The sequence below is a fragment of the Zeus faber genome, assembly GCF_960531495.2.
Source record: "Zeus faber genome assembly, chromosome: 13".
NCBI lineage: Eukaryota > Metazoa > Chordata > Actinopteri > Zeiformes > Zeidae > Zeus > Zeus faber.
Window position 1 is genome coordinate 19,536,164 of NC_137198.1, and position 71,791 is coordinate 19,607,954.

General features: G+C 46.6%; 2 protein-coding genes across 6 annotated transcripts in view; both read left to right on the top strand.

Moving 5' to 3' along the window:
* The window catches only part of erich1 (glutamate rich 1), a 5,689-nt gene extending 3,282 nt beyond the window's left edge, over nt 1–2,407 (top strand). For 2 of the 5 annotated variants that reach the window (XM_080012659.1, XM_080012660.1), the window contains exons 4-5: nt 350–776; nt 1,665–2,407. In XM_080012659.1, coding sequence (XP_079868785.1) covers nt 350–776; nt 1,665–1,713 — 476 coding nt within the window. In that variant the 3' untranslated portion in view covers nt 1,714–2,407. Of the gene's footprint in view, nt 1–349; nt 777–1,644 lie in introns of all 5 variants that reach the window. The other 3 variants (XR_013844467.1, XR_013844468.1, XM_080012661.1) reach the window with 3 other exon arrangements.
* An 8,731-nt stretch (nt 2,408–11,138) lies between these two features.
* LOC307238899 (CD109 antigen-like) lies at nt 11,139–43,626 on the top strand. Its single transcript, XM_080012053.1, has 40 exons — nt 11,139–11,192; nt 12,607–12,714; nt 14,601–15,236; nt 15,490–15,542; nt 23,421–23,941; nt 25,012–25,129; nt 25,231–25,297; nt 25,393–25,456; nt 25,702–25,798; nt 25,891–26,007; nt 26,099–26,158; nt 27,552–27,637; nt 30,089–30,249; nt 30,344–30,372; nt 30,486–30,722; nt 31,157–31,259; nt 31,347–31,417; nt 32,062–32,186; nt 32,582–32,684; nt 33,213–33,317; nt 33,411–33,473; nt 33,614–33,793; nt 34,319–34,477; nt 35,190–35,265; nt 35,455–35,560; nt 35,704–35,821; nt 35,960–36,076; nt 36,298–36,516; nt 36,668–36,809; nt 37,748–37,924; nt 38,090–38,171; nt 38,548–38,779; nt 38,915–39,086; nt 40,297–40,490; nt 40,710–40,865; nt 41,025–41,090; nt 42,174–42,316; nt 42,418–42,577; nt 42,668–42,770; nt 43,357–43,626. The coding sequence occupies exons 2-40, from the start codon at nt 12,675–12,677 to the stop codon at nt 43,551–43,553; spliced, it is 5,655 nt and encodes a 1,884-aa protein (XP_079868179.1). The 5' UTR covers nt 11,139–11,192; nt 12,607–12,674; the 3' UTR covers nt 43,554–43,626.
* The last annotated feature ends 28,165 nt before the right edge of the window (nt 43,627–71,791 follow it).

A 71,791-nucleotide genomic window follows, 5' to 3' on the forward strand; every position in this document is an offset into this window, starting at 1 on the left:
AACTTATTTTCGTATCGCTAAAACATAAGTCAATGAAACTTGAAATAAACGCTCGATCAGGGAATTCTGCTGTAGAATTTTGACCTTGCAGCAGTATGTTAAATATTAGTTACACACAAGTTGACTCTTGACATTTTAAGGCTTGAAGGTGTAATTTATTAGATACAACTTTGTTGGTTTGAATAGATTTCAAGATTAAATTTGGCTGTTACGTGTATAAAACATACCATATGCACTAAGCAGTTTTATGGATGAACCCTTTCAATTCTGAGCTTGTATACCATAAATAACCATAAACCAAGAATTGACAAACAAATATGGTCCTTACCATTCTCGTCTCCTGCTGCAGAGAGCACCGGCGAGAGCACCGGCGGGAGCAGCGATGAACCAGATGAAGACCGAGAGTGCAGAGGATCCCGGAGGAGAAGGAGAAGAAATAAAAAGAGGTCGGTCCAACGGGAATACACATCACAAGACAGAGAAGCCCGGGGCGGCGAACCCGGCGAGGATCAACACACGCCTGGGCAGAGACCGACCCCCACAGACAGTTCTGCTGCTGCTGGGGGGGAGCGCCTGAGCAGGAACAGGAAGAGGAAGCTGAAGAAGAGACGACACAAGGAAAAGCTGCTCTCCTTGGGCCTGGTCCCCCGTGCCGCTGCCCTGGAGTTCACCTACCAGAAAGATGGAGAACTGGAGAGGAAAGAGCAGGATGAGGGTGATGGGAGGAGAGCTGCTGAGGTGCCTCAAGAGTACAATGGAAATCTACACGGCGGAGGGTGAGTACTGGAGCATAAATATATTTTCAAGTAATAGACCATTTCTCACCTATTCCTATTAAATTAAACTGATTTGATTAGAGACTTCCTGTAACAAGGCCTTTTGATGCAGATGTATTAAAACTGTTATTGTGATCCTGTGACCGTAAGCCTGCCAAGGCCTTGGAGATGGCTTATCTTTAGTCTAATGGACATGTCGAGTCATCTGGTGTGTCATAAATAATCTCTGCACTGCCTGCCTCGCTGTCTGTCTTATTGACTGGCTGCGTGACTGACTGACTGACCGGGTGACTGGCTGGCCTCCGGGCCGACTCTCCCAGCCCATTGGTTCCAGAGATTAACTCTCCTCTCTAGTAATGGGGCTGTTTTGGGAGCACAAAAGGACTTCTTTCCGTTTCATTCACTGCACCCAACAGTTTGGCAATAAAATGCCACACTGGCCTAATTATGCGCTGTATATTGCCTGTTTATTGGGGAAGAAGCTGTCTTGGCCGTCATTGTTGAACAGAACTAGTTTAAACTGCACGCAATGTGGTGATGCGTGTAGAGGTACTCATACATTTTTATTTTTATTTTTCTGTACACAGGTCAAGAATGATCACTCTTGGGTGACGCTGTGTATTGGTTATTTTCAGTTATGGGTTTATTCACCGCTTTGTTTAAACAAATCATTGTAACACGAGACTCGCAGTGCACTCCATAAATTCAACAAGAAAAAGGGGAAATCAGTCCAGCTACGTTCTGCTATATTAGTATCTGGTTTGGGCGTCTACGATTTTTTTTTTATGACTTCATAAGCGCAGTGTCTAGTTGAATGCCTATATACTCAGAGAATCATTTGGTCATCTTTGTGTTTGTTATCTAAAAGGAACCATTGACTGTGCTCAGTGCCCAGGCAACCTGCATCCATAGCAGCCTCCTCTGCCGTCTCAGCTAATGGAGAAGCTGCTGAGGAGCCTGGCAGACCGCAGCGTTCCCTCTGTCCTGACGCAGCTCCATGACCTCAAGGGCTTTCTGCAGCGGGAGCCCGACAGACTTAGCGAGGCTCTGGACAAACCTTTAGCACCGTGTCCCTGTCTCCAGGTCAGTCCGTACCACGAAACAAAATGCAGGGTGGGATCCCCTTGATGGCACAGTGGTCTAGGTTCTGATGCTTTACCATGCCGCCGTCTGCAGACAGGCACATCCTTGTTGATACTAGTCTTTTCCTGCTGGGATCTACCTGAGGCATCACATTCACATTGTACATACATCTAGAGTTTTTATTTGGAGAAAGGATCGCTCTGATCGGAGATGTGGAACCATAACATTTATTTTTTCAGATGAAATCACTGCAGTCATTTCCCTGTTCAGATATTGGATCACAGACATTCTCCCTCTTCAGAGAGACATGAAGCCTGGACCGTCGAGCACACAACCACAAGAACCGTCAGTCAGACTGAGACATGGATGCTTCTAAGGAAGAATAAATTATGTACAGTATTCCTCTGCATACTTCAAAACTGTCCATCATCTTTAGATGTGTTCAGCAGAGCTGAACCAAATGATTGTTTAAATAAATAACATTTTTTTTCATGCCATCCATCACTTTGCGATATCCGTTTTAATACCCTCTTTACATTAAAAATCAATGTGTCACATCTTGGTGTTTTGTGTCCCTCTATGATTGAGTTTGAGTTTCTGTTAGTCTACCAAACAGTTTATTACAAAAATACTGATTGCTCCAAGAGAACACGGGGGAGAAAAAATAAAAGATGGAGGGAAAAAAAAAAAAAAAGGTTACCACATGCTCTCCTGAGAACTATTTACAGCGTTCAAGGCAGCTGGCAGGTTGAGGAACACATTGTCATGCTGTGTGTGTGTGTATGACTCTTTCATAGTATTATGGTAATGGTTTGCGCAGCTTAATCTCTTGAGTGCCACTTAGATTGGGGTTCTTGGGTGGAATTTCAAATTGGAATTCTCTTAAATATCTATGTATTTATAGCCAATATTATATTGGAATTAAAAGATCTTATTTGTGTGGACAAATTACACTTATTTGATTGGTTGTTTTAATGTACTTGAATTTTCACATGCTACATCTGAAAGTCCCAATTTGTATGTACAGGGAGTTTCCTTTGAATCCCAGTCTGAAATTAGCTATAAAATATTTAACATGCTTTAATTTTCAAATCCCACATCAGAGCGTTATAAGTTATAAGAGACTCGACTATTTATCCCGAGTGGAATTAGGCGATGGGCTTGACCGCAGTAAATAATTCTCGGGAGAATGCAAGTTTTGCTGGTGAATATGAAATTAGATATTTTTTCCTCCCATCTATATATATTTTTTCTCCCCGTGTCCCCTCAGGGGCTCGGTATAACTCCCAGTTTGTGAAGGATTTTTTTGTTTTTTGTTTTAATGCTTCACCCAGACACCTAATTGTTATTACCCTCACACCCTTCCTCCCCCCTAGTTTCCAATTGCCAAAGAGACAAATGTCAGGTCAGCATGGGTCAGCTGTTCTGCTTGCAGATAGCTCAACAGCTCCTCAGTAATCCAAACTTCTCGAAAAACTATTTTCAACCAAGTTGGGTACATCATGATCCTATTCAGATTTTCCACTATTTCACACTTAATTGCACTTAATAGATTTTTGGTCCCTGGGATGACAACTCTGACATTAGAGTGTTGTTTCAGGAGGGGTGGCAATTGATGAGACTAAATGAGGGTGAGCGGTGACCAAACTAGTGGCATTACTTGGGGCTCGCCCAGTCGTGCGGTTAGATTTGTTGTTTACCTCGAAAGACTTCCCACAGCGTAGGTAGATCCTAATAGTTCACTGAAGGGACAAGCAAATATCTTAAGAGCTAACAGCTCAGCCTCGAGCATCACCGTACCTGTCTGGCAGTCCAGGGCCTCTGTTATAGTGAGCCAAAGCCTGTTGCCAAATCAAGAGGTTGGCCGAAGGGCGGGAATTATCTTGGGTTGACAGTGAAAACACCAAATGACACTTGTCTGGGACATAAGACCATCTTTAGAACAATAGTCTGGTTTCTTTTGGAAGCTGTAACATCTATCTCTATTTGATTGCATAGCAGTGGAGAACTTATCATTAGGGTCACCATCTGTGGCCTCCAACCAAGGTCTGACCCAACAGATGCTGGGTGTCTAGCCGACGGTGATGTGCTCATTCAAAACCACACCACCCATATTCCTTTTGATTGGTTTTATTGAGGTTACCACATGAATCTGTAATGTTTGGCAAAATGTTTTTTATCTTGGCTCTAAATGTGGCATGGTTTCAGTGCAGTGGTTTTCGGTTATGCACTTGTTTTTTTCCAATTCGTTTTGATTTAACTCAGGCCAACTTGTACACTCGGTGCTTTTTGCCTATGGTGCATACATTTTAAGACAGGCCTATTGAGTTCATTAATACATGTATTGGGGTATCTTTTTTGGGCAACTCCGTGGCCTCACAAGTTTCCAAGGTCCGCCAAGGTCTTTAGTGTAGTCCGATGATCCAATGAGTTTGGATGTTCAATCAGGTAGGATTTAAACAGAAGATGCTGAACATATCCTTGTCGTCTCTTCCTGAAGAAAGTTGCTACCTTGCACACCAAGGGACAAGTTCTCAACGTAACCGCTTCATTATGAGCACTAATTCCGAACCGAGAACCTCAAGGCGAGGTCCCGGCTTAGAAGGATACTGAAGCGCGAGAAAGTGCGCTGACATAGCAAAACTCAGCACTGCAAGCATCAACAGAAAAACACCTAAATCAACCATCTCTGCAATTTCAAATTGGCCATTGTATCTGTTCTTTCAAAGGACAAAACAAATGCATGCCTGCTGGATTGGTCCATTGTTACGATGAAAGAGGAACCAAATTCCCTGTGGCTTTTATTGGAAGTAGAGGCCAAAAGACTATGGTGATTAAGACCTTTGTGCATGTGTATACCAAGACAGCTTTACTGCATCTTATTTAACCATATCACGTCAGTCTTACTGCGGAAATTATTCACCAACGACTGATATCCTTTATGTGTCTTGGACATTTTGCATGGGGTGAAATCATTTAAACAGTAGGAGTTTCACCCCTTGTTCCACCTTTTCCCCGTTCTTGTGTACACTATGGACCTTCTCTGTCTGCCAACCCCTGTAATCCCCTTAGCCTCACCACCCGCTGACTGTGTGTTTACGTCTTATGTAAAGACCACTGGGCGATGTTATAAGAGTTAACCTGCCTGTCCTGCAACAGGTAGCTGACCGTTGATTGAGGTGTCCACACACACACACACACACGGACAGACCAGGGAAGACCCTCTTGTCAGTGGGCTTCCCGCCTTGGGGATCCGAGAAGAGGAACTCGGGACGAGAACGACGACAAGGCGGGTGGACCTGACCATCACGGAGCGTTCAAAGATGTTTTTCAAGCTGCCTCGACTGACTCCCGGCTATATACGATATTTGCAGGTACTGTTAGCTCGGGCCACCGGGCAGTTCCTAATGACTGCACTGTGTAACTCATTTCTCAATGTCCTCTAGAATGACCAAGTGAAGAGCGGTTGCGGCAGGTCTCCTTATAATTCGCTTTACAACAAATAGCACTTGAATTATGTATCGGATTTGGCACAGAAATAACAAGTCAGTTGCCTGACTTGTGTAAATCTCCCCGTTGTGGGACTAATAATTGTTGATCTTATCTTATCTTATCTTATCTTACCTTTGTCGTGGTCTGCCGTTCCTTACTCTAAAGCCACGCAAGCTCCCAGGTCGTGGAGCTGCGAAGTGCTGAGTCTTTTTGAGAGAAATTGCTTTCCCTCAACGGCGATCTTTGAAAAGGATATGTATTGCATTTTAGAGAACTTTATTAATGCCACGCAACTTGTTTTGATTAAGACCTTTCAAAGATGAATGCGATATCCGTTGGATTTCAAGTATGGACCTGGCCCTCGGAATAGTCTTCTCCCGTTGGGGTACCCTTTGGAGTATCTGGCAAATTAGTTGATCTTGGGAGTGGTACATTGATGTAATGTTTATAGCAAGGGTTTTATAGATGTGGGGCAGAGTGCTGTTCTTATGGGAATGTGAGTTTAGTGAGACTAACTGACAAAATGGCTGTGCTGCTGTTTTCCAGCGCTCCAAAAGGTATTCGCCACTTTTCTCACGCTTTCCAAGATATTGCTCTATCCGGGCTCTTTCGGAATGTAATGGCATCATTCTGTCAGTCGCAAAACTCCATCGCATTTATTTGCTGTTGCTGTGAAACTAAAACAATGAAGAGATCCGAGCCTGCGCCGGTCCATTGCTCCGTGAGTATAAACTGGGTCTGATGTACAGGAACGGCTTCTGTTCGCAACCATCTGTGACACGCCTCCATTAGAAAACCGAAAGGGTTTTTTTGTTTTTATTTCTCCCGTGCGATTTTTATTACTGTCAAGGGTTCAATGAGGAAATTGCCCGTGTCGCAAAATAGATGGGCGTTTTTGTTTTGTTAAAGAGACAGACTGTAATTTAGTGAATGAGACGAGATGGCTTTTTAATCTCTTCGGGGGAGGCCTGAGTTGATGCGGCGGTGGAGGGGGACATATTGTGGCTCAGTCGGTGCAGACAATGCTTTCGGAGAAGTCTTGCAGTACAACACATCCTGCTGGCGTCCTGTGGCTTGAAATTGATCTCCCGCCATGCATTCACTTTGGACGTTTTCATATAACATCCCGCCGGCCGTATCTGCCAACTAGCAGTGTTATCTGTGGATTTCTTTCACCAAATGTTTTACGGTTTATTCAGCGCCCCTACTCCTAAGGCATGGACATTGTTTCCGAAGCTCAGATACTCTCATGACATCCCTCTGTTTTCTCCGCTCTCCTTTCAGACCCAGGCATACCAAAATGTTTATGTGAAGCCTCCGCCTGAGAGAACCATACCTGGCATGGCCATGCTGATGGGAGCCCTGGGGATCGGGATGTGTGGCTACAGCTCCAGGCAGCTGGCCCTCCACCACAGGCCCTCTTCCCGCGTGCTGCAGTGGGTTGGCACGCACACCGAGGCCACCATGGTGGGCGGAGCCGCCCAGAGGACCCCCTTCTTTGATGTAACTCGACGGGCCAACGCCTGCATGGAGGTTCCACCCCCCTCTTTTGCTGGCGAGAAAGTTCCCTCAAAATAGGGTGCGATAAGGCCAGATATCGAAAAATTTGACGTGTTATGCAAATAGTGCTTACACAACTCACTATTTACCAATATATATTTTATGATATGCGATAATAATATTAACCATATGATTGCAGTTAAGGGTGGATCCGGATTCGCCAACCTCTTAGGTTTGGGTGTGAGTAAATTTACATTTGCACATCTTGGATTGAAGCGATGCTGGCCCATGCACCCATGTGGCCCATGCTCTCCAAAATGGGCTTGTGTGGATATCAGACCTTGAACTTTGTGTTGGATGAAAATGTGCTAGGAACAGCCATGTTTGCTATAGAGTCACCTGTGCTACAAATGTAAAACCATAGTAAACCCTCACACTATTTAATAGAATATTTAATAGAATATTCAAAACACTGTCAGATTCCTGCACTGAGTGGGCACAAGGCAACATAATGATTGGAAGAATACCCCAAACATGCTGTGAGAGCAGAGCTTCCCAAAGCCTTTAGCTGCGACAATGGATCTTGAATAAACTAACATGTTTCGTTTGGATTTGGAGATGTGTGGCTTTGTAAAGCCTGGTGGGGAAGAAAGAGTGAGTGGCGCCTGGCAGGGCTCTCGTGCACACAGATGGTTGGCAGCACCTCCGCTGCGTACACCCCACCCCCCTCCCGCTAAGCAGAAGGCCTTGTGTAAGTGCTTGGCCAGCGATTTCAATTGATTTCCACGGTGGAGGAGGACCAGGTGCCATTCATCAACAAGCCCCTGGCATTTACTGGCACCGGCTAGCGCCGGCCGTCAATCATACACGACGGTGGAAGACACCGGTTGAGTCGGTGGACAAATCAATGTACAATGCTTTGCCAATTTTGTGAGGGTGTGATCAGGAACTGCGGAGAGCAGACAGGCAGTTTTGCGGGTGCCGGCAGGAAAAGCACGCCGATGGTACTACGCTTTGCACAGAGAAGAAATGATGCAGTGCAATCACTGTATGTTGAGCTGAATATCCACATGTTGAAGAATCCATAGCATGGCGAAACTCCATGCTGAATATATATATATTTTTTTACATCCCTCTGGTAAGCCACATCTCGAGCCATGTAAACAGCACTGCAGTATAAATACACCTCTCTGGATTACCATTCTTAATTTACCTGGGTAAGACAGTGAGGCAGACAGGCACAGAAGAATGACGAATCCCCCAGCACTAAGCCTATTTCCTCGATGGGGATTAAGCCGGGTGGAAAATCAGCACGCTGGCACAGACACATCCACATGATTGGGTATTAAGGCTAATGATCTATGAGGGCCAGACAGTTACTCCGCATCCCAGATTCGCACCATTCCCCCTGCGGTCGTCCGCCCCTCGTCCCGCACGCAGCTCTGACCCCGTCTCGGGCACAGAGCTGGCAGGGAGAAGGGACTTGAGATGTGGCGAGACACCGAGCGTGGTTGAGAGTGCGTGCTGTGCCTTGTGGGATCGCGCAGGGGTCATACTGTGTTTACTGTGCGGTTGTACGGAAAAGGATCGGAGCTCAAATAAGAGCATTGTTCCAGTGTTAGGCTCGCTAAGAAAAAGATTGAGCAACACTGGCGGAAGCTTTTTTTTTCAAGATAAATGCAGTGGGACTACTGAAAGTAGTCGCAATGTCATTTGGAACTACGTGTCCACTGAGGAAAGCTGTATTTTGGGGGGGTTGAGGAAGTGGATCCGAGCATTAGTGGGAGGTCAGCGGGACCTTGGAATCCATATTTCTGTTGCCGTGGAGCCATATTTGTCTGTCTGCCGAACTGAGCAGTGGCTGGTTGTGGCAAGTTGGGAGTTGATTGCACCCCAATCGTAGCCCTCCTCACTACTACCCCGTAAGTCAACAACAAAAGGGCCCTAATCCGCTCAGTTGAGGTACTAATGGCTTTTAATGGCGCTCTGGGACAAAACCATTTGTGACCTTGCTCTCGACAGAGGCGGGGGCTGACACCCATAAGCAATCTGATAAAGCAGGGGCTAACTGACCGCATAACTACTCGTTGGCCATTGATAGATGAGGGAACAAAAGGACATGATGAGCTCTCAGATTATTTAAAAATGATGGTTTAATACCTGAAATCATTGAGCCGTTAGCCGCTCATTTTATTATCCGGAATTCCAAGTGTGGCGCACTGTCATTGCAGCCGGGTGTTGCTGCAGTGAAATGTGAACAGGACTGGAGCGACTGCAGAAACACACCCGAATGGGTTTGATGGATTCTCTGTGTGCCGCGGTGGTCCACGGGTGGGACAGAACACCGCAAAACACCCATTCATCTCAATCAGGGGGTAAAGCTGAGCGACAGCTCGCCTCACCAAAACTGTTCCTTGTGCCTGCACTGTGCAGCTCGCGAGGGAGAAGGGCCAAGACCATCTGATGCACGGTTCATTTTCGCTCTTCTTTTTTTCCTTTCAGGACATTATTGAAATGCGGTAACAATAATACGGCACAATTCCCTTTATTGCACTAACAAGTCGTATCTTTGGCTCACACTACAGGTGTCAAATAGATGATGTATTTTCCAGTGTTTCACAAATGCAGGTTGTACTATTTGTTCGTGCTTAGAAAATTAATAAACAAAATAGTAAAAAAAAAAAAGGATTCTTGCTTGGATTAATTGGGCTTTCTGTGATGGATTTCTTTTAATTCTACCACCCATGCAGTAGTTAGAATTCTTATTTGAAGCAAATAGCACTGAGCTCACAATCGTTAGGATATGGGCTATGTTTGGCTTTGGAGTTATTTTGCTTAATATTGCAAATAAAACAATAATTTATACCCAGAGACTCACTCACAGGAAGTGTAACTCTTGTCGTAGTCCAATTATGTATGAATGGCAGGGCATGAACGATGTGAGTACAGTCACACCAAAGAACGCACCATAAAGGTGTCTTTTCTCCGCAATATTCCTTCCGTAATAACCAAAATAAAATGGGTCGCACAACTTTCTTTTAACATTTCAAAATACCTAAAGTGTTGTATTGAACCGAGGCGTAAATGCGGTGCAATCAAATTACATATAATCGTTCGTGCTTTCGGTGTTGCCTGGTGGAACTCAGGCCGGCTACTGCATTTATTGACCTGATCAGACCTTCCTGGCGCACCTTCAACGTCAACGTCCATTGATCGAGAAAATATCCATCACGAAAAAAGTAGGACCAGAAAAACAACAACAAAAAAAAAAAAGAATGCGGGGATCAGCAGTCGATCTGATTTATTGCGCATGTCATTATGTAGAGAACCGCAACTTCTCATTCCTTGAAGTAGTTACAGTACTTCAAGATGAAGTATATTAATGATAATGAAAATTTAAAAAAGAATGTATCGAGCACTTTGCAAAATAAATATGAATTATGATGTAAGAAATACATATATGTACAAAACAATTTCAAATTGGTAAAACTATGTCTCAAGAAGAGGTTTGAAATGATAGATTACTAAGAGATGGCTATTGGTATGCCCACTCCAAAGGCTCAATCCAAGGCTCATCTCACAACTGAATGAGGTGTAACATGATGTATTACTTTCTGATATGTTGACCGCACCGTGTACGTGCGCCGCCGCCTTGTCAATGAAATGAACGCTTGACAACGTTTGGGTCGTTCGTGCCTTCGCTTGGGACGCCCCTGGGACACTGTCGAAGGGAGACGGCCCCCCCCGCGCGTTCGGCTGAACGAACGCCCCCCCTCGCGGAGGAGGCTGGAACTACGCGCCAACCAAGGCGAGATCCCAAATGATATTGGACTTTTGTTTCTGTGTGTGGGCCGATTAAAGTGACTTAGAACCCCGCCTCTCGCTTTCTAAATGCCCGTGAATGCATAAATATGATTATGAATGGAGGGGGGGGGGGGGGGGGGGGCTGTATGTAGTTGCGGGACGAAGGTGCGCAGAACCGACGGAAAGGTTTGACTCTCCTTTCGGACTCGGTTCTTTGGCGAGTTACTTTGGCAACTTACTTGCAAGTGAGTCGTTCGGTGTTAGTTCAGTCGCTACGACGCACGGGGCGAGCGGGGCGAGGGCGCGCGGCGAACGAGGGACCAGAAGGGTCCGTACGCCTCGCCGATTCCCGAGTTGTTCATTTCAGTTTGTGAGTCCAACGACTCGCTCTCCCGGACCGCCGCGTCATTTTTGGACATTAGTTCGCGACGAACGAATCGCTCCGCGAGTCTGGCGTCGCCGCACAGAACAACGGGGGATTAACCACAGAAGCAGACGCTGGAGCAGAAGGTCCCACTCTTTTATTTCCACACACGGGTTCGTTCCCCTTGTTTTTTTTTGTTTTTTTTAAAGTAGATATAACATTTTTATGTTTTGGGAATGCGCTGTTGTTTTTCTTTCTTTTTTTTTTTTTAATACGGAAAGCCCGGAAACTATTGTATGAACTTATTCATCCGAGCGTCGATGGTTCGTGAGGGCACTCGTGTTTGGAGGCGACCAGACAATATGATGTTTCAAAGTTTGACCCTTTTTTTTTTTTTTTTAAGTTTCGCTTTTGTTTTTTGTGTGTGTGTGTGTGTGTGTGTGTGTCTAAAAAAAAAAAGTTGAAGAACTTGTAGAAGTGTTAGGTGTTATTTGGAGGGGGGTGGGACTCGGCTAAACGCTGCTGATAATCACTGCGGCGGCGTCTCCATTCCTACCTGGCTCTGCTTTCAGTCCGGACTCTGCTTCTTTTCTTTTTTTTGGGGGGGGGGGGGGGGTGTTTATTTTGCACGTCCTTAAAAGCTTCGCTCCGTGAAAATGCTTTGCCGTCGTTTGTCCGGGAGCTTTGGTTCAAGCCGCACAACGCCAGCTCCACCGTGCGCTCCCCGGCGACGCCAGGCTCGCGAACGATTCGTTCCCAGCGAACGCATCCCTTAAATGACTCGGGAGTCGTGGGGTCACTCCGTCCAAAAAAAAAAACCCCAAAAAAACCCCGCAACAGAACAATTGAATGAGACTTTTCAAACCGAAAAGAATGACTGAGGATGAAAGTCAACATCGAGGGATCTTCCGTAGTTCATATTGAATGTGACTGGTGAAGCAAATCACTTTGACAGAAGTGTATTTTAGTGATTTCGACTTGGCATTCGTCTGCCAGAACAACCCTTCTCGAGAGGGTTAAAAACTCAAATTTGGTGTGGGATTTTTATCTTCTCTCGTTTCGACAAACACTTCTGACAGAATTCCGACAGCGACTCTTCTGACTCCCGTTCGTCAGTCACAGAGGGCCCTCTGATTCACACGACTGAAGTGTTTATGAAATCGAACAGATCTTTTTTTTTTTTTTTTTTACCGAGTGACACGTCGGCAGCCGAGTCTCACAAAGGCAGCGAACCTTTCCTCGCCAGCTGCCTTTCCTGCAGAGGCACCCATCCCTGTGATTTTGGTTAGGCTTATTCTGGTGAGGCAGAGACCTTGTTGTTCGTTGGCAGCGCCGAAATGATCATTCAAAGGAGTCCGCGCTGAAATGACTGTTTGTGCGCTTCGCTTTGTCCGGGAAGGAGTTATAATGGCTCCAGCAAAGTTATTGTTTACCTCTCCATGTCAGCTGTTATCGTCATCTATTATCACTGTGAAGGCCTGAGTGCATGCCTGCACCGCCCCTATGGGGAAGGCTGCAGATGCATGTGAGACCATCTCACTGTGTGTGTGTGTGTGTGTGTGTGCGTGTGCGTGTGTCCCCGCTCAGTTCAGATTGACGCGGGCTGACGAGCTGCAGGGGTCCAACAGTACGCCGCCAGCCTCCCTCAGTGCACCATGGGTAACTTCTCCAGCAAGGATGGCCACGGACCCCCAGGTCGTTGCGCTCGCTCGCTCGCTCGCACACACTGTCCCCTTTCTCTCGCACATACCACACGCATGCACATCCGACCACCCCCTTGGTTGTGCACTGAACCTCCATAGCTCTGCCTCTGTTTTCCGAAAGTATTTTGAATTGTCACACAACACAGAAACACAGACGCACACACACACTCTCAGAGAACAAAGCCAGCACCCCTCAAGGCTCAAATGCATATTTCTACATCTGCTCCAAGGAGGAGAGGACAGGAGAGGAAAGGGAATGGAGGAAGGAAGTGGGGGGTGGGGGGTGGGGGTAGTGAGAAGAGAATAGATATTAAGAAGCATGCAAAAAAAAAACCAGACGTCATATGGAAGACGCAACATGGTTGAAAGAAAGAAAGAAAGTGAGGGGGAAGACCACCGAGGGGATAATGAAGAGGGCAGCGAAAGGAGAACCAGGTGTACGTCTGCCTGTACTGTCGGCTGGAGCGCCGACGGGAATCTTGGCCGGTCTCCTGCGCGCCGCACAGTGAGCGGTCATTCTCCTCGTGTCCCAGTGTAATTCGTTCTGGCTCAACCCCCCCACCCCTCCCGCTGGGCCCGGCTGTGATGAATCGGCAGAATTCCCCGGCCCCAGCCCAAGGGCGACGGATTAATCATAGGAAGCCTAACGTTGTCTGACGTGCACACATGCCCCCACGCACAGAGACATACACAGATAGACTTTTCCCCCAATAAGTCATTATGCCACTAATGCTTGGAATGAGGAAATAGAAGCCAGGTGTGGCATGACGAAGATGAGAGGAAAACTGCCTGGTCCACAGTAGGGCATCCCAACATTATTTAGTCTGAATTGGCTCTATTTTCATGCAAGAGAGAGCAAGGTGATTTGGGCATTCAATAGATTACAACATATGGGGGAGGTTTTGCAGCCACAGCTTGGCCAATTTTTATTAATTTATTTTATATCCTCATACTTTTAATCTGGACTAACTGAAATGGCCTTTCTCTGTCATGGTTTAAAATTGTCGCAGACTTCCCTAGTCTTGGTTTAAAAAAAAAAAAGCCTGATTTTCCAGGAGGAGCATTGAAGTTAATCTAGGTCTAAGTGAAGGCTTAAATTAAACCTTGCCTCGGGCAGGTTTATTTTTGGATTAATGGACGCAGCCTCCAGGTCGACCTTGACATTAGAGGAAATGGACTAACTGAACTAAGACCAGAGAGAAGCAGCTGACTAGTCCTTCATTAGCTGAGTCTCGGACTTCACAGTCTAGAAGTTGTTTATCTTAAATTAAGCAACCTCTCCGAAAGACATTTTTAAAATCTGGATTCATTTATAAGGTGGAGTATCTTAGTCCTGATTTAGATTAAACCCCGTCTGCGATGCATGCATTTTGTTACTAATGATATTTGAACCTGTACTCGTGCATTTGTGAACCAATATTTGACAATGTTTTTGCAATGTATACAATTGCCAATTCTCAATTTCAAAAGCATAGTGTATTGTGTGTCGGTGAGATTCCTGGGGGCAATTTGAGGTTACAGGCGGTGGGACGCCAGCGATGTAATGGACTTGTGGTGGCTTGCTGTCGTTTTACTTTGCAGTAGCTTTCAAAACGTCTATCAGTTTTAAAAGTGAAGTTACTTTTAGCCTTTCTGACATAATGCTGGAGCGCCATAAATCAGTGCCCTGGGAGTGAACTTGGGAGTGAGCCATATAGCAAACAAAAACCTTGGAGATGTGGAATTGAAGAGAATTGACCATTTTTGGAGCAATCATTTCCCAGTTTTGATAACTGCATTTGTCTGCTGAACAATCAAGGGTTCTTTCCCAAGCATTATATCCTGCACTAATATTGCAATACCAGATATAATTATGTACTTCTATCTTATATATTGTAGGAGGCCATACGGATGGTTTCCACACACCCCCTACGTCTCCGGTGACAGAGGTGCCCAACGTCTCCCAACTCATGCACACCAGTACTCCCCAACCCCCAGTGGCGGTTCCAGTTTCCACCACAGCCCCGGCCCCAGGCAAACTCCCACATCCGGGATCCTTTGGGAAGAAACCCCAGCCCACCACCACCCCTGCCACAGGCTCCCCACCGCCCAATTGGAAGCCCACCCCACCCGTCAGCCCAATCGCCCCTATGACCGTGAGACCCGGATCAAGCCCGGCGTCGAACAAACCTCAAGATGCGGGCTCACCTCCAGGACAGGGGGCTTTGGGCCGTAACGGGGGTCCCTCCACTTCCACCCCCACCCCCACCCCCAGGGCGCAGCCCTCCCAGGGGAGGCTTGTCCCGGTTAGCCCGACCAAAACCCCCGTGTCTCCAGATAATACCTCCCCCGTGGCCGGACCCTCCACCCCAGGCTGGAGGGAACGGGACAGCGGTCTCAGCCAGTCGCCCTTGGGCGGCTGCACGGCCAGCGGCAGCCCGGCGCAGGAGGAGAAGACGCAGAGTCTGTTGGAGGAGTGTAGGACAGCGCTGGGCATTACTGCCCGTGATGAGGGCGGAGCCTGCAGTGCCATGGGTACGAGTGCTGACACTGACGTAGTTCTATGTGGAAGACACTTTTACATCTTTTTGTTGAATCGCTGCCTCAGCCTCTCACTAATATTATCCTTGTATACAAAACAGGTTAACGTTTTTTATCCTCATGCTTGAAGAGGCTGATTGTTTTTACCCTTAACGCTTATTGTATTTCTGATTCATGTATCATACATCATATCATGTATCTGATAGGATGTATACAACCTTGATTTTCTGATGCGTTCTGCCCACAGAGCTACTGAAGCACCTTCTGACGGAGGTCAACAGTCTGAGGAATAACTTGCAGGTAGGATGTTGGAAACATTTTATTCATACGTTTGTCTTGTTTTTCCATGAATCATCGGCAGACGTATTGGCAGTCGTCTCTAATTCAATTCACACATCTTTAATTCAAACGAGAAACAGCAATACACACACACACACCGTTCCTTGAATTTTCTTTTTCCCACATAAATGATTGTCAGAACCTGGGATCCTGATCAATTTGACAATCACACACTCCTCCTCGCAGTGCAATCCCCGAAAAGTATACTATATAATTAATTGTAACATATTATATAACCCTTAAAAATATAAACTGAAATGTCACATTATGACCAGGATTCACCCATTCCTCTTTGGAAATTGCTCAAGGTCTGCCAGGTTATTTGGGGAGGTGGAGAGCAATTTTGAGGTCTTGTCACAGCTGTTGGATGAGGGTTAAGGTCACAACTCTGACGGGCTCCCTCGAGGACATAAATCTTCTTCATTTTCAGCCCATCCAGCCTTGCTCAGGCAATGTGCTTTGGGTCCTTGTCCCGGTGAAAGACAAACTTCCTCCCCAGATTAATCTTTCGCGCAGAGGGGAGCCAGTTTTTATACAGGATATCTCAGTATTGTGCACCAGCATTCCTCTTCTGATCCACCCCGACCATCTTGCCAGTCCCCGCTGCCGAAAAGCCCCCTCATCATGTGATGCTACCACCCTCACACCGTGCAGTGGGGATCTGGATGTTATCTGGGTGATGGATTTAAGCCATGCGCTAAGCCAAAAAGTTCCACTTGTCTCATCAGACCATTAGAGTTCAGTGTTTCCCACAGAATTAGATTCTATTTGTGGTAATAGCTGACTGGGGGGGGGTAAGAGAGTGACTGAGAGAGTGTCCCAATTACTGCAGTGCTTATTTTTTATTTATTTGTTTTTTCCATTTAATAAGGAAATTCAGTAAAATATCATACAGCTAATATATAAGCACAATGTTTTTATTTAGATGAACTGGACACGCGATCGCTCCCTCCAACACACTCTCCCAAATTGCGCCCCGATCGCTCCCTCAGAGGAAACACAGAGGACCCCAAAACGTACTTGCGTTTCATAAACGATGTCATTTTATTTTTCACAGGCTTTAATACATGATCGGAATGACAGATGAATAGATCGGGGCTATTTTTCTTGTAAGTCGCTTTGGATAAAAGCGTCTGCTAAATGACTAAATGTAATGTAAATTTTTCTATTCTTAGTTTTGTTAAAAAAAAAAACCCAACATTTTAAGTTAGGGCTATTTTAGAGATTTTTTTTATTTTTATGAACTAACCCCATTTGTCCTTCATTACTTTTGATATACTTTTCACATCCTACATGTTAACAAATAACTGACAGTTTCTGTGAACAGGACATTTTTGGTAGTGAAAACTTTTACGACCCGCCTCTCTTGAATCTCTTGGATCTTGAATCTGTTTTATCTGATTGGCTAAGCCACCGTAATGTGACATTGACGAGCGCCGCCGCTGTTCGGCTCTCGACCAAAGGCAAAGAAGTCGCCCGGGAAAGGAAAGCGCCAGCGCCTCATACAGAGGAACATAGATTTGTACTGCCGCAAGTACTGCCAGTCCAACCCATAATGTTTAGTGAAGGCGTGTGGATGGCTTCAGTGCACCGGAGGGCGGATATTTCAATCGACAGCTCGGGTATGGCACCGAAATCTGCTTTGCGATCGGTAGATTCCGATCGTATAAGTAACCACCGCCATAGTGGTACTGAGTTTCATCATCAGAGAGAGCGAGAGATCTTCCAAGTGATGTTTTGCAAATTATTTACAGGCGAGGACATGTTTTTCTTTTTTCTTCCTCACCACTCTTCCAGGAAGGCCCTTGTGATGCAATGCTTTGGAGATTTTTTGGGCAATAAACACTGTGTTCAATCTCAGCCACTGACTTCTGTGACTCAGTCCGATTAATCCAAGTGTGGCGTCACAGTAAGGCTCTCTAACTAGACCTTTTCTTTTTCGGGGAACTTTTTCGGCAGAGTGGATCAGCTGGAAAAAATCCTACTCTATGATATTTATAATTTTTCAATTGAAAGGAAGTTTGGGGAGCCCCATTACCTTTTTCAAGGCACTTTATATCGCAGGTATTTTTCGATTTCCAGCTGCTCATCTTTTAGCACAGATTTTCACACGTGCCAGAAAAACTGTTTATGGGAAATGCGTCACAGGGGTCTTCAGTGGATAAGTTTAGAACTGTAAGAGGGAAATGATACCGCACTCCCCCCCCCCCCCCCCCTTGTCCGATGACCTCTCATCCAGGAGATAACAAACCAGGCTTAATATACACACGCTCGCACACAGATCTCCTCTCCATACACACTCCCCGGGAGAGAGGTTCCCGCTAATGGAGGGCTTCCTGTCCTCCGCTCGTCCTGTGAGGCCCAGCAGAAGAAGGAAACCCTTTCGTATCATCCCTCTCTCTGTCCGATCCCTCCTCTTCCTGACTCTCAAGGTTCTCCGTTTCTTCCAGAGAGAAAGGCGTCGTAATGCTTCTCTGTTAACCTCATACCCGTTCCACGCCGCTCGCTTTCGGTTTGACTTAACTGGTATCTTCTGTGGGAAGTTCACTGAGGAGCTAATCCCCAAAAAGGTTTTCACATCAACCTTGATCGCTTTATGTCATTACACTCCTTTTCTCGCTACCAGGCACTAGCTATGCATCTCGGGGCTGACACAAACATCAGAAATTCTGTGAGCATACTGTAGTGTTTTTTGTAGGTGGAGAGGGGGGGCGGGATTCTTTTTCTGTACTAATTTCCTGTGAGTTTTGCGTTCCAGTTTCTGACACACCCTTGTGAGAGTTCTATCTGGGGGCTCCCGGCTTCCTCCAGATCTCTCCCAGATCGCAACAGCTGCAATCCGACCCACGGCTTCTTATTCCACGTCCCCTTATTTCCATCTCTTCGTCCCAATCCGGGCTCCCTCTGTCTGGCTCTGCTCCCCAACCAGGGCCCGGCACAAACTTTTTAGAAGTGGCAGCCAAGTGGGCAGGCAGGCGAACCAATTTTACATGGTGGAAGTTTCTAAACATAAGCATGTCTGTTAACATATGAAAGGTGGTTGACAGTGGGCCAGGCGGAGCGCACAAGGCGGTGGACAATGGCCCAATTCTGGTTACCCGGGGCAACTCGGCAACCGTTATTGTTGGGCCTTGCCAAACACGGTGGTCCGAACACTGACGGACACATTGACACTGTTCAATATGAGGGGCAGGCTCTGCCGGTCTGCCCCCTCTCTCTCTCTCTCTCTCACTCTGCCAATCGTACCTTATTACTTCCCACACCCTGTCTCTCTCTTCCCCCTGGCTATACTCGACGCCCGTCTCCCTCTCCCCTGCTCTGTTCTGTGGGGGCTATCGAAACCCCTTCCTGGCCAGCTAGATCTCACGAGGGGATGTCGGTCGTACTAATGGGAGGTCGCCGTGCATCTGAAGTCCAGGCGTGAGCCCAGCACGGCATTTACACGGGGGCCCTCGTCAGGGTGGTTTGAGCTCCAGAGTGAAGAGTTTTGCTTTACGCGCCGCCCTGCCGCAGTCTGCTCTGCTGCCTTCGGGGCTTTTTATTTATTTATTTATTTTTTGTGGAGAGGTGTCGTACCCCAGTGTTGAGGGGAACGGAACGTGTTTTGTTTGGTGATGGAAGGGCATTCACAGACTGACCGAGTAACGGTGTGGTTGTGTGTGTTGTGAGCCACAAAAGACACACACACACACACACACACACACACACACACACGCACGCACGCATCAGGGTGTTGTCTTTGTCAGGGTTCAGTTTTCTACGTCCCCGTCCCCCCCGTCCTTGTTTTCCTTTTCTCTTTCACTGAGAGAGCTCCCCCACCCCTCCTTGGGGGCTGAAGAGCTCCAAACAATTACTTCACAACTTCGGCCCTGCTTCTCACCTCCCTTCCTGCTCGTCCCCTCCCTTCACACTTTTCACTGTTATCGTTCCACTTTTTTTTTTTCTTCTCATCTTTTCATTTGGTCTGAAGGGTCTACTTCACATCTTTTTTGCTCCGGCAGATCTAACCTTCACCGTTTATTTCCACGCTGTTTCTGTTATACTGCCTTAACTGTCATTTTTGGGACATGAAGTCACCTCGCGCTCTTTGTCTGTGATGGCAGACAAAGGTTCCTGAAGAGACTATTTGAAGCCTCCAGTTTGGCGTCGCACTCGTCACCATCTTGGCAGGAAACAGAGCCAGAATTGTATAAATAACCACCAGTCAGAGGAAGGAAGAGAGACCTGTCAATCAAGCCAACCACATCTCCAGATATACCTCTCTTTCAGCCTTGATATCTTCATCTTCATTGAATCAAAAACATTTTTTTTTAAATCAAGACCATTAGAAGAAATAAATGAAAAAAAAAAAAAAAGTGAGAAGTTTTTTCCATTGACTGATTTTGAGTTTTCTGTAGCATCTTGCGGCTATTAGCTGAAATGCAGTTTAAATCACTTCCGCTTTGGCTTCAACTCTGGGTTTTAATGGTTGCCACTTGGTGCCTCCTAACAATACAGAGCATGCACCTTCTTCTATGTGTTCCCATCTGCCAATTCATCAGGCCATGTTACATTTTATCAGTTGGGATGTTCAAACTAGTCAAGTGATCTGTGCTCTGTGATCCCTGATTCTGAAATGGTTTCAGGTGGATGATACCGCAGACTTCTAGGAATGATGTCCAGACACCTGCTGGTCTCTCTCATTCTCCCCTCCCAGTCCCTCTTTTTACTTTCCGCCGCAAGTCCATACTCAATAAGGTCCCAAACTGATACATAGATCAGGAATGGGTCCGATCCGACATTCTTTTAATTAATTAGTCTCGGCTGCAATAGAAAAGATCAAATTATGATTTATTATTTGTCTTCTAGCTCTTTATGCCAGATATGGAAAGCAAGTAGGTGTTGCAAAGGGCCATGGTCCAACATTAGACAACCTGAAATGCTCTGAATTGGAATACATGGGGAAAAAAGCAGCTCAACAGCTGGAAAAATAAAGTAATTTAATTCCTCCGACTCGCAGACTCTCGACAATACATCTTGGACTGCCTTCAATTTTGTATTATTTTTTTTTTTTCCTGTACACTTTTTTGACAACATGTTTAGTTGGAAATAGCATTTTGGTTATTTTAACCGTAATAGGATTAATGTTAACTTAATTATAAATTAACTTGGGGAAAAGAAAATCAATATAATATAGATTTATTTATTTATTGCTCAAATGCTTGTATCCACATTCATCTGCAAGCATGTAACTGAATGGAAGGTTATTCAAAGTCTGATTGGGACACTGGGTGTAGGACTTGTAAAATTGGAGAGTGGTTTTATGTTTTGAACATTATGGTGATCTTGTATTATGTATGCCAAAACATTTTGAAAATTCAAAAAAAAAAAAAAAAGATGTTAAAAATATTTTTATCTGATTGGCTGATAAAAAATATAGACTTGACTGATATTCTGTAAACCCTCTATCTGCAAGGTACAGTTTTCATGCAGAGCGGGTGTGCACATGTGCTTCTGTGTCCAATTTGCAATGCAGAGCAAATGGCACTGAACCAATAGGAGAGCGCGCCTTGGGTGCGGTCATTTTGCATGCATGTAAAAAAAAACAAAAAAAAAAACGCCACAGAGTAACATATTAATGTTTGTGTTGTTCAATATGTGCTGAACAAGTTTTATATTTTTTTCTTCTTTTTTTTTTTTAAGACTAGAAAGCTGAAGATCCATGACAGAGTTGGGCTGTTTTCCTTTAGTATGTGTTTGGAAGGATGGGTGTGGAGGTGAACTCATACTGTAGTGACAGATTGTCAAAAACTTGCAACACACACACACACACACAGGTTGGTTCCTCCCAGGAATTGTGAGCAATGTTGAGGAAATTGGGTATGCTTTGGGAGTTTGGACACGTGTGTGTGTGTGTGTGTGTGTGTGTGTGTGTGTGTGTGTGTGTGCGTGTGTGTGTGTGTGAGCCCACATCTGGGCTGCCTGGAGTGGGGCACTGGGTCAGTGTGTGTGTGTGTGTGTGTGTGTGTGTATGTGTGTGTGTGTGTGTGTGTGTGTGTGTGTGTGTGTGTGTGGCAGAATCAACACCCTTATCTCAGTGTGAAGTGAGGAGCACCCCTTCCTGTTTCCTTAAGCAGACATGCTCTACTTGGATCCACAGCCACATTACAAGTGAAGAATGAATCCTCCAAGGCCGTGTGTCTGTCTACACGTGTGTGCGCAGTCTTGATAGAGAACGTTACCAAATAAGGAATAAACCCATCTTTTGCTCCACACTATCCACCATCTCAGTCTTTTCGACATATGTTGTTGTTCTTTTTGCCAGGGAATGCGTGTTTTTAACTTATTTGAGAACAGTGGCTCGGTAAGAGCGTTGCCGTGCGGTTCAGTGAAGATATGTGTAACAGAATAGAAGTGTGTGTGTGCAAGAGAAATATGATCTGCCAGTACATGTAATGTGGATGGGTGGGTGTGTGTGTGTGTGTGTGAGAGAGAGAGAGAGAGAGAGAGAGAGAGAGAGAGGGAGGGAAAGACCACGTCCAGTGTAATGGGGTCCAGCTGCGGTCTTGTGTGTCGCCGGTCAGATGAGGGGAACGTCTTGGCTGGGAGCTCTTCTCTTCTCCCTCTCCATCCATTCTTCATTTAATCTCTCTCTCTCTCTCTCTCTTTCCCTCCCTCTCCCTCTCCCTCCATTTCCCTGTGGGTTACATTTCAACACACTGGAACGCGCTCCATGCCTCCATTCACTGGCCCACGGATAGAAGTCTGTGCATGCCTTCAACTGCTTTATTTCCCTCCGTCTCTCCTCCTTCTTCTTTGTTTTATTTTTTTTTTCTCCCTCCTTTCTATACAGATGGTTTCCTAAGTTGTTTTTTGTCTGTTTTCATAAACTGTCTGTTATCGTTTACCTCTTGGCTCGCGTCGCTCTTCGAAACCTCTTTTGATGTCTGTTGTGCCGAAGCGGCAAGGCCAAGGTTTGTGCATGTTCAGGGTTAAGATACAATGAAGGAATGTATCTGGAGACTAGGCTTGATATACCCTTCCCCCCCAGCCTTGCTCGGACTCATTTTGCTTCTTCATTCTGATGTTGGTGTTAAAAGTGCCAGTGTGTCGATTATGAAATAAGGAAATACACATTCCTGTTGTTGATTCAAGCAGATGACCTCAAAGCAAAGCCTCAAAAGCCGTTTGGCATGTGGTTCTGGGTGCCTCATTAGAGTTCACTTGCCAGCTTCGCTCCTTCCTGCGTGCTAAGGCTTGCTGCTCAACCTTGTGTTTCTCAACAGGTAGCCAAACGGATATTTGATCGTTTGAGATTTTATTCTCTGAACAGGGCTCATCTATGTGAAGTCTGATTGGGGTGAAACTATATCTGAGGTGACTGGTTACTTAAAACACACTTAAAGCTTATTAATAGAATGTGCTTCTTTTAGAGACGTTTGCCTTCAGAGTTGTTTTCTTTTTTTTTCCCACCAACCGAAGCGTTTTGGCTTCATAATGCTTTGCGGCAAACCCAACAATAAATTACCTGCGAAATTGGGTTTTATTGGCACTTTCACTCTCTGGCCACATCCCCGAAAACGTAAGACACTAGAAACAGGGAATTGCGCCGCTTCCTAGTGGCAGCCTACAGGAAACAAAGTTGCGCTTTGAATGTACAATAACAATTGCAAAAACTAGTTTTAAATTATAAGCACAGTGAGCTGTAGCAGAGTGGTATGTTACTCAATAGCAAAGCATTCAGTGAAGTTATGCAATGAACAGCTATAAATGACGGGAAGCAGTATTTTAATAATAATTGGTTGAAAAATAGGGACCCTTTCCTTTAACATTAACTGTAAGTCACTGTTTCCCCTACAGACCGAACGCAGTGAGTGGCTGCAGTTCCAGGCAGACCTCCAGGTGGCCGTGGCCGTGGCGGACCGCTTGAGAGCGGAGGCGGAGGAAGAGCTGACAGCGCTGCGATCGGCCCACAAGGAAGTGGAACGGGAGCTCGCCGCCTCCCAGCAGCGGCAGCGAGAGACCGATGTGCAGCTGGCGACGCTGAGGGGGGAGCTGACGGAGAACCAGCACAAGATGGCGGCCCTCACCCCGGCTCCCGGCATAGAGGCCCAGGGCAGGCCGGGCACTGAAAGCAGCAACTCGGACAGGAGCGAGAGGGTCAGGGCGGTGGGCACGTCCAGGTCGGGTGGGGAAGGGACGGAGAGCGGGAGTCGGAACGAAGTCAAAAAGATTCCCGTCGCTGAGGAGCATGAGGAGGCCAAAACAGACTCTTTAGGCGTGGCCAAAAGGTTCCTGAGAAATGTCTCCAACAAGGGCAGGACGGAAGACAAGGGTCGGACCAACGAGACACAAAGGACAGCGACCACTGAGAGATCAAGGTGAGAATGAGTTGATCCGGCTGCAGTACGTACAGAATCCCTAATGGAGCACTGTGGAGAATAAAGCTGATTTGAGTTTTGTTATTTTAAAATGGTATCAAAACTAGTGCTCAGTTTTGGACGGGATCTCACAATTAGTTTGGATAAAGGGTCACGATTCGAGTCATCCGATAGCGATGATATAGCTCACGATACGATTCCATATCGATCTATTGACATTTTGTACATAATTAGAATTGCTGCCAACTTTTCCATCTACCATCTCTAATATAGAAATGATTTCAATACATTTGTTTGGAATTTAATTTAAGTGGAAAATGGTTGCATCATTGCCTAACCTCCGAACAAAGTATATTTTTTCCAACAGATTCACAAATTGAAACATTTAGTTTGGATTTTATCGTACCTCATACTGCGAGGCAAAGGCTCAGAGTATCAGGCCTGTACAGGTTTTGATGATATTCCCTCCTTGTCTCCTTCTCTGTTGACAAAGCCTGACCTTATCTTGGCTGGTGTCAGGATTCTGCGCCGCCTTTCTGATTGTTCCCAGGTTTTTTTTGCCTTGTTTTATTGTTCGTTTTTTTGATAGACCTCGGCCTCAACCTCGCAAGAAATGTGCAAAGAGACGAGGCTACACAATAAAATGACAGAGGCGAAAACGCCCATAAAGCAAAATAGTTAGTTGTGGGAATATTATTTTATTTTATTTTTTATTTTTTTTGCCTGCTCTGTGTGTGCGCATGTAGGTTTGCACTAATTGGATGTTCTGTTTTACTCTTGAGACCTACATTTTTCTCTGCTGTCATAATGGAAAGCAGATAACAATCACCAAGTTGAGTAAGGCCTGTGTTTGCGGTTGCTGTTGAACTTGCGCCATTTTCTCTTCGCCCTGCGGGGCCACTACGCAGGGATTTTGTTAGAATCGTCTGATTCACCGCTGGAGTTGAAGTGGACAAGTGGACCATTTACAAAAACACTTAAAAAAAAACAAAAAATACAGTTGGATCGGCCACAATAGTGTTTCTCCTGTATTATCTGTTTGTGTGTGTGTGTGTTTTTAAATATTGCAGAAGCCTCTCCAGAGTACTCCCATCATCAGACTCCCACGTCGTGCACAACGGGACCACCCAGTCCAACACTGGCACAGCGGCCTCGTATGCAACCAAGGTGAGACAGCTAAGGCCCCAGGTACTCCTGCTATTTTGATCCTTCATGCGCGTCTCATCTACCGCCTCAACTGCCTACTCAATGGATGTTTTTTGGTCATTTTTCTTTTCCTTTCTCTCCAGAACTCCAACCAACCAAAAGGGCGAAGGAGCCTGGATTGGCAGGAGAGCTTGTCCAGCGCCCAAACCGGTCCGTTTGTGCCAGTGGTTGTTTTCTCAATGGGCTTTATCATCATGAAAACCCATCATCATCACCCCATCATTGTGTATGATGTATTTTTTTAGGGAAACGCGAGGAGTCTCTACTTAACAAATACAACTCTGCCCTCACTGAGCTGCCTCCCACCAAGTGAGTAAACATTCTTCTGAGCCCGTAAGTGTACGCACCCCCAGAAGTCAATGTTATTGTTTATTATCTAATAGAAATGCGCCTCTTATGTCATTAAGGTTATTTCTCATGCCTTGGCAGCAAGAAGAGCTGCTTGGTGGCTACAGATTTCTAAAACGACCTTTAGACTCCGAGAAAAGACTAGACTTTTTACTGCCTTTCTAATTTTGTTTTTTAATAAAACACTTTTCTGGTCCCGTTGTCAGGTCCCAGGACGGCTTCAACCTGCTGCTACGTCGCCACGGCGGCTCCAAGAGGAACTCTCTGCTGCGCTGGTGTCAGAACCGTACGCAGGGCTACAAGGTGCGAACCCCGGGCGTGGATCCTTTTAAAGTGCTTCATCTTCACATTTTTTTAAATTCAATCTTTTGAGTAACTAATTCACGTCATTGCAGAACATCGACATCACCAACTTCAGCAGCAGCTGGGCGGATGGTTTGGCATTCTGCGCCGTGTACCACACCTACCTCCCCTCGCACATTCCCTACTCCACCCTGAGCCCAGAGAACAAGGTCTGACCGTCACAGCGACAGCATAAAATAAAAAAACAATGGGTGTTTTTCTTCTTCTAATACTTTTCTTTTACATCGTTGTTATTATTAGAGGGAGAACCTCAATCTAGCTTTCAAGACGGGAGAGAATGTCGGGATCACCCAAACACTGGTGAGTCTGGCAGCAAAACAACTTACAGGACTGTCTGAAGCCTCTTCTCCTTATTACCTATGATAAATTTTATTTTTTCTATGTTGTGCATTGAGCTATACATCCATCAGCCACAACATTAAAACCACTGGCAGGTGAAGTGAATAAAATTGCTCATCTTGTTCCGATGGCCCCTTTCTAGGGGTGTGATATATTAGGCAGCAAGTGAACAGTCCGTGATGGAAAGGTGTCAGAACACACAGTGCATCACAGCTTGCTGCGTATGGGGCTGTGTAGCCACAGACCGGTCAGAGTGCCCATGCTGACCCCTGCCCACCGCTGAAAGCACCTACAATGGGCACGTGGGCATCAGAACTGGACCATGGAGCAATGGAAGGAGGTGGCCTGGTCTGATGAATCACGTTTTCTTCTACATCATGTGGATGGTTGGAGTTACGGTCTGATCCGATGGAGAATCTGTGGGATGTGCTGGAATAACAAGCCCGATCCATGGGAGCTCCACCTCACAACCTGCAGGACTTAAAGGATCTGCTGTTAACATCTTGGTGCCAGATACCACAGGACACCTTCAGAGGTCTTGTGGAGTCCATGCCTCAACTGGTTAGAGCTGTTTTGGTCACATGCTGGGGACCTACACAATATTTATGGTTATTAGTGGTGGTTGTACTGTTGTGGCTGACCGGTCTAGTGATTTTGATGAAATATTAATGTTTAATTGCTATTTCCACTGGAGGTGTCCTTACCAACCTCTTGAAATCATTAAAATAACCATCAGAAAGAGTTAATACGGTCGTAGACAATGTGGGTTCTTACTGAAGAGTGTGTGTGTGTGTGTGTGTGTGTGTGTGTGTGTGTGTGTGTGTGTGTGTGTGTGTGTGTGTGTGTGTGTGTGTGTGTGTGTGTGTGTGTGTGTGTGTGTGTGTGTGTGTGTGTGTGAGAGAGAGAGAGACTAGGAAATACACATTCCTGCTGCTCTGATTTAAGAGGATGACACATGTAGAGGCCTCAAAGCGAAGCCTTTTGGCACCATATTCAATTTCTGCCTCATTAGAGTTGACTTCCCAGCCCCGCTCCTTTCTTTTTGCAATCCTTTAATTGCCAGGACTTAATGATTAAAACAAAAAAAAAAAGAAAAGAAAGAATAGGTCTGCTGAAATTTAAAAGGGAACAAGTGGTTTCCAAAACGTAGTTATCGGTGCCCCCCGTTTGACCGTCGGAAAGTGTTGAGCGATTTTTCCGGGCGGGACGCGTTGTTATGGCCGTTTGTGCGTAATCTGCAGTTAAATGATGACGGAAGAAGTTGCATTTGAGGATCGCAAGCGTGTCAAGTGGACCTGCGCGGCTTAAATGCTTTTAAGAAAGTCTCAAGCGGACTGTTTTTTGTTTCCTACAGACGGTGGAGGAGATGCTGAGGACAGGGGGACCTGACTGGCAGCGGGTGCTGAGCTACGTGGAGAGCATGTACCGTCACTTTGAGATGTGACCGCCGAAGGTACAGACGGACGCATCCCGCAAAGCTGGTCCTTAAGCACTGGATTCAGTTTAACCGGCTGACCATAGCCCTGTGGAGTTTCAGATGCCTTGTGGAGGATATACGCTCCACTGTATTCGTTTCGTTTGGGGTATGTTTGAGCTTCAGCAGTCATTGCTTGAAAGTTAGGGGTGTCCTTGGCTAAAGTAAAAAATCCAGCAGTACTAGCCTTGTTTTCCCTCCTTGTGGGACAGAGTGTACATGGAGGTGGAGTTGCCATAGTGTGCCTACGCGTGTTCCTCATGAGCCGGTCCTCATGAGACGGTCCTCACAAGAGGGTTCTTTATAGATGATCCTGATGAGATAGTCCTCACAAGATGGTCCTGATGAAATGAGACAGTACTGTATTCCATCATGTCCCCCACAAGATCTGTGGCACCATCTCCAGCTGGGTGTCAACATACCACAGCCGGCCTTGATGCTGTGCTTTTTAGCGAGAGCGATGCTGGTTCCTTAATCACTCTGTTAATATGCACTTTTGTCTGCACTTTTTTTTTTTCTTCATATTTTGGCTGTAAATATGTCCTTGAACTGTGATAGACTTCTGTTGGCTCAGTAGGCAGTATGCGTTTCGTTCAGTAGGGATTGCCTATAAAATCATATCGAAGCGCTGTCTGATATGTTAGATGTCAGCGATAACATGGTGACAACCAACGACGCACAACTAAAATGTGTGAAATAAATAAGAATCCTTAAGTGGATCCATTTGTTTTTCCAAGAGTTTGCACTTTCTGATGGCCAAAGTCATATTTTTCAAGCATCTAGGACATTTATTTTTTATTTTTTTTGTGATCTACACATTGTGTAAAAAATGTTTATATGTAACGTGTGAAAATAAAGTGATACCAAAGAAATGAACACTAGCACGACATGATCATTACCATTTTAGAGACCTATCGTCATACAGTTAAAGTGGTAATCCATAACACTGTCTGTGTTGGATGGATTACACTGCAAGTCCCAAAATTCTATTCACAACTTTTCTTTTTTTTTTAACATTCGATTTTTCATCTTTTCTCTAAGACATCACTTTATTTTCTGGTAGTATATCTGATTGATTGATAGATTTTTTTTTCTTGGTTACTGGAGGTTATTTTTCCATCTGAGGTTGCTGTTATCGTTTGTGAATGTTCATCCATATCAGTAGTTTACTGACCACAACTACCGCAAATTCATTGAATGGCTGTTGAAGTGCAAGCTAAAGTATCAAATAAGGGATTTTTTTTAACAAAATAAACTCACCGATTGCTTGCAGCGTCGTAACTACTTGCATAGTATTTTACATCAGTGGAGTGAAATATACAGTACCAGGGGCTGAAATTTCTTAGCTTTGGATCTACTGCCACCTGCTGGTGAAAAAATAGTTCAATACAATTCACTACTTGCAGTTATGCTTTTATACTGTCTTGTGCTGACGTTTTTAGTAATTACCCACAGTGCATTTCATCTAACTATACACAGATCATCAATACATATATAGTCTCCCTTGGAGACTACTATGATGAAGTGCTACATTAATAAACCTGCCTTGACTTCACCCGCAATGCAATGGAAAGTTCACGCCTACAGGATTCTTTACAGAGCTGACTGTATCGCAGCAACACAATGCGACAGAATCATAAACTGAGGGAGCCCTCCATGGCGGCAGCAATCCTTGAACGACGATAGCAACATTTAGACGGCCGCGGTGATGAAACGACTGCGAGAGGCTAGGGTTGGGTGGCGCCCATGGAAAAGCGGGCTCTCGTTACTCACGTTTCTTTTTCAGAGGTTGTCCAAACAAACCAATAGCCAAAGAGCGTGCATGTCAAGGTATGTATGCTGTTGGGAAGCACTGGGGAAATGTCCGCTTGTGAATAGGCGAAATAGGAAGCACGCCTTTGGGCGCAGGTATCGGATGTGTGTGTCTTAGGAGTTTTTCCTTTCTCCTTCTCTGTCTCCCGGTGGGATCAACTTCTGCCCTGGACCAAGCCGAGGCAGTTAAACATGATATGGCTTTGTGCACGAGTGAGGGAAATCTCCCGCGGGGTTTCGGCGTGAGACCGTAGGAGGGGTTTTTTAATCACGTGCCGGGGACAGGTGAAGTCATGGTTCACCCAGACGGTCGTTGGGATCTCACCAGGAAACTCCACACTGCCGCGTGTGCAGAAGGCGCAGAGACATGGATGGGAATTGGCTACTGACGGTATGGGCTGGAGTCGTGCGTTTGGCTGTACTAGGATCTGCTCAGGACTCCTCCAGGTCAGTGATTTCTTATTTAGGACCCTCGAGTTTTTGTGTTGACTCGTTTGGAATGACTGCAAATACCGTGGACCCCAATCACAGGTGGTTCCTCTAACTTGAAAGCCATCCTTAGAGTTATGTAACCTTTCATAACTCTAACCCCCCCCCCGACACAGTGTGAAGCCACTGTACCTCATTTCGGTTCCGGAGGTCCTTCATAGTGGGACCCCCACTTTGCTGGCCGTCATGGTCCACACTGACTACCCCGTCATTGTCACGGCCCGGGTCACGCAGGGCAACACCAGTCTAGCCCTGGCAAGTGACACCTTCCAAGGAGGTAAAGCTACGTCCAGTGTTTTGACCATTCAAGTAAATACAGATAATACTCTGTGGATTGGTATGTTTTGGGTCTCATTGTTTCATTTCTCAAGGCTTAACTGGCGTCCTCACTCTCCCCCCGGTGAGTATTTTCAATTTTTCACCCGCATAGCGCGGCCCGGTGAAGATGCCGGACGGTGGCCGCGACGACATTGTTGGAGGTATTTCAAAAATCCTGTCTGTTCGATCGTCTAGGTTCCTGAAAGCTCCGTGAGCCCAAGTGCCCTTTCCACGTTGGCGGTGAGCGGGCACCAAGGAGGCCACCTGCTCTTCACCGACACCACCTCCCTCTACCTCAAACGCCGGACGGTACGGACCTTCATGCAGATGGACAGAAGGAGCTACCGTCCCGCGGAGACGGTGCGGATCCGAATCGTGTCCGTCTGGTCTGACAACCGCCCCTACGCAGGGCCCGTGGAGCTCTCTGTGCGGGTGAGTCTCTGACCCCGTCCCTCTAACAAAGACGAAGTGAAAAGTGCTTTTTTTTTTTTTTTTTTTTTGCCGGAGAGCTTGAGAGCTGCTCTTCGTACGCAGGACCCCCGGGGGGACACCGTCCGGAGTTGGGGCCCCGCGGGGAGCCGCCTGGGAATCGTCTCCTCAAATTTCAGTTTGTCTCAGACTCCTCCCCTGGGTCGGTGGAGGATCAGCGCGACAGTGGATGTGAGGTTTCCGCCGAGCCCGGGCCGCTTACCGTTTTTCTGCCTTGCCGTGGTGCTTCCACCCGGTTGGCACCCGTCGCATGCCTCCACCGTCACGGAAGCGGAGCTCCGTCTTTGTAGACTTTACTCTTCTTCAGTACCTCTTAGGGTTTGGCGAGGGCTGGAGTGCGTAGAATTGTCCTGTAAATACGCGTCTGGGTTTTTCAGGCCTTTGTGGCAAAGGGCCGGCTAAATAAACGTCTCTGTTTGGCTGCATTTCTTCTACCACAGGGCCTGACCAGCGAGAGCATATTCATTGTGGAGAACTCTGGTAACCTTTCAAAGAAATATATGAACTCATCGAGAAGATACGCGTTATTACCGCGCTCCCTCTCATTCCTTCTGTCTGCCGTTGCAGAGCCTCCTCAGTTCGAGGTGCTTCTGAGGACGGAGCCAGAGGTTCTGGAGGGCGAGGACATCTCGGGAACCGTCAGAACTCAGTGAGTAAACTCCTTTTACTGGACCGTGACAAAAGTTTCATATTTGCTCATTCGCTTCATCTCATTTAAATTGACATTTCGCACAAGGGGGGGGGGGGGCGGTTGGTGTGATGGATTGGGTTCTTTCTATTAAAAAATAAAAAATAAATTCATCGATCAGTCAGAACAGGAAAATCAAGCAATCGATAAACAATCGATGCAATGGAACACATAGTGGCATTTAAATTCTAGGTCATTAATAATTGTAAACCACCATTTAATTACTGCCTAATAATTAGTAATACTTTTCAGTGTTATGCAGTGATTTTCCTAAAAGCATAAAGAAGTGCAAAATATATGTCCTCGGGCATTGGAAGAGCGCTTATTATTTTAGAACATTTAAAAAATATATATATTGATTTGGTGATCTTGTTTGAATTTTACAGACACCTCAGTGGACACAAGACAGTGCATGGGACTTTATCCGTCACAGCTATTGCAGCGTCGCCTTTTCCCAGCTTGGCCGATCGTTTCATCCTTAACGACACTAAAGAGGTGAGTCCCGCTCCACCTCCGGTCAGAACCCGTGCGAGACGGGCGGAGCGCCGCCGCTGTTTTAAAACACGCAGACTTTTGACTCTCCGGATTCCTCAGATACACGGCTCAGCGCAGTTTTTCTTCGGCCAAGACGGGCTTCTGCCGCTGTACGACATGAGCTCACCGCATGGCGTCGTCCTGCACGTCGACGCCTGCGTTACGGAGCGCTCGACTGGTTTGTAGTACCAACCATTACGCTACACTGACCCCGAACTGCTGTCTGTCCACTCCACATATACTGTGTAGGAAGTGGCGCTGGGAATTCTGTCCAAAAGTTCTCTCTCCCTCATAGGACTGAAAGTGAACCACACGGTTCGGGTGCGTCTCAACAGGAACAAATTCCGTCTCTTATTCCGCGACGTTCCCCGCGTGTTGAAACCGTCGCTGAGCTTCTCTGCCAAGGTGAGCCGCGAGCGCCGACCTTGGTTCTTTTTTGCCGCTGCGTCTCGCCCGCCAGACGAGCCTCACCCGCCCCTTGTCGATCGCAGCTTCGGGTTTCTCGGTACGACCGGCCCCTGAACTCGCTGGAGTTGATGAGCTCCGCCTCGGTCCGCGTCGCTCAGAGGACCTCCGACAGCATGGAGGCCGACGCCACGACCGTGACTCTGTCGGTGCCCGAGGACGGGGAGGTCCTCGTGCGGTTCACGTTACGGGATCGGGTGCAGGCGCTTTTCATCCAGGTATGTGGGTTTTTGTTATTTTAACCCTTGTTCAAAAGCACTACTGGATTGAAGATATTACGCTTTTGCGCATGAGCACTAAAGTTGCCATTTAAAATAAATGTGAGTTGATTTGGTAACGGTGGTGATCACCAAGCACAGAGTGCACCGCAAGCTGATTACGACGGTACAGTCATGGCAGGGATACACGAAAAGACTTTGGGAAGACTTTCAGGCGACGGGCATCACGAGTCTCGAGACTTTCTTCCGTCCCGGTCGTGCACACACTATAGGATTCAGCAGGATCACAGGGGATCACACGTCTTTGGATCCTAGCACACAAGCATAGGAGCCGACACTTAAGACTCGGGATTATCTCAAACCAACCTGAGTCTCAGACAGGACGAAGAGACTTCTCTTAAGATCTCCAAAAGGCGTCTGCGACTCGAAAAAATCAGAGCGACGGTCCCTCGGTGTGAACCAGTTATGTCGCGGGCCGGGGGTTTGAATTTCGGAGGTCAGGCTTTGAACCCGCTGTGCCCCACGCAGGCCACGTTCATGTCCGGCGAGGCGACTCTGGAGCTCCACCGCAACTTCACCTCGCCCAGCGGATCATACCTTCAGATCCTCCCCCTCGGCTCCCTGCCCGCACAGGTGACCTTGCAGGATTACCGGAGGATGCGTTGAGTCGTTGAATATGGTTCAGGCCATTTTGACGTCTGTCTTTTCTTTTCTTAAATATCCCAGATTGGATTGTCTCTTCATATAGAGGTGGAGAGCACCTTTCAACTCAGCGACCTGCACTATGTGGTACGTGGAGGCGCACACACAAGTTAACGTCACAATTAGCATGCTATTATAGAAAGTCAAATATTTCTGTTTTTTCAATAGTCTTTTTATTTTATTTTCAAAAGTTCACTGGGTCACTTCCTATGTCTTTCTACTCTCAGGTCAGCTCTGGAGGACGAGTGCTGGCCGCTGGGACCGAGGCCTCCTTTTCCTCTTCCTCTTTTTCTCTGACCCCGACAGCGTCCTGGTCTCCGGAGGTCTGCCTCACCGTTTACTGCGTCCTCCCCGATGGAGAGGTGGCCAGCGATAGCGTGCACGTACCCGTCCGGCAGCGCAACAACGTAACCCGCTTTCTCTTTTTTACAAAAGAGTTTACTCCGACTTGTTCGTGACAAAAAAAAAAAGCTTTGGTGAAAGAGCGCTCTAGCGTCGGCTTTCTCGGGAAAAAAATCTATTTTGCCGGTGGTTTTTAGGAGCTTTAGAAAACCAGGTACTGTGCGCTCTGTTTAAACTCCAATCCCATATAATTGGCTTCAAGTTTCACAGAAAGTGTACACTTTTTCACGTCATTTTTTCCCCCCGTACCAAAAAAAGTTCTGCTCCAGCACTGAGGTAAAGAAACGTAAAAGGAAATTAAATTTGTTCTTTTTGGGTTAAAAAAACCCAAAAAACAACACTTATGAGGAGTTTGAGTAGACTTCGAGGAGTCCTAAAATAGCCGAAAGGAAAAGAAATGGGACCGTAAAAGCAGCTTTCCGGTGTTAGACAAAATCACCTTGCTGACGTGGGAGGCTTGCCCTCCTGCTCCACCCGGCTCTGATTTTTAATGGGTGTGTTTTTTTTGTTTTTTTTTATTTTTTTTTTAGGTGTCTCTAAACTGGAGCAGCGACCGGGCCAGGCCGGGGGATCGGGTGTCCCTCACTGCCACCGCGCTCCAAGCTGGGGCGCGGGTAGCCATCAAGGTGTTTGGGGCCGAAGGCGGTGATGCTCTCCCGCTGCCGGAGCGGGCATTCACGGGAGAGAAGGTAGCGGCACCGTAGTCTGACTGGAGCCTTTAAGGTCTCTGACCCTTTTTTTTTTCCCGAAACGATGGCGAATGTTCCTGAATAAGCATTGTTTTTGTGACTTTGGGCATTATAATCTCTATGAGCACCACTTTTAAGCCACAGTCATCCTGATCTCTTGATTTGGGAACAGGCTTTTCCCAGCCAGCTACCGTATCGGTGTCAGAAGTCTTCCGGCCAAACCGGTGGAACTGGATGTAAGAAATCGACCCTCTTTGTTAGGAGGCGGCTGCTGTTTCTAATGGCGCGTAACTCTAGTGTCGCAGGTGTAAAGGAGGCTTATTGCACCTAGGGGGGTTATTATCGGTGAATAAGCGAAGGGGGCTTGCGACGGGGGTGACAGAGAGGAGACAAAGCCACGCACACGTCGATCATCTACGGACGACCTTTTCCACTCACTGCCTCTAGTGCATATGATGAAGGGTAGAATAGGCCGCCATCGAAACCCAGCTCGCCGCAAGTCCCTGGAGAACCCCCCCGCCCTCCCCGATTGTTTCGGTCACTTACATCCCAAGGCGAGGCCTGACCTTTATTTCGTGGGTCGTGACGGTAGCGGTAGTAGACTGCCATAAAAATGTTATTGTGGCGTCGGCGCTTTATAAACCTGATCAGATGCTACGTCGGGGACAATGAGGTTTTAAAGCCTGCCTTAACACCCACGGTCATTGTACAGGCTCAGGAATGTCCCACTACGGTGCTGACTAATGGCAGACTGCATATGACGGAGCGGCACAATGAATCTACAACTGGTACGACCCTAAATAATGCATTTTGCTCATGTTGACATTCACTTTATGTGACAAATCAATGTTGCCACGGTGCTAAATGTCCCTGTCTGCAAGTGCTAAATGAGTCCCTCTTGTGGACATTAATATATAACTTTGTCTGGGCCTGCATGTTATGTGTAAAAACTGTGTCGCCTTCCTCTCACCCGTCAGAGGTCAGAGATTCCGTCAGAGATTATGCAACGGGAGGAATGGACTGGAGCCAGTGGATGCACCGGGGCTCGACTGTGATCTGGCTGTGGCTGGACGCCAATATGAGGTGAGTCCCCCCCCCTCCCCCGGGGAAGCGTACGCCGTGCGTTCCTACATTTCCTTCCCGGCAAATACCGTTGTCACTATTAACCAGTGGATCTGTGCACCACTTCACCGATACACCGCCTCATGCCGTCCACCCTTCCCCAGCACTTCGACATGGACGAGTCCGCTGTTTACCGTCCCGGACCGTCTCACTTCCTGGAGCGCCGTGGCGCTGGTGATGTCAGAGAATCTGGGACCGGGCCTCACAGCCGCGGCACAGAGAGTGCGTATAAATAACTATTTTGCCGGCATAATTCATTGAGACGTCTTCACCAACAAACTCTAATCGTCATAATGTCACTGCATTGCCAACCCGGCCCTTTAATTCTAACCTTAGAGAGCTTTGTCCTCTGCTCTGCAGCTGACAGTTTCCCAAGAAGACTTGACCCTGTCTCTAGATGTCCCAGAATTCCTCATTCGAGGTGAGGAGATTGTCCTGGAGGTGAAGGTCTCCAACCGTCTTCGGTGGGACATCGAGGTAACGACGGACAAACAAACACCAGCCTATGACCTTCTCCCGGGGGAGGGATTTATTTCTCCCTCCCGCTAAGTACATGCTAAGCTCCTCTCTTTCCATTTTAGTCCAAACTATAAGCAACACAGTATTCCATTCTCTGGAATTTTTTTTTTTCTCTCATCCAACCCTCCCCGGCGCCAACCCCACCCCGCCGGGCCCCGTGTGCCGCTCCCCGCCCGCAGGTCATACTCTTGGTGGCTCAGAGCGACGCCTACGAGTTTGTCCTGTCCGGCCGCAGCGACGTCGCCGCGGCCAACGCGCGGAAAGTCACAGTGGGCAGCGAGGGCGTCGCCACCGCGCTCTTCCCCATCAGGCTCCTGGCCCCCGGCGAGGTGGAAATATCCGTCGACGCCGTATCCGCCGACGCGTCAGACAGCCTGCTGCAGACGCTGCACGTTAAAGTACAGTAAAAAACCCCGCCGTCCCCCCGTCGACGGTTCTCTCCTTCTTTAAACGACCTCAGAATGCTCGGCGAGGCACACAGAAAGCGCGGCGCTCCACGTGGCGTGCGGTTATGATAAAGCTTTATTGCTTCCATGCATGTTCCCACAGCCCGAGGGAGTCGAGCGGTCCGTCTCCGAGACGCTGTTCCTGGAGCTGGCACCAACAAAGCGCAACAATTCCATGGCTGTCTCCTTCTCCTTCCCCCCAGATGTGGTGCCGGGCAGCCAGAGGGCCCATGTGGCATTGGTTGGTACGTGCACCATATATATTTTTTTTTTCTTGCCCTCCTCGGCCACTGGCGGTTCCGCTCGGGCGACAGCTCATGTTTACTTTTTGGCGGATTTTTTGACATGGGCAAAATCGCCTCGCTTTTCAATTTGTATTTACGCGATGGACTCGGGGGGGGGGGTTTCGCAACAGATTCCGAGTCGGCAAAGAGGATTTGGATATTGGCCGAGGAAAAATGGAGCTGATAGTCATCAAAATGAAAGAATGTTTACGGGCGGGGTAGATTCTGAACAGCTGGTCCGGTTCCGTTGGGCTGAGCAGCGTGCGTTTTTTTTTCGCCATTTTGTTATGGGAGAGAGACATGTTGCCATGGTCGTGGAGGTTGGATCCAAACACAGGCTTCCTGTTTTTGATGTGGTTGTCAGTCGTATTAAACATCACCTCCGACTACCTCAAATGGAGGTATTGTGCTCTCCGATTTGCAACTACATTTCCTTTGTTCGTAGTCTGTTAACATAAACCATCGCGCTGACATCCCTGGTGGCCATTTTAACCGTGAAATTGTCCTTTGAACACAATTTTAGCCGTCGCTACAGTTGAATGGCTTATTTATTATCGGGAATGCCGCTGTAGCGGTTCAGTTCGTACTGAACCACTAAACAGGCAAACACAGCAAATGGTACAAATTGAAAAAACATCAAGTCGTGTCTTCAAGCCCCGATCTTCCCCCCCCCCCGGTCCCAGCGGCCTATCTGGGGAGCATGAAGCCATAATGACTCGCAAAAAGCGTGACAAATGTGATATTAAATTTGGAGAAACAGGCCTTTGACCCCCCCCCCCGCCCCCGAGGCTGTCATTTCACCTCAAAAAGCTCAATCACGCACAGATCTTTAGGGAAAAGCCGAGACGTTGCGCAAAACATGAACGTCCCCTCCCCTCGAATCTATTGGCTCCATACAGGTGACGTCCTGGGCTTTTCCATCGGCACCCTGGACTCTCTGGTCCGTGTCCCTCACAGCTGCGGGGAACAGAACATGGTTCACTTTGCGGCCAGTGTTTACGTCCTCCAGTACCTGGACAAGTCCCTCCGGGACAACGAGGAGATCCGGAGGAGAGCTCTCAGCATTATGGAGGAAGGTAGTCACAGATCCCGCCTTAATGACTTTAGAATGTCTTTTGGCTCTTAAGTCCAGCGTTCCTGTCTATTGCGTCTGCTGCTTGGAAGGGAGTCACAGTACACGTTATATTTCATGTTTGACGTTGTATTTCATGTTTGACGTTGTATTTTATGTTTCTAACAAGCTTATCAGAGGGAGCTTTCCTTCCTGCGAGACGATGGTTCCTTTAGTGCTTTTGGGGCCAGCGACACTTCTGGCAGCACATGGTACGAAGAACTTGGTTACCGTTTTATGCATGTGTTATATACACTAGGGCAGCGGTTCTCAACATGGGGTCCGGGGACCACCAGGGGTCCTTCCAGGGAGCTCCAGGGGGTCCCCAGCTGTTTTGATCCTAGTTTCACTGTTATGTATAGGCTGTTATGGAGGTTTGGACGCAACCATGCCCAACAACAACAGTCCACTCAGAACGGGGTCCCAGAGACAAACTGACGTATCAAATTGAGCGTCCTTCATAGGAAAAAGGTTGAGAATCACTGACCTAGGGGAATAATGTTCTGTGAGAGTAATTCCACAGATTTGTCCTCAGATGTGGTTGGATTAAGCGTGTCGTTCCCTTCCCCCCGGCTTGTCTGCTCCTAGGCTGACGGCGTTCGTCCTGCGGTGCTTCCTCAAGGCTCAGTCTTTCATGCAGGTGGACCAGAGAGTCCTCTCGCGGGCCGCGACCTGGCTGGCGGGCCGCCAGGGACCCAGGGGGGAGTTCTCCGAGGTGGGGCAGGTGATCCACACGCAGATGCAGGGAGGCCACGACGGCAGCGCGGTGGGGCTCACCGCCTTCGTGCTGATGGCTCTTCTGGAGGAGCAGAGCTACGCGGTCAGTAAGGCTTCACTTCGGTGGGAATGTCCGTGCGGGGCTTTTTCGCTCTCACATTTAGAATCATTTGCGTCAGGGTATTTGTACTTTTGATTCAGAAGGTCTAAGAGTACTTCTTCCACCGCTGCCGTGCAGGACATGCTTCGGGGCAATGTGTCCCTGGCCGTGAGCTTTCTAGAGAGCAGTGTGCACAGCCAAGCGGTCAGTAACTACAGTCTGAGTCTGGTGGCGTATGCGCTGGCGCTGGCCAACAGACCTGCAGCTGGCACTGTGCTGGACGAGCTCAAGAAGAGAGCCCACTACAAAGGTGAGTTATTCGCGGCCGGCTGCCGTTGCTTCTGGTCTTATTACACAGTCAGGAAATGCCCGGGGGTAATTTTTTTTTCCCCAACTTTCATGCCTGACCGAACATCAAAGATGGTATTTATCCATGCCGTTGTTTGTATAATTTGCCACAACACTTCCAGACTAAAAGCCTTGTGTAGGAATTCTTCTCTCTCTCTTCATACGAGAAATGCATCAGTGGCCATTCAGTAAATTGAATTTGATTTAAATTTCATTTTATAGATCTTGATTGTGGATTTTGAACAAAAAAACATATTATATGGCATCCTACACCAACCGTTTAAGGCAGTACGTAAAGCTTGTTGAATATATCTGATGTATACTGCAGAGTTTCCGTTTGAAAAAATTGGTGCCGGTCAACGTGTCCTGGCAGATTTCAAATTCCCTGACACATGGGAGAGATTCCGGTCAAATATTAAGTGTGTTTATTGAGCCTAAAACCAATTGATAAGCAGGCTATATAGAGAATGACATCATCAACGCATGTAGATGTATAATATTTTTTATTCAATATTCAAAATCAAATCAGTGCTGTCGGTTAAGCCATTAAAAAAAAATAAAAAATGAATTAAATGTACGAATATTCTATGCCTTGTGCTTTAAAATTAAAATAAGTTAAAATTAAATTAAAATTCTTCCATATACAGTATTCATTCCAGTAAAGTGAGGATTTACTTACTTACCAGTTACCAGTTTGGAGGATTATGTTAATGATAACAAAATTGAAATATAGCTGCAGGCAGCAATACATGGGGTCCATTATTAACACCAATTGCATATTTTGGAGTTTCCATGGAATGCAGCATCAGTTTGTGCTGTCGCTCCTCTTTACATCAGCATTACATCTGAAACGAGTACAATTTTCAGAGTTCCCAATGAACGCAGCATCGACTCACTTAATGATGCAGTGGTTCCTGGTGACACGCTGAATTACTAATACAAGCATACACTTGTTGCGTGTTATGACTTTATCCTAAAAATCAGAAGGTGGGTGTCTACTACCTGTAGTGCACAGAGTCCTGCCTCACGGCGTCTCTGTGGGAGGAAATCACTCCATGTGGAGGTTCCCAACAGCCCCCCCCCCCCCATAACCCATTTGCATGGTGCAATCTAAATGTTATGGAATAGGATTTGACATATTGACTCGACTCTTGACTCTATTTGAATTCCAGATGGGATCATAATGTGGAGTTCGTCCGAGTCCGGCCCGGACGTGGATGAGTGGCCGCCCCCCTCGGCGCAGATCGAGATGGCGTCCTACATGCTGTTGACTCTGTTCCGGCGAGGCAGCATGGTGGATGGCATCACCCTCATGAAGTGGCTGAGCCAGCAGAGGAATTACTTAGGGGGTTTCGGGACCACGCAGGTAAGGCTCGACCCTTCCAACTCAAATCTGACTTCCTATTGTGTCTTTATCATATTGGATGGACGATATAGTAAATTGGACATTCCCCTTTGTTCTCGTGGGGATGAAAAATGTAAGGAGAGTTCTGAGCTCCGTGGGGAGACTAGATGTGCTGTACACCCAGTATCAAGCCGAGACGCGGGACGAGTTTACCTTTGACCCTTTTCTCCTTCCCGCCAGGACACGGTGGTGGCGCTGCAGGCCCTGGCTTGCTACGCCACCTTCAGCGGGGCGGACGCCATCAACCTGAGGGTCAAGATGTCCACCTCCAGGCCCAGCTCCCTATCCCAGTTTAAGATCGACTCCCTCACCTACCTGCAGTACCAGGAGCGGGAGGTACGGTGGTTATGGCTGCAGACGGAGCATCTAGGAAACATCGGCATGCTCAGAAGCTAAACCTAGAGAGCAATCATTACTTCACTCTGGAATTTGGTTGCACCCTACGCAATGGATTCGATTTCTCCAGCTTCCCTCAGCTTTGTGTTTGTCTTTCAGATTGACGTGGAAGGGGATTTATCCATAGATCTCTACATAGAAGGAAGAGGATTTGCCTTGTTTCAGGTACTGCTCAAAGGAACGTTTCCTTTCGGTCTGCTCAGTCAGCGCAGTAAGTTTACAGGTACAAAAGCACTGGCTTGTGTACATTTATGAGGCAATCTTATCAAAGTGCTCTTACACATCCTTTATCACAAAGACGGTCCACAGGGTTTACCGGAGTCAATATTGCTTTTGGCTTCTGTGCACCTGGAGCATGAAGCGGGTTTCAGGCAACTTGGACCTGAACTGGGCCAGTGGGCCTGAGCTGAGGCAATCCAAAAAGTTAGATTTAGGATTTTGGAATTGAGGTTTGTTCATGTTCTAAGCATATTTGCCTTGTACATTTCCATTTATTGATTAATTTAATCGTCAGTCATATAAACATTTTAGGATGAAAAAATTCTATAATTGTTTCCCGTCTCCCTTGGTTTCCTTGTGTCTTCTGCCCAACTGCAAATTACTCCCCGGTCTCCACTGGCACTCCCTGGATAATTAAAGGTTAAATAAAAAAATAAAATGAGAAAAAAAAAACCAAGTGAATACTGCTGATCTACACCTTTCCAGGTTAGTTTCCATGAATTTGCCATGCTGTGGTTTGGGTCCCTGGAGCGTCGTGCCCTAGATTGAATTTTCCATGCCAAGCACAGAGCATTGTTTTATTGACGCTGAGGCCAAAGGAGTTTGATGCGAACGCGGCACTGGCCGGATTCGCTCAGCAATTAACATCTGGAATGCATCGCTTCCTGGTGCTGGTTGTGTTTAGCGAGTCCAGATCGTATCGAGGAGAGGACTTAGGCTGGAAGATAGAGCTTTCCACAGCTTCAGTTCAGCGTTTCCGTCTTGGGACACACTTCTCTTACTTTGCTTTAAATTTGATTCAGAGCCATCGTCTGAACTGCATGAGATGAATCCAGAGAACGTTCTCTTGATTAAGCAGGCCCCTCTTGTGGGGCCTGCTTCTGTGGCTACGTATACACATTTACGGTGGATCGTTTGGACCACAAGTTCCAGCAGCTACCGTTGAAGAGCTAATGAGCATCCTCCCAGAGGGTCCCAACGCGGCTTTCGAACCCTCCGCCCTTGACCGCCTCCCTCATTCCCTTTCAGATGAACGTCTTCTACAACGCGCCGAGCCAGTCGCTCTCGCAGAGGTTCCTTCATGGAACAGACGGCGAGGCCTTTTCATTAGATCTGGATGTGCTTGACAACGAAAGAGACCAAGATCACATGCTGCTGTCTATATGTACCAGGTGAGTATCTTTGACAAGAATCAACATTGCGTTCGCCCTTCTTAGCCAGGAACCTTTATCCTCCAATCACTGTGGCCGACCCCTCTGTCATGCCTCCGCAGACTCCTGGAGCATCATGGGATATCTCAAACTGGCATGGCCATGATTGAGGTGGGCGTGCTCAGCGGTTTTATCCTCAGTCCTCAGGCCGCCCTCACCTCCAATGACCTCATCAGGAAGATGGAGGTTTCCCCCAGGAAGGTCAGCCTCTACCTGGACTCGGTAAGTGTCTCTCGGCACGTCGGTGACATTTCTGTGCCCCGATACCTCGTTAACCGACGGTATCTGGCCTTGACCTTGTGTTATTCGCAGCTCACCTTGTCCGAGGTGTGCATCAGGCTGCCGCTGATCAGGAGCCACAAGGTGGCGCGTGTGCAGGACGCCGTGGTGCACGTGTACGACTACTACGAGCCCAGTGAGTGAGCAGCAATGTGGCCGAGGTCTCTTTGTGCAGAGGTGGACGACATAACAGATGCATGCAAACATGGTGGAAAGGAACTAAATCATCATTTCACTTGCAGCTGCAATGGGTGTGTCGCCCGAATTGCAGGTGCATCGGCCACAGAAACTGCAGAATTATTGAGTGGGTCAAGTGGAACGGTCTCGAAATTCATTATGCCATCAAATAACAAACATGTTCAAGTTGCATGACCACAACTGCAGAATAATATCAGCCAAGGGTGGTGCTACCCCTTATTTGGTCCTTGATATAAACATGTTGCCATGTGTTTCTGATATTTTGTCCATATTTCATTGTTCCTATCATTTTATTTTAGATTGGACATATTTTTTCATTCATACTCAAAAGATCCCTTTGTATATTAATGCGCTTGGACAATAAATTGGATTGATTCCGTTACTAAATGCTGACTCAACAAAACCTAAACCATTGAACTCAAGCGGCTACGCCCTTCACATTAACCCACCTACGTGGTTTTTATTGAATAATAACAATGATAAATACCCGAGGCTTGCTTTTTTTTCTTCCCCTCCACTCGCAGGGAGGAGAGCGATGAGGACGTACAACTCGGACCTCACGCACGGCACCGACTCCTGCTCCTTCTGCGGGAGGGACTGCAGCCTCTGCGCGGCCAGGCTCCCCATCACCGTCTCCTCCACCTCCTCGGCTCGCTCGGCGAACTGCGCCGCCTACAGCCTGGGCTGCCTGCTCGCCGGAATGACCGCGTTTCTGCTGTAGACCACACAATACTCTGAGGTTGTGAGCAAACTCTTTTGCCAGATAAAACGATTGGAAATCAACTGGTGCAATATTTCACGTTTGTTTATTTGTTTTTTTTGTTTTTACATGTAACAATGTTTTTACATAGCATTTTGATTAAATTATGGTGTAATTCCTAGAACCTGTTGCAAGCTTTGGCCTCTCTTTTGCACACACACGTTGACCACGCGGTGTGATGTATTTCTGTTGGACAGTAGCTGTGCATCATGAACAACGTCTGGCTTAATATGAAAGATAATAACTCCTCTTGGGTCTTCAACAGCTACACGCCGCATTCCATATGATATTAATGACTTCAGGAAAACCTCAGATGGAGACCTGATGCTCACTTGGCTGCCGGGCCAGCGAAAAAGGGGTCGGCTTCCGGACTCCACGCGTCTTGCGGTCAGCCCTCTTGGCAGAGAAGGCAGACATGTTAAGCTGCCTAAAGCAACATGGAGGCTAAATCAAGATTTATTCTGCCCGGCTACACCTGACACCATTCAAACAGCTAACTGAAAGAGCCAATATGTTCTGCAGCACTTTCGCCGCTTCTGACGACTGTGTAAGTGGTCGTGTGTAGCCAGCCGTTATTAACGGGTCAGGCAGCATTATTCGGAAAGAACTCACGGCTGGTTACCGCTATCGACCAATCAGAATCGAGTGTTCCGCAGTGCCCCGCCCCCACCTGCAGAATGCTTTCTTTGATGTGTGGATGAAATTGACCTTATCCCTGTCGTGCGGGTTGGAGCCAGCCGAAGGAAGGGGTAGGATCTGGGAAACATCTGCTATCCATCACCCCGACAACACACCGACGAGTTTTGACATCCGCTGACATCTTGTGCAATATGAACTTCATCTTCACACTTACGGCCGAGAGGATGTTTTGACTTGGCGCTGACGAATTCCCACCTGCTCGGTGTTTGTGCGTTAACTTTAGATTTCTCTTTTTTACAGCTACATTTTTCAGATGACAGAAGATTGAGATAAATTGCCTGCAGAGCGTATTTATCATTGTCATAGCCAGATTAAGATTCATCGACGAGATCGCGCCGGAAAATTCGTCTTTTTAGACAAATTATTTCATCAGGTTCCCTGTCAAACAAAAAGAACTTGATCGTGATCATCGTTTTGATGACGCGAGAGTCACGACTCGCGCTCATCCATTTGTTGACTTCTATGAATATCCGCTTCAACGGATTCCACAAACTGCATAGAAGAGCATTCGTAAGCACAAAATGCAATACTCCCTGTGGAAACAACAAACCTAAGCTCATCATTAAATATGATAAATTGTCAAGTGTCATCTTTACGGGCTACATTCCTTTCGTTTCTCTTTTCCTTCTAAGAAGCAGACATCTGGCTTTCAGATGCAATTGTGTCTCAGGAAATCTGTTGTAAAAAGTGGTTTTAAGGATGCAGAAATCAAAAAATCCATACTGATGTTTCTAATTATAAGTAGACCATCTGTAAATAAAGGTGCCACAAATGTACTGTTTTCGGGGATCACATCCAATGTGCTGTCCCTGTTCTCCGTGCTGGTCTTTCACCCCGACCTTGCAATGCATCCTGGGACAGTAATCACTGTAATCAGTGTTTCTACCTCAAGGAAACATGTTTCTCACTCAGCTGTGACAGCACACAGCTCCGTCCGCGGGGCCGACGGGGGCTTAAACTATGACCAGAAGGCACATATATACGGTACAGACATACAGTACATATCCATCAGGGCTGGAAATAAACATGTCTGACTGACGTGTGTATATATTGTATGCAAACCCAGGGTCGTTCTGTTTTCTTGCAAACAGACCATTACCCTGCCTGCTCGCAGAAATAACAGGCCTGAGGTTCCCATAATACCACACCTCTCTGCTTTGTTCCGTAATATGTGGCCTGTTACTGCATCCCATGAATGAGAGAGAAGCTGCAGTCCTGATTCTGAGACACTAGATGGTAGACTTGGCAACCAAATTCAGGATGGCTTCCTCAAAAGTTGAGAGCTTTGATGTGTCACCAGGAGAAAGCGGTCGTATCGCGGCCATCAGGGAGTACTTCTGCTCTGCGCACAGGGCTGATTAAGTGATATGTAATCGGCCAAATGTAAATATGAGCGTCCGCTCATCGTGCTGCTGTCAGGGAGGATTTCCTCCTCTTCAAATGGACTGCAGCTTGTTTAAGCTCCTCTCTGAAACACTCAAGCAGGGGAGGCTGCCTTCTGTACCTATGGCCCAAGCAGATGGAACACCCTCACACTGAACACTTTGAAAAGCAGCTTAAAAAGCTGGCTGTTCACTACAGTCTCTGACTGAGGTGTGTGTGTGTGTGTGTGTGTGTGTGCGCGCGTGTGTGCATGCGTGTGTGAGGGTGTGGGTGTGTTCTGTATGCTGTGGTATTTGTTTATTCTGCACTGTTACTTATGGTTGCCCAGACATTTAAAATATTTTCTTTGGTTGTATCTCTCTGTAAAGTACATTGTGTCGCCCTGGTATGAACTGCGCTCTATAAATACAGTTTGACTTGACTCGACTTGACTTGACATGGCCTTCAAAATTAATTTATTTTACGCACTCAAACACAGTAAGTGGACATTTGAAACCTGCATCACTCAGTCTGTGTCCCCAGGGCGGTAAGTGCAACCACACATTACAGTAAACACAACTGTTTGGGAGCGTGTTGGACGTGCTATGACCATCATATTGGTGAATTGGCCATCAAGACGGACGGCATTTATTGACATCCGGCCACGTCCACATGGCTGCGGATTTGGCGTTGCCTACGAGTCTCGTCTCCAAGGAGATGCAGCATAAACAAAATGAGCCCATGATGTTTCATGATTCGCCCTCCCTAAAGGTAACCAGGAGGGGAAGTGTCACATTGTTGTTGGAAACACTTCACTTGCCGGCCCAAGAGTGAAGTGTTATTGTAATATATCGCACACTTCTCTTGAGAGGGAGGGCGGCATCACTTGAGTCATCGGAGGGACCTCAGATGATTAAGGTCTACCGGTCCAGGAGTTGAATTGACTGATTGACGCACAGCCTGACACACAGCCTCATTTGCGAGACCTCACAGGCGTCAAAGTGTCATCAACTGCCATGTGATTGTATACCTCTCTTACTGGACTGGTGGTGGATGTCCATGTGTGAGGTAGTAAGCTCGGCCCCATTCGTGCCTACACCATAGTCTGGCTACATTCAGTAAGACAGACAGGTCTGTCGCCCGGTCGACCATGAGTCCCTTTAACATCTCTGGAGTCCTCTGAAGCGCCTGTGCTGTACGCCACAATTAAAGCCGTTACAGGTGATACACTTTTTCCCCAGTGTTTCTGTACAAGTCTGATAGCCGTCAGTGTAGATCAATGTGGACGCTGCCGTCATACAGTACAGTATGTTTAGTTGCTCGTGCAAGAAACCTCAATGTGAAGGTGTGGCGTTTGGGAAAGCTCCTGCCGGTGTACTCGCAGCAAGCTAAAACTTTCTGAGTAAAAATACACGTTTTGAACAAGAAGCAAATGAAATCTCTGAATCTTTTGAGTTGGTGGGTGACGGTGTGTGCAAGCCTATTGGCCGTTTGGCAAACGATTGGTAAACGTCTCCCCTGTCTGCAACTGGTCCCAACATCGAGTTGGTTCTTGGCGTCACAGTGGATCGGCCTTGAGAGTGTATTCTCGTCTATACTCTTCCTACTGAGTAGCGGGAACAGATTGGCGGTTGCGGTTCTTCGTGGTCTTTCTTCTTAGTCCCATGCCGCTCCCTGATCCCAGAGTCAAACAATTGAGTCCAAAGCAGAGATACTGCTTTCCATCTTAGCTTACATCAGTTGGAAAGAATCAGCCTCACGCATTATGTGGAAACCCCGCCGGAGATGGTGGGAGACAAAAATAAAAAGATGAATAGAAGGGGAAACTTTCCAAAAGTCCCCAGTGGTCCCGACGAACCCGTAAATCACTGCCCTACGGCGGGACAGGATGATGCTGCCGTTTGGCTGGAGATGCTCCGGTCTTTGAGACGAGTCATGGAAAGATTTAAAAAAAATAAATAAAAAATTCCCTTTGAGCCTCCCTTCCCACTCAGGGTGAGTCTATATTTACACAAACCCTCAGGTGACGCGGGAAAAGGCCGGCTCGGGTTAGACCTCGGGGACTGATCCATCTCAGGCGGAGGGGGGCTGATCTTATCGGAACGGTGTGGATTCTCGCAGGTAGCCTGCCGTTCGAGGCGTCTGGAAAATGGGGTTTCACTACTACAGGCTGCGGTCGAGGTGACTACGCCGTCTGTGTGTGTGTCTGTGTGTCTGTGTGTGTGTGTGTGTGTGTGTTCACGTTGTATTGGTTATGCTTGTGTGAGTCACCGTCTCTGCATGTGGCTGTAAAATAATCCAGTGAAGGGAGCGACTGCCATTTGAAGGGGAATGAGTTACAACAAGCCCTGATTGGACGTGATGCCAGGCAGTGAAGGCGTGGTGCCTTCGATCTCACTCCGCCCGCCGTCCGCTCCTCCTACTCTGGGCATGTTTCACCACCGGCTTGTGGACTTTCATAGCCGGCCATCGGACGTCACCTAAGTGCGGACGCGCTCTTCCGGAAAAACGACCGCTCTGACTCTTTTCGTGCCCCATTGACTCCAAGCACAACAGAATGGAGCAGTTTTGGGTCCGGGTTTTTTTTGTTTGTTATCGTGGTGAAAGGGCACGGCGAGGCCTTGACAACACCGGACCCTTTAGCTGCGAGTGACTGATTGATTTTGTCTGGGCCAGGATGGGGCCTTGACTCATCGCTGCCGCGCTCCATTAATCCACTCTCTACACACACGTTCTGCCGTGACTTGTGGCCCGCCTCTCAATTGGGCACCGTGAACGAGGGGCCCCACGCATGTGAACACACGTGTGTTTAAATGTGTGTGTGCTACCTAAATAAATGACTCAGTGGGAGACAGACTAAACCAGCCTATGGTCACACACGCACGCACGCACACACACACACACACACACACACACACACACACACACACACACACACACACACACACACACACACAGGGAGGGGAAGCAGCCCTCAAATTCAAATATGACTTCCCTCACAAAAGAGCTGCCTTAGTTTTCCATTCATTTTTCACCGGGGGTCGGTTTTTCTACCTAAGATTCAGCTGTCAGACATTTCCTCGAACCGAGATGGCCAATTAAAGTAATAAGAACCAGGTTGAAAGAGCTTGACGCCATTGCTCCTGTATGTGTATGTATATTATGTGCGTGTGTGTCTATAGCGAAAGAATGGGCGAAAGGAGGGGTCGGAGCCGAAGCCTATAGCACACGTGTGTTTTCACAGACATATCTGACTGACACCAGATTATTCCGGGGCCCAGCCGGCGTAAAGGAGAGGGACGTCCTGCGGTTTCCGACCCGGACATCTACGCAAAACCGGTGTCGGGGACCAGTGTGCGTTCGCCCGCTTTGATTGACCCGTCGCAGACAAAACAACCCCCTCGCCTCCCCCCGGCTGGGCTGAAAACGCCAGTGTGACATGGTAGGTTTGTGCAGTAGCAGGGGATCATGGGATTGATGAATGGAGGGAGGCTTTGAAAATAGAAGCCTGCACTTGGTTATGCCACTTAGGTAGCGCAACGCAACGTGTCGCGGCGATCATGGAGACGAACCGGCAGAAGCCAAGGATCAGCGAAGAAAATACTCCAGATTGTACGAGCGTCAAGACAAAATATAACACTCTTTGTAACTTTGTATCATGAGTCGTGGAGGACTTGTCTGTGTGTGTGTGTGTGTGTGTGTGTGTGTGTGTGTGTGTGTGTGTGTGTGTGTGTGTGTGTGTGTGTGTGTGTGTGTGTGTGTGTGTGTCATAGAACTCTTTTGAGGTGACTCCACTTATAATGTATATTGTAACGTAGTTGACTCATTCTCTCTCTCTACCTTGCGCTCTCTCTCTCTTTTTTTTTCTCTCTCTCTACCTCACGCCCTCCCTCTCTCTCTCTCTCTCCCTCTCTCTCTCTCTCTCTCTCTCTCTCTCTCTATAGCTCTCTCTCCCTCTCCACACACACTCACGCACACAGAGACCTCGGACTGGGTCCACTGGCTCTGTAAATCTGACAGCACTGAGCTTGTTGTCTAAATATTTCCTGTCACAGTTTGACGAGTTTTGCAGGAGGGGCAGATGGTATAAAAGTCAGAGGCGTGGGTTTTTTCCACTGCTACTGGACGGTCGGGGCGCCTTGGGGCCAGCGCTACAACCTGAGAGTGACAGAGTTATAGGTTGGACACCCTGGGCAGACAAAGACAAGCTGGACCGCTGGACCAGTGTTTTTTTTCCCAATCGGTGGCTTCTGAAAATGGTCGCAGCGCTGTTGGTTCTGTCACCAAGCTGTAAATCTTGACCATGAGCGGCACATGGCCTAGAAAACAAAATTAAACAATGTTTTCATACATGAGGCCAAATGAGTTGTTCTTGTAATCCACTAGCCTGAGGGAGTTTCAGCTGATTCCATGTCTCAACTCTGATATTAATGTTGGTCCGTGGTCCAGGCTGATGGCTACCATAATGGTCCTTGGATTTGGCCTCTATGCATTGTCCCCAAAAATACTTACTGTCAGGTGTTTTTTTCCAAAACAGATTTTTTGAATGAAGACACTCCCCCCCCCCCCCATGCTATTTGAGCCCATAGACATTCACCCATTCTGTTGTGGCCTGTTAAAGTCTTATAATTGACGGCGTGAAGCCTGAATCTACAGAACAGAACATACTGACTCCTTCATTGAGCCAAATGGCCTCCGTCATTGTGTCATGCAGCGCTCGTGAAGGTGATGTCTTTTCCATGTGTCCCTCGCACCTGACGTCACTCCCGCACCACTGCTGAACTGTCCCTCCGAAAACTCAGGAGAAATCGGGAGGAAGGACAAGCCAGGATGGGTTAAATGCAGAGGCCTCATTTCACCGGCCACCATCCAAAGCATGTGCATGTGTGTGTGTGTGTGTGCGCGTGCATGTGTCGTAGTGTGGTGGGCTGTGTGACGATTAAGGATTGTTCTTCTTCTTGTTCTTAAAGATCCAAGTTCTGAAGAACTGTGAATTTCCCTAAGAATGTGCCGTACCTTTTGGGAGGGGCTTGCAGCGGCATATCTTTTCTGCTGCAGTAGCTTTAGACAGCAACCAGGCTCAGATGAGTACCATTTACTCATCCACTCCAGAAGGTCCCAACCTCCAACTCGTCTGCCTTTGAACCCTTTAATCTCCCCTGTCCATCACCTGGGGTTTGCAGAGTGTGGGGCTGACCTGCGAGTACTCAGGTCAGATTTCAACTGGATATGCGAGTAATTAGAATCAGACCCCGGGGATGGATGGATGACGCTGGACGGCTCTAGGACTGCAAAGTCACGCCCGCGATCCTGCCCTTGGGCTCCGAATTCAACCGTTTGTCATCGGAACTGCACCCGTTTTTCCCTTTTAAGTTTACCTGTTGACAACCGAAGGCAGGGTCGGCGCCGATTGAGATGTGTGCGGGACAGGTTAGAAAGATGGACTTTGGAGTCCTGCTGTTTTTCCCGTCATTTCAATATTCTATCCTCTCCCACGGGATTACCTGAATGCACTGTGTGCGCTAATCCAAGGCATGCTTCTAGGAATGTAGATGGCCGGCTGCCACTATGCTTCATCACTTCATCACAGATGGAAATTGTTGCCACTGCATGCTGTTCTGTGCATAGTAATGGAAAAGTTTTCTTCGAATTGGGATTTGGGAATTGGCCGTCGGCCCCTGATTTGGAAGCTGTTGCCAAATTCACAAGAATCAACGACCCGCCAACGATTCCCTTCGCCTATTTTGACCAGATGAGTGCTTCTCAAATAGTTCGACTTAATAATTAAGTTGCTTTCACACGTGCACTGCAACCCTGAAATTATCCGGACATTACCCGGAGGAGCCGTATGTGTGAACGCAAATGTCCGAATGATTTGGACCGGACTTTACCCAGCCAGCACCCAAGTACAAAGTCCACGTAATGTCCGATTGAGCCCATGTGTGAACAGAGTAGTTGATCGTCCGGAGCATTCGCGGCGAGCGAGCGAGTGGGCGTGTCACGTGTTGGTAACTTCTCTATCATGCGCCGGTTATTTATCTTTGTGCACGGATCGTAGCTGCTGCGAACTCCTTTCTGCTTTCCTTTATATTCCTTACCCCTCTTTTGTTTATATTACATCCAAATACATGGAGTGTCAACACCAAAAAAGACAAGTCGGTAGCCTCGCCCGCCATCTTGGGTGTGCTCAAACTCTGCAGCGTCATCGCCTCACGTCCTGCCTCCTGAACGCTACATGTGTGAGAGGGCATCTCCGGACAATGTCTTGACGTGATTATCCGGACATTGCCGGTGTAAAAGCAGCTTTAGATAAAATAAATTGCCAAATAACTATTTCAAGAAAGAGTGGCACATCTACAAACATTTGTAATTAGTCTTTTTTACCACTGATGATTTATGAGATGTATATAAAAAATTTTTTTGGGTCAAATTGAATCAAAAAAGCTCCAGGATCAGTAAAATACCGATGACGCTCAGCCCTCCCAACTGTGTGTGTACTGTATATGGAATCATAACTGTGCGTCTCATGTAAAAATCGAGGGTGACTTTTATGGTTATAAGTTGGACAAAGTTAATGGAGTGGCTGTAATCTATCTCCACTGAAATAACAAAGAGGTAATGTGGAGTAGTAATGTAAACACCTGCCTCACTTTGAAACCGGTGCGTCATCACCGGCCCTGTATTCATTAGCCGGGGCCGTGCTGAGCTCGGGTCCTCAGTCACACCGCGGGTGTTGATAGTGAGGCCCCCAAACTCAATGTCAAGCCTATTGATCTCCCTCCGTCACCCCGAGACAGATTACGCCTATGGGTCGCCATGGGGACCATTCCTTGTGCCCTCATCCTCCCACATCTCTTGGGGGCCTCTCGGTTGAACTCTTCACTGACAGAACCGTTTTGCCGTTTTTTTTCTCCTTCTTCTTCCTCCGATCCCTAGACTCACGGTTACCAAATCCTGTTGTACAGCCATCCCACTGCAGGTACATCTGCTGTCGCGTAGCGGGGATTTTCCTTTCCCGTTCCTGACGGCTCAGTTCAAACATCTGAAGAGCATGTGAGGCAATGGTGAAGCAAAATATATATATATATATATATACAAACCCAGTATGTATATGTATGTACTGGATATGTACAGTTTCTACGTACACATAAATGCGCACTCTTACCAAACACATTGAAATGATATTTAAGTGAGACGAGATGGAAGTCATTACAGGACAGAGTACTTGGCAACACGATACCCATGGAAGATATTTAGTCAAGCTGTGATGAGTGATGACCTGCAGCAGTGTGATGCACTGCGTGCTAGGCTATAAACATGAAAAAGATGTATCGTTTGTCAAAGACAATGAACACTCATTGCTTCATGTTTGCAGGCAAATCTTTGTGGTTTTGACGTTTTTCGACAAACAACTACTACACTACTACGCAGGGTCAGATGTCAAACCTCTTGCGCGGATTGTCAGTGGCAGTTTAGCCAAAAAAATTCACACACATCCCTGCGCTGAATGAGAGAACCTCAGGCAGGGCCGTCATAAATCTCCATAAAGCAGCTCCAAATGGTTTAGTTGGTGACAAACCAGCACAAGTAAGCCTTAGTATTCCACTGAGGTTACTAGGTGAGAAAACATACTACACCTCCAGAAGGCTTTATAATGAATTCTGGGCGTCCCAGAACCTACCCCTCCATACCCAGTCTACAGTACCACTGGCACTTCACAGACATGCCCAGTAGCTACTCTAGATCCCTAATTACCACCACCAGTACCATACGGGCCTGCCTAGCGAGTATTCCCACTGGCACCGTTAATGCCTGTTCAGTGCCGCTGGGCCTCTTCAGTGGCTCCGATCGGTGTGTAAATCAGTCTGCAGCTATAGCTTAGCACCTTTTACGCCCAAACACTCAAATGCCTTTAAGAAAGACAAGAACAAGGATTTTGTGGTGTGTGTCCTGGATGTCGTGGGCGGCCATTAAAGCAGCCTTAAGTTGTGTGACCGGTCTTTGCGACGCCCTGGAAGAGGTTGAGGAAGTTTAAAGCAGGCGCTTAAACCCGAAGACGGCCCCCCGGGGGAAGATCTCAGTGACCAAGACCGAAAGGAAACGGACGCGCGGCACGGTATGAATTCGCAGGTGTTTAAGGAAGAAAAGAACAAACACCCTCCAATTTTGCGGATTAAAGTAAAAAAAAGGTTACAAAAGTGTGCAGTCTTCCGCTCTGTGTTTCATCATTGGGAAGACGTCAGGCTTCCTGTAAACTGCCCTCCATACATCAGACAGAAACATCGGCCTCGAGGAGAGGCAAAGGGAGCCGGGGCCGACTTAAAGGCCCTTGAATCTCGGAGGGGGTGGGGGCGGCCTTTGGGTTGGAAACGTAATAGCTCTGACCCAAATAGATTTCACAGCCTCTCTATACTCCCATCCTGGAGGCTGCCCAAACACATGTAGAACAAATCAAGCGTAAGTGACTGGCAGACATTATCTTATTCCTTGTGGAGTCTGACATGAAAAAAAAAATAAAAAAAAAATACTAAAGAAAAGAAAATACCCAGTTGAATTGGGGTGAGCTCAACGCCATGCCGGCCACAACCTGCACGACTGGGACCCGACTGAGAGAAAGACTCCACATAAACCCCCCCGCTCCAGCAAATCTGCATCCGCTCCCGTTCCAAACCCACGGACAGACCTGCCTGTCCGAGTTGGGGCCCGGCAGACGGCAAGACCGCGGACCACAGCCGCAAGGGAAGGGAAGAGATTGAGGGGTACGTACGGACGTACCGGAAGAACAGAGGAGCTCAGGAAGCAATGAGGAGAACCGGACGGACGGGCGGGGTTATCAGACGAGCGCGAACGGGAAACGAGAGAGTGGAGCAACAACCGCGGCTTCTGTTTGTCGGCAATGCAGCGGGAGCCGCAACGTCTCCTGGAGCCCCCGTGTGGTCTGATTGACGGCCAGACCCTGGGGGAGGGGAGGGGGGGAGGGAGGAGGGAGGGAGGACCGTGCGGACGCCTGTCTGTATCAGCGGCCACCATCTGCCCGGCTCGGGCCCCTCCCTCCCTTCCCTTAGACGCCGCGGAGCCTCCGCAGCGAGCGCCCGGGAGCGGCCGAAGCTGAAGTCATGGAAACTACGGAGCCCTGGGAAGCGTGTAATTGGTTGACGGAACATCCTCATCCTCAACCCCCCGGCGCCGCCCTCCCCCAAAAGACCCACCTCTTTCTCTCCTCCGTGTCGTTGGATCGCACGGAGGCCGTGGTGAAAATATAAACCGGAAGACTATCTGCTAAGGTGTGTGTGCCTTGGAAGTGAACCAGCCCTCCTCCGCTGGCAACCGCCAATCCACATATCTACATGTGTGCGTGTCTGCCTGCCTGTCCGTCTGTCCGTCTGTCCTTCTGTCCGTCTGTCCGTCTGTCTGTCTGTCTTCCGGCCTGCCTGCCCGTGTGTCTGACTGTGACGTGGCGTCTACAAAGCGAGAGTCATACCTGTGGTGAGTCAGGACTCCCCTCCCAAAAAAAGTGCACCCCTCCCAAACACACCTTAAAAGTCCCTGACCGTGTTTTTGATTCCCACAATTCATTGTGTGACTTACGGCGTCCTACCCGTTAAGACGTGTGTCATAACTGTTGCACAGCGGTGTGAAAGTGGGCCAAGCTACTGCTGAACTTCCTGTCCATTCCCTTTCACTAACCCTCAGAGAGACATTTGGCTCTGGTATGAGGCTGCTATATACTTTTGCGCCGCGGCGCGCTGGCCGTTCATGGCTCCCGTGGGCCCCTCCCTCGCTGCATTTACAGTAATCTTTGCATCAGCGCTCGCTTCGCTAGCGGAACACCCAGGCGAGCGTCCCTGCGGCCGCCGCGTTATGCCACTTGAGTGTTGAGCTGCTGTGAAAGTCAACAGACCCCAGAGCCGCGGGAGGATCTCGCCCAGTGGCCCGGGTCCCGGGACCAAGGGGGCCAGGGGCCACCCAGCTGACACAGCACAATGGTGGGCCAGAATAGATGGTGGAAATATAAACACTACACAGGCGTATGCGCCCACATGCAATAGGAAAAAGGTTTGGCTCAGGATATAAGGACGGCATTGACTGGTTGTGCTCAAGAATAGATCCACGGCTCGATGTACCTCCTAGTGGTAATCCATTCGATTATTTTGTTCAGAAAATTCCATATTTGATGTTTATGCCTATTTGTTTACCTGGTGCTTTAGTAGAGACACCCACTCAAGTGATTTGCGTTATGCTCCTCTATATGCCATATGTTTCTTTTTTTTTTTGGTGGCTGGGTCCGCCTTTCCCGGCAAGAATGCAAAGATCGGCCATGTGCATGAAGTACATTTAATAGTAGTACTAGTTGTGGTCACTAAACTGTCGTTGTTGATAAACTTTCACGAAAATGAACGGCACCCATCATTTTGGACTGGAATTCTGGGACTCCACCCAACACAGATGGATTACCACTTTAAATACAGGCACACATTGATTGATTTCAGTCTGTCTTAAAACTTTTCTTTATCATCTTTGAACTTGTCTTATTTTTTTTTATCACAATTTTAAGCGGACCAGTTTAAATTAAGGGGCTGGCTTGACAAATGTCCAACAGCGCTTCAGTCTTCATGTCCATGCTTCGCCATTAGTCCCAGCTCCCAGGAGGGACGGTGAGAACCCCGGTGGATAAAACAGCCGGACGCTCATTCGTTTGTATGCAGCAGTTCTTTAAGCTCCTGTACAGATGCATGTCAAATAAAAAGGATTTCCTGCTGTTCCACACTTCTGCCACTACCGTCTACGCGCGCAGGAATAATAACACACTCTGGTGTCGATGTCATGACTCGGCAGAAGATTCAGTCAACAGATTGCGATTCCTGCTGCAGAAAAAATAACGTTTCGTTGACGTTGCAACATAATTCCCGAGAACATATGATTTATTAATAAAAAAAGCCTTTTCTTCTTCACCAGATTCAAATTCATTTTTTAACTCAACAATTTGCATATTAAAGGGAGGTTGATGCCGCCACCAGAATGCAATGTTTAGAGTTGTACTATATACATACCCCCAATAAAAAAAAATCCCAAAGACAGAACATGGATGAATAAAAACACCACTTCTATTAAAGATTTGATCACATTTTTTGTCTTGCTGTGCCTAATTACCCTTAATTTGCCTATAATTTAGCAATTAGTGAAGAGACTCCATGGTATAGACTCCCCCATATAATAAGATAACTGGGCTTATTTTCTTTGCCAAAAATATAAACATAAAATATAAACTGACATCAGTTCACCCTAGAACCGCCGTTAATGCTTTTTCCGACTGGTGTCAATCCCTCTGTTGCAAGGAACCAAATGGAGAACAAATGGCCCTGATGCGGGTCCCGACGGGTGCACAATCTGGGCTGCTTTACAAAATTATGTAATAATGATAATATTAATAATAATAATAATAATAATAACAATAATAATAATAATAGTAATACTATTATTATTATTATTGTTAATATTATTATTATTATTATTATTATTATTATTATTATTATTATTAATAATATTAATAATAATAATAATAATAATAATAGTTATAATAATAATAATAATAATAATAATAATAATAATAATAATAATAATAATAATAACAATTTTAATAATATAATGCTTATAATAAAAAGCATTTTTTTGTAAAGTACTTTGTATTAATGCTTCAATCAAATCATTATAATAAAAGAGCAAGCAAGCACAACGCATTCAACAAAATATTAGTAAATATTTGTAAATAGCATTACTCGCTTTCAGTTTTGGGTCGTCAATTTAGCCAATTTGACCTTCAAGGGACACGATCTTTCTTGAGCAAATATTTTCAATCATTCTTTCTCTTGAGTAATTGGTCTCATAACCACTACTCTTCAATTACTCCAATATGCAGATGGAGTTATTTTCTGTTTTAAAATAAAAATTAATTAATTTCCATTACTACTAATGGAAAGTAGCTACTAATACACACATACAACTGGCATGCTGCATTTTTGATCAGATTGTTTGATTGGCAGCTGTATAAAACCCCAAAACGTGGGGTGAAGTGACCATGTAGTGGGCTCCACTCCACTCAGCCCTGAACTCATTTTGATGGTGCTGTTACCTCGCAAACCTTCTTTGGCGTCTGTGGGCGCCGAGCCCCCGCTGACCGCAGGCGGCGTGGCGGGACGGCCTTTCCTAGCGCTCCTCCGTGGGCTCTGTGGAAATTCTTTCCAAAACCATCGTGCATCATGCAAATGCACGGACGACTCCGGGGCTCGGTTTTCCGCTCGTTAAAGAACCCCTCAAAGTCCAGCTCAACACAGAGGGGGGATTCATCGCATATCCCCCCCCAACCCCACCCCCTCTAGGACAATTCAACAGCATGCTGACTCAGCACAGGCCCCCTGACTCCCACACACACACACACACACACACACACACACACACACACACACACACACACACACACACACACACACACAAACTCTCACTGCTGTTCCTGGGTCTCAGGCAGTGATTTTATTGGCTGTTGGTGAGAAGTGTTGTGATGCAGGTGGAGGTTCCCACACACACACACACACACACACACACACACACACACACACACACACACACACACACACACACACATACACACACACACACACACACACACGTGCACATGAATGACATCACCGTGCTGTGCTCGCTCTAAGCCTTGTTTGTGTCAGCATGGCGGGGGGTTGAGGCCTCATCGTGTGCACCGTATAACACTTTTCAAGCAGAGAATGCAGCTCAAAGTGGTTTTACATTTCAGCACACAACAAAAATAAACATAACAATTAAATAAACAGGTAGCAGGCGGAAAACAGGGACGATCGAATGAGTAAAATAAAAATTTAAAGAAAAATGATTCAAAAGAATGGATAAGATAAATAATTTCAAATAATTTAGAAAATAGTGTTGCTTATATAAGCCATACTAAAAAGGTATTTTTTCAGTTGCCGTTTAAAAATGTCCACTGCTCCCTCCAATTCTTTTTGGCACGGTGTTCCACATTTTAGACCGCCTCTCGGTCGTGCCGCTTCGCACTATTCAACATCTGAAGAGTCAGGCCGTACCTGACCCATTATGCCACTCAACTGCTGGTACAAACCTTGGTGATTTCCCGCCTCGACTACTGCAAGGCTCTGTAAACAGGCTTGCCGGCTTATGCGGTGAAGCCGCTGCAGATGATACAGAATGCGGCGGTGCGACTGGTGCTCAACCAGCCAAAGAGGGCACCCGTTACTCCGCTGCTTATCGAGCTCCTCTGGTTACCTGTAGCCGCTCGCATCAAGTTCACGTCTCTGATGCTGGCCTACAGAGTGATTGTTGGGAACGCTCCCATCAACTTAAATGCTCTTGTAAGAGCACCCTACCCCCCCGGAGGCTGCGTTCGTCAAATGAGCGTGGCCTGACTCTGCCGGCTGCACAACCACGGCAATCCAGGTTATTCTCATTTGGAGTTCCACGTTGGTGGAATGAGCTGCCAAACACCACCAGAGCTGGGGCCTCCCTCTCTGTCTTTAAGAAGAGCTTGAAGACCCAGCTCTTCAGAGAGCACCTCCTCTCCTAACTTACAATTACTTAGCACTACTTAGCAGTATTTATTTTTTGTTACACTAATGTTTCTGTTGCAATGTAGCTTGAATGTTATTCTCCCTTGTAAGTCGCTTTGGATAAAAGCATCTGCTAAATGACTAAATGTAAATGTAAATGCAAATAGCTTATGTTTAAAAGACCTGCTGTAGAGCAACCAAGGGCTCGTAAATGGACGTAATACAACAGGGAGTCAGTGATGTAAGAGGGTGCTAAACCATTAAGAGCTTTGTAAACCAGTGGAAGGACATTAAGAATGATTCTAAAAGATATAGGGAGTCAGTGATTCTAGGGAGCCACTGATAATATGCTCTCTCTTCCTTGTTTTTGATAAAGGTCTAGCAGCAGAGTTCTGAATTAGTTGTAGTTAAGTTGTACTGCAGTCTATTAGTAATAAATGCATGGATGAGCTTCTCAGCATCCTGACTTAAAAACGAGCGTACTTTGTCAATGTTTCCTGGGCGGAAAAAGGCTGTTTTGGTCAACTTGTTTATTTGGGTCAATTTGAGCCTAAAATTACAACAAGACTTGACATTTCCATTTTATTCAAATTTCCTAACCTAATAAGAAAGTGCATCTATTTTGGTTTTGGGGTCAACTGAGAGTATTTCTGTCTTAATTTATTAAAAAAAAAAATACAGACAGGTAGTCAGGGAACATAAGGCATTTACGTCATTTGGCTCGACAGGAATGTATACAGTAATTGTGTATCATCAGCATAGCTATGAAAATGAACATTGTGTTCTCTGATGATATTACCTAGCGGCGGCATATATAGTGAAAAAAGAAGGGGACAAAAACAGCTTCCTTGTGCAACACCAAAAGGAATGTCATATTTATTTGATACTTGATTTCTAAGACTAACATAAAATCGTCTCTCTGTAATGCACACCGATCAGCCACAACATTCAAACCACCGCTAATAACCACTAATATTTTGTAGCTCCCCCTCATTTGGCCACAACAGCTCTGACCCATCAGGCATGGACTCCCTCAAGACCTCTGAAGGTGTCCTGTTGTATCTGGCACCAAGACGTTAACAACAGATCCTTTAAGTCCTGTAGGTTGCGAGGTGGGGCCCCCATGGATCGGGCCGTCCACATGATGTAGAAGAAAACATGATTCATCAGACCAGGCCACCGTCTTCCATTGCTCCATGGTCCAGTTCTGACGCCCACATGCCCATTGGACAGGGGTCAGCATGGGAACTCTGACCAGTTTGTGGCTACACAGCCCCATACGCAGCAAGCTGTGATGCACTGTGTGTTCTGACACCTTTCTATCATAGCAGCATTAACTTTTTCAGCAATTTTTGCTACAGTAGCTCTGCTGTGGGATCTGACCTGACAGGCTGGACTTCGCTCCCCACGTGCATCAATGAGCCTTGGGCGCCCATGACCCTGTCACCAGTGTCCTTGGACCACTTTCGGTAAATATTAATCACTGCATACCAGGAACACCCCACAAGACCTGCCGTTTTGGAGATGCTCTGACCCAGTCGTCTAGCCATCACAATTTAGACCTTGTCAGAGTCACTCAGATCCTTACACTTGGCCATTTTTCCTGCTTCCAACACATCAGCTTCAAGAACTGACTGCCATTGGAACAAGATGATCAATGTTATCCACTTCACCTGTCAGTGGCTTTAATGTTGTGGCTGTACAGTGTATGCTCGGGGCACGACTCGTAGACTCGTTACGATTCTTTTCTGCACATAACGCATTAAGAGGGGGTGATCGGGGAGAGAGTCACAGAGAAAATGTCCCCATTACATTATTTTGTTCCATAAGGAGACGTAAAATAAAACAAAAACACACTATTTCTATTTGTTTTGTTTGGAGAAACGGGGAACGTGGCGCTCGCAGCCCCAGCCACAGCTCTGCAGCTCGTGCGGAGGTTCAGGATCTAATCAAATAGTTGCCAGTCCAAATCTGGGAGGGTGGAACATGTTGCGGCAGGATCCGGCACAAATGAAACCCTGCGGATAGTATTGTTACAGGTAGCAATGTGCTCCTTCAAAATGTTATGGTGGATCTCTCTTTAAGTTTTTCTCCATGCTTGTTCGGCTGTTCTGCACAGTCTCTTGAGCTTATGAACAATGCAACTTATCCGATATTTTGTCACGTGACCTCTTTTAATCTTAACTGGTGCAACACTGTCCAATGCGTTACTTCAGTTGCTATTTAAGGCATCAACCATTTCATTTATCGAACAGTGCACGCTACATGGATCAAAGGAATTCGCAAGGTTTTTGTTTGCCGTTTCATCACAAGTACCAATTTTGAATTCTAAATTCTCTTTTGCTATCAGATGTATTTAACAGAGCATCAGGGAACGCCGAGTAATGATCGGCCACAGTAATGTCAGACACTGAAACTGATTATTGATGCTTATCCCTTGTGATACTACCAGGTCAAGTATGTTGCCCAGTCGATGGGCAGCTTCAGTAACTTGTCAATCCTAGATTATCTAAGAAATTCATAAATTCCGTAGCCTTCCAGCCAGTACATTTATTGATATGAATATTCATAGGATTGTTTGGTCATAACTAGTAAGAGTTATAGACATAAGCTCAGAAAAATACAGGAAGAAATACTGAGGATTGCTTAGGAGGTCTGTGTAGAGTTAAAATTAGCACGTGAGCTTTCACCACAATGGCAAGATATTCAAAAGATGAAAATTTGCCTAAATCAATCTCTGTACAACTGAACTGATTGTAAAAAGCATTCGTCCTGTCTTACTGATTGAAAGAAGTTATAGTCGCCACTGTTAAGCCACGTTTCCACAAGAAACATAAAAGGCAAGTTATTTTTAGAGATAAACCCGTTGCTTAAAAATACTCTTATTTTGGGTTATCTTCAATTTAAAAGTGCCATAGATATTCATGTCTTAGTTTGTATAGATCAAGGGATTTACTGAGGTGTTTTTACTAAGCACTTGGCCTAGGCCTACATTTTCTGTGCACGGTAATAATACATGGAGTGAGAGATAAAGCCAAGGCATCAGTGTGGAGTGGTACAAGTATGACAGTGTTAATAGGGAAGATAGGCCTAAAAACAGTTAAAGCAGTGTTTGGCCGAGCCAAGAGCAAGGTACTGCAATGGCGTGTTGGGATTGGATCATTAAAACCTTGGCTACAGTACAGGTGATATGGGTTCACAGCTGTAATTAAAATCAATTGGCATTTGACTCACCATACATATATTGTTCAGAGCCTTTTGGGATTGCTGCGCAAATTCAATACTTTCGGCTAAAAGTCTTGTTCCGGATCTGTTTAAATGCCGTCCATCCCGTGCAAAAAAGCAATGTCTTTTCTAGAAACTTGTGAAGTTATTCGCAAATGTTAAATTCAATGCACTGCAGTAGCTCTTTAGCCAGATAAGTAACTGGTGAATGCGAATAAAGATCATGTCTCCAAAACAGACCGGGGGAATCGAGCCAGGGAATGCATTGTGCGGGGATGCATTGTGTTCCAGTGTCAAGAAGTGTGTAAGTAGGTTTAAAAATCAGCCCCCAGTATTTCAGTTTGCTCAAGTCTGATGTCATCAGACCCAATATGAGCGATGATGCAGACGCGGTCGGGTGATCCTGAACTATGGACGGAATGGATGAGTTGATGTCCGAAACAAGTTCTCCCGGATAGCAGAACGTCTCGGCTGTCGGGAGGTTGAGGTGCTGTGCCGAAAACGAGAGCGGAGGGAGAGGGGGACACGTTGAGGGCGTCCTCTCGAGGTCCTCTTCCCACGGAGGGAACCACAGTCCCGCCGTGCACCTCGGCACCCTGCCTGTTTGGCCCGGGTGGACGAAGCCGGAAGGGCGCAGGCAGCAGGGATGGCGGCCAAGGGCCGGATGTAGCAGGAGCAGCGGTGGCCGTAGGTAATGACATCTGTAGTGACGGCCGAAGGCCCCTGAGTAAGGGCTGCAACCCGGCCCTTGGCAGCGGGGGCGAGACTGGACTGCGGTTGCACCAGCAGCGGGACAGCGTACGTTGGCAGCAGCCACGGACACATCCGCTGGGTGGACCGGAGCTTCCCTAGGTAGAGCCCCGAAGCGGTTCAAGAGGTAGAGAGCGGGAGGTGAGACCTCCGGGAGAGCGCTTCTCTTGCGAACTCCAACAACCACTTCGGTGCAAAATAAGTGGCCCGGGAGTTCGGGGTCCAGCAGGGGGGGCGGTCCCAGTCGCGTCGAAGTACGGGATAGTGTCGGAAAAAAAGCCAAGCTCAGCGCCGCTTTTCTTTTTTTTGCCTGAACAGAGGCAGTGTCAGTGAAACTGGACAAGAGAATATCTTTCTGTTTTGGTTCACCTGATGGTCTGCGGATGTCTTCTTTGAGGTGAGTAATACTCCTGTTTGCTTTCTGGAGTAGGCCAGCGGTCAATACATGGCATCCGTTCCACCACAGCGGCAGCCAATGCTAACGCTAGTCCTGATGCTAATGCGAATGCTATTGCTAAAATCCTAAAATGCCCAGTGAATTGCAGTAATCTAGATTACTGAACGACTTTCTCAAGATCCCGTGTAAAATCCAACACATAGTGTAATTGTTTAGCGGGCCAGGTTCTCTGCCTCTCTCAGTGTGTCCTGCAGTGTCCTACTTGCATTCAGTGCGTTGGTCTCCAGGTGAGGCTCCCACTGAGACTCAAGTTTTTGATTTTCTTGGCCTCATGAAATGTTTTTATCTCTCAGCTTTAATCCACTGTAGTTATCCTGAGACCAGCGGTGGCCACGGTCCAAGGGCATAAAGCTAACAACATGTTAGTACACTAAAGACTGTGTGTGTGTGTGTGTGTGTGTGTGTGTATAGAACTAATGATCCTGTCTACGCAGACAACAACAATAGCATGTGTAGAAATCATCAACCTTCAGCGTGAGAGATGGTGTTGATCTTTATGTTGTTATCATTTTAAAGGATGGCGTCATTTGGCTCGGGCAAACCTGGATTTTTGGACGGTTTGTTATGCCGGACATGAAAAACCAATTATGAGCCTGCGCGATTTAATTAAATAGGATGTGTTGTTGCAAACCAAATTTCTAATAGGCCAGATCTCCTCCAGATTTGCCCCATAAAAAATTAGAACTCCATGCGCTAAAGCCATCGGGGCTTCAGTAAAGACAGTAAAGACACCGTGATCACACTGAGCATGCAGTTTCGGAGCCAAACGGCTCAGCATGGCAAGAAGGAAAAAGTTCTCCTAATATATTACAGATAGATCATTTGTTACGCCTGTTGAGCCCAAAAACATCTTGGTGTAAAGAGTTCTACTGAAAATAAAAACCTTTTTTTTCCCCTGAATTAAGCAATTATTATTATTAGTAATTTTCCATGGCAACCAGCCCTCATGGGAAGTAAGAGATTTGCAGAGATCCACCTTTTCCACACAAAACAAACATATTCCAGAAGTGTTTGAGTTGCGGTTGCACTGAAAACTACAATTTGATTTCATCCAGCCATTTTGAATGCATGTCATAAGCGGCTACAGTCATCTTTGATTCATGATTACAGACACGCATTTTGGTTATCAACTAATATGTAGAAAGCCGTCAGAGATTTTGGCCACAAGACAGGAAACCTTAGCCCTCAGGCACATTGTTTCCCGTTGGGCTACAAACTGGCGAGCAAGTGGTAATATTTGATCGCGTCGTTTCAGCCGAGGATTACTTGAAAGTTGCTGCCTGCAGCCCTTCTTGGCTCGCGCGCAGAGGCTGTCCTCCCAGAGCCTTTCTTCTCGCTCAAGACGGGATGTCCATAAACTTACAGGGGCTTTTGGTCAAGCCAGACAGAGGAGAGGCTTAGAAGCATTTTATAGAGGAATTTGCAAGTGCAAGCGCACAGATGTTTGACTCTGTACTCCATCTCTGAGTTCAAGACAGAGTCTTCAGGTTGACACAAAAGTTGTCAACAAGTTTGGCCCTGCAGGACTTGTAGACCTCTTGCTACAGTCAATGTATATCTCAATGTGGAGGAGGTTCGCATTCTTTAGTTATCACCACTATTTGTCACCAGCAATGTGCCACAGTCTCCTCCCCCTCCATGATAAGTTATGCAGATAACGGAGGCTAACTAGTGTAAAGCAAAGGATCCAGCTAATGTTGAAGGGGAAGCAACGAGCGCCAGCTGGCACCGATACCTCTGACCCACTCCCCTCCTGAGGGCTACACTACTACCCAGAGAAGGGGAAGATGCCACAGTGACTGATGTCATACTTAGCAACGGTTTTATTTGTTATTCTTTTTGCTTCTTAAACCTTTAAGGGGGTCAGGGGTCAAAGAGATTGCCCTGGGTCAGGAGGCCAGCCTCTTAAGTAAACAACATGCTGGCAATATCAGCTGAGCACACAGAGAGCAGTACGACAAGGGGTCCGCCAGGGAGTGTGAGAGGTGATGGCTATCAGGTAATAGGATCCTGGGAGGTATGGGATGATGTCATGAAGAGAGACGGACAGATAGAAAGGCGGACAGAGAGAGAGAGTGCCAGCCAGCAAGCCAGAGGTTATTTGGCACAAAATTACTTCCTAATAACACTACATAATTGCTGGCAGTAAGTTTTATTCACCGTTACAAGGTTATATTCACACTACTCTGAATACATATGCATTTGTATCCAATCACAATCCACACCAGCAAATATACACGAGACCTTGACTCTTGACCGTGACTTGGTGCAGTAATTAGATCCAGGATCAGGTGCTCTGCCGCATTCTATGGTAAGGTGAAGGCAGTGGCGTAACATGATGGTGATCGGCCCCGGTGCAAATAGTCATTTTGCTGCTCTACACAATCTACTGATGGGTGGGACGGGGGACGGGCGCGTAATGGACCGTGTGTGAGGGTCCATTACACATGCTTCTTTTGTTTTGTTCAATAACGAACGAAGTAACATAAAATAGCCTACATCTAAAATAAAAAAAACCCACTTTTTTTATTTGTAGGAATGGGGTAAGGGAACGCACAGCGAAACACAGTTCCTAGGCACCCGATTGCTGCCGTGCCGATCAAGGGTGTCCCTTCACGATGGGATGGGCCCCTAGAGGCCACTGGGCCCAGTGCAGCTGTGCCAGTTGCACCGTCCGTAGTTACGCCACTGGGTATAGGTGAATACACTGATCTTGAACCAGCACTGGGAAGAAAATTGTACAGCAAATCATGGTTACAATTATTGTACATCTAGCAGCCCTGGTAGCCAGTTGGAGGGCACTGTTTATCCTCCTATTGATAAAAAGAAAATATAACTTTAACTGATTGGCTTATTGAGCCAATATTCCACAAAAGACTTTCCAAAGTATACCAGAAACCGGGGGTCATAATACTTATAAAAGTAGAAGCCTATGAGAGATTGGGAAATACAGTATGTTTCATAGATATATCAATGAATCTATGTCACATACGTTATGTGGTTAATGCTATTGTGTGAGTTCCTTGGTGTTTTGTAGTTGTAATTTAACTTTAAGACATCGGTAATGGGTTGCAGTGAGACATTGTGGGGCCCCAAGTGACGAGGGTGGGAGAAGGGAGAGGGCCCTTGCTGAGGGCCAGTAGGGGTCACTGTTTATCTGCCACACCGCTTCCCACGTAGAGAGTGGGGGAGTGGAAGGTTCAGGTCGTGTCACAAGAAGAGATATTCAGGACAAGTATACGGTGAGTCAAGAAGTGTTCAACTTCACTGTAATCCGGTGCACAAGTCCAACAATTCAAACAAACCAGTCAGTGAGCGCTCGCCCTTGAGTGTGACGAAAATGGAAACGCAGCTTGGGATCCTTGTCAACCTTTCACTGAAAAACCGATCACTGCAAGTCTTCTTTTTGGAAGCGCCTTATAATGCCACAGTGAGTTTTTATACCAGGATGGAAACAAGAATATAACTCATTTTGTTTTCAGCTAGAGTATAGATGATATGCGGATGAAGTCCAGGGAAGGATGCGTGATGAATCTGAACGGGAAGAGAAATTGCAAATCGCCTTTGTGTCTTCTGGACTAGAAAGGAAACGATAGGAAATGTAGTCCATTTGCCATTTTGGCCGGTCATCGCATTTTAACACAGCAGGATCCGAAAACCTCTACTTCTTTAACATTAACAAGCGCGAGTCATTCGCTAACGTCATTTGACCTCATTAGAATTCAACTTAACGACACTTTATCACCGACAATAAAACTAATTTACGGCTCCCCCTGCAGTTGCAGTTGCAGCAACCGCTTTAATTCTCATTAAAATTACGATGAATTACACCAAATTCTAGTCGCATGAGGTCGTCCTGTGTTAACACCACATTTGGGAATGTCACTAGACATTCCTAAGTGTTAATTTAATTGGTTCTCAGACTAAAATCATTTAATTAAGAAAAATAGAGTGGTACTGCCGAAAGCTACTTTTATGACACTTGTCTCTTAGGAAGAGCACTGTGAATGGCCCTGTGGGGGACCCTAAAACAACAGAGCTTTTGTACAGTGGCGGCTATTTTTAATATAATACTGAATGAGCATCTGGTTCTGAGGTCTTAATGCTGCTTAATTACTGAGCACACAAAAAACATACAGATTTTGGTTAAAGGCAGTAACATTCGACAATTTGTGACATATAGCACCCCCTAATGGAAGCCATGCACCAGCATTGTCAGACGTGACCTTGGGTATTGAGATTGACGGGTCTGGGGGTGAGGGGCATTTCCTTCAAAACAAGTGAGTCTGCTGTGGACCACCTGCTTTGAGAGCTTCAAATGCCTTTGAGGAAAAAGTGGAACTGACAACAACATTTGCAAACCTCACCACTATATCACGGTCACCGGTACCTTTCCGTTCGGATTCAATATTTCAATTGACTACATTTCACAAGTTTTTATCCTTTCTGCCTTGTGACACTTTCATCTCAGCATTTTCTATCATAATGTGTACAATGTTGAAAAACCCTTCAGATGAGATCTCCCCTTTTGTTGTGGTTGACTTTTGCCTTTTCTCCCCCTCGACCTTCTTTCCTAATCCTCTCGCGTGTCACACAGTTTCCCGGGGATTTAGTGTGAAATTATCTGGGACCAGACCCTGGAGGCCGGGGGCCCTGATATCTGAAAATCCGGCCCCCGCCCCATCTCGCCTCCCATCTCTGTCCGAGGCCCTACGGTTCAGGCTGAACTGCCCGCCCCATAGTGGCGAGCGAACAAATCTTCAGGATGAATGTCGCGGGAAATCACTCCGACAAAAGAGTCAATCCAACGGAATGGGAACGGAAAATAATTACTGAGGACTGAAATTAGGCAAAACAGGCCAAGGCATTTGGATGAACTCATATTGAGTAAGACTGATTTACACTTCGCATCCTACCAAAATAAAATGATTCTTGCGAGAATTCCACTCACAACTCAGAGCCGAACCGACTCTTCTGACTGTCGTTCATCATTTACTGGAAGTCCTCCCTCACTCGGCGCGTTTGCACCAACTGAAAGAAAAAGCAGTGGAGCCGCTCATCGCTCCGGCCGCATGAAACCCTCCTGACGCGCATCTGTCTGTCGGGGACTGGAGGTCGCACGAGAGCGCCGCACATGTGCACCGCGTCTCTTCGAACCACATGCGCAGATGTTTGCACGCACGCCTGCAAACTGGCGTAAGCACACACACACACACACACACACACACACACACACAGACTCTCGACACATTTGCAGGTATGCTTTCGCTTGTTTTCATTCGTGGATGCCAGAAGACACATGCACGTCTACCTATGCGCACATTATCCCACACACACACACACACACATGCACGCACACACACACACACACACACACACACACTCACACGTAGACAGACACACAGTCATGAACGACAGCCATGAAAACAAGTCCAAGACAAGACAGAGAAGTGGAGAACATCTGGAACTCTTAACTGTCCATGGGAAAGTTTGTCGAAAATACACACACGTCCTTCCTGATGTCTAATTAATCTGTTTTGTAGTCCATGTGGAAAGATTTGTGACACCACGCAACTTCAAAAGTGGTGAGTCTGTAGCCTGTAGTGGCGAAAATGGAGATGACTCTAATTTGGCTATTTAGGTTTCAAAATATGTCCGTGCTCAATGGTTAATATTTTATTTGTTAATTGTTAATTGTTTTATTTTTCTGTTTTCATCTATTTATTTTTTACATTTCATCAACTTATTTATATGTCAGGGACCTTTCTCCAATGCTACTAATTTTTTCGCAAATTCTTAAAGTATAGGGTGACCACATTTTGAAACCCCAAGTGTACCGCACATTGACCGGGGGTCACGTAATAGAAGCGTCATCAACACTCACTTCTCCGTAGGGATCTTCGTAGCTGCTTTGTGCTCTTTTCTGCATGCCTGTAATATATATAATATATATACAGTATATCTATATATACTGTATACTGTACTGTATACTATATTTATAAAATAAAAAATTATAAAAATTATATATATATATATATATATATATATATATATATATATATATAGATAGATACACTCTATTTATATATATAGAGAGAGAGAATGCCAAAAACAAGATTATTTGTTTTATTAATACTATTATTATTAATTTGCTTGTGCTGAAAACCAAGACAGTTTGGTAGCTAATGTTGAAAACCGGGAAATTAGTGTTTTGCAGATATCTGTCGGGACTCGGGACACACAGCACGACACCGGGGCCATCCGGACACACCGGGGCCGTCCGGACACACCGGGACGTCTGGTCACTGTATTTAAGTCAGCAATTAGAACACGCCTCGGGATGCGTCCTCCAAACCCTCCCAATTAAAGGGGAATCCTGAGCCCCAGGTCGCCAAACACACCCTGAGGAAAATTGTGATTGAAGCTTTGATGAAAAAACTCACAACAGACTCCTGAGGGATTAGATTCTAAAAGGATCATGATGGACCATCTCTCAAAGAGCGGATGTATTTTATAGGCTGACCGACGTTTCGTCCCATTGGAAGGTTGCGTGACCGGTTGAGAATTAAAAACTTTCGGGAAATGAGTTTGGTTAAAAACTGTAAAAAGCCACCGTTATGCACAACTAAGTGGCCAGTGTGGTCATTCTGATTTTTTCCGCCTCACAATATCGCTGGGTGGTGCACTCGAAGAAAACTAGTTAAAGCCACGGTTTAATTAGGGATTTATTTAATGGAAAGCCATGGCAAGGACGAGGGAAGAAAAGATAGACTGAAAACAAATTTACAACAATCATGGTTCGACTTACACTCTACCCTCAAAAAACAAGTAATTTATGTTTGAAAAAAGACATTCTTAGCTTTTTTTTGAAGGTGCTGTAACCATGTTACCCCATCGGGATTATGGGGCAATGGAATAAGCATTTATGTACTTTATTCCCCTTTACACAATTTTACCATGGATGTACTGTAGCATACTGCAGATTTTCAGAGTAAAAGCCTTTGCTCAAGAGCAAATTTGCAGATTTCCCCCCTAGGTATTAATCATTACAGAACATTAACCCCCAGCATATTCTAGTACTCTAAGGCCTTTCTTATTATTATTATCATAACTATTATTTATTAATTAATTTATTTATAAATTTCAAAACCCGGGTAAAAGGTACATCGTAAAACAGCAGTAAGTCATTGAGTACTATTATAATACCAATACCAAGCCTGTGGTTACTGGATCATAGCACCATCCAAACTATTGGTACAAAATTGTGATAACTTTCCAACTGAAATTTTTTTTTAAACGGCCTGCTCCTACTTTTTACGTTCAATCTTTTTTTGGCTCCTACGTGGGGGTACAATCAGGAGGACCCACCGACCAAACAAAAAGAGATCCGTGGCCTTTCAGTCCTCAGTTGTGGCAGAGAAAGGGATTTGAGTGGATCATTGCTTCTGGGCCAGAGGCAAACCCTGAAATTAGCAACATGCATCCCTCTCCGTTTCTGCCTGCCCAGCAATTTCTGTTAATTGGTGCACATGTTTGGAGCGCAGCCGCCCAGATTTCTTGGCCAAATGCGTTTTTTGCTTTTTTGTTGCGTTGGGTGGCGCGGGGGTAAAGTTGACCTTCCCCGATCAGTTGGCGCTCGCTCGTACATCAGGGTTGTGGGTTGTGGGCTCTTCTGGGACGCTCGTCTCGCCAATGATTCTGGGATGGGATGTGATACGGGCGCGGACGATCTAACGAAGTCGGAGACGGAGCGGCCGTCGGAGGCGTTTGCCCGCTCACGTGGCTCGTCCCGCTGAGAGGCATTTTCCGATCCCCTGGTCGCAGTCGACTCGGTTGCTCCGTTGCCTGCCATGTATACAGAACCTCCCCACATGAAAGCAGAGCTGGGTTTCGAGAGAACCACAGAATCTGCTGGTGTTTAGCGTGTTTTATTTCGGGGGGCTTATGTATTAATTATGATAGGTAAACCTTACACTCAAAATGAAGTAAGACATCATTAAGAGTAACTGAGCGCTAAATACCATTAAGATGACGCTACACTACACTAATTCTATTAGGATGTCTACCCCAATGGTAATGAAGGCAAGAGTACTTTGAGCTATTTTGTACCCCTTTTG

Excerpts from the sequence above, each read along its gene's own strand:
- LOC307238899 (XM_080012053.1), top strand. The coding sequence starts at position 12,675 with ATGGGTAACTTCTCCAGCAAGGATGGCCACGGACCCCCAG. Across the intron at positions 32,685-33,212 it reads TGCAGGCGCTTTTCATCCAG|GCCACGTTCATGTCCGGCGA; the intron begins GTATGTGGGTTT and ends TGCCCCACGCAG. Across the intron at positions 38,780-38,914 it reads TGGAGGAGCAGAGCTACGCG|GACATGCTTCGGGGCAATGT; the intron begins GTCAGTAAGGCT and ends GCTGCCGTGCAG.